Here is a 59,276-nt window from a genome sequence, read left to right on the forward strand (position 1 = left end):
CCTTCCGCCTACTTAAAGCCTTCGTCGCGAAACCCCCGGTCACCGAGAGCCACGATACGGAAAACCTTCCGGAGACGCCGCCGCCGCCAATCCCATCTCGGGGGATTCGGGAGATCGCCTCCGGCACCCTGCCGGAGAGGGGAATCATCTCCCGAGGTCTCTTCATCGCCATGATCGCCTCCGGATCGATGTGTGAGTAGTTCACCCCTGGACTATGGGTCCATAGCGGTAGCTAGATGGTTGTCTTCTCCTCATTGTGCTATCATGTTAGATCTTGTGAGCTGCCTATCATGATCAAGATCATCTATTTGTAATCCTACATGTTGTGTTTGTTGGGATCCGATGAATATTGAATACTATGTCAAGTTGATTATCAATCTATCATATATGTTATTTATGTTCTTGCATGCTCTCCGTTGCTAGTAGAGGCTCTGGCCAAGTTGATACTTGTGACTCCAAGAGGGGTATTTATGCTCGATAGTGGATTCATGCCTCCATTAAATGCGGGACGAGTGACAGAAAGTTCTAAGGTTGTGGATGTCTTGTTGCCACTAGGGATAAAACATCGATGCTTTGTCTAAGGATATTTGTGTTGATTACATTATGCACCATACTTAATGCAATTGTACATTGTTTACAACTTAATACTTGGAGGGGTTCGGACGATAACTCTGAAGGTGGACTTTTTAGGCATAGATGCATGCTTGGATAGCGGTCTATGTACTTTGTCGTAATGCCACGATTAAATCTCATAGTACTCATCATGATATATGTATGTGCATTGTTATGCCTTCTTTATTTGTCAATTGCCCAACTGTAATTTATTCACCCAACATCTGTTTATCTTATGGGAGAGAAAACACTAGTGAACTGTGGACCCCGGTCCTATTCTTTACATCCGAAATACAATCTACTGCAATTGTTCTTTATTGTTCTTCGCAAACAACCATCATCTTCCACACAATACGTTTAATCCTTTGTTTTCAGCAAGCCGGTGAGATTGACAACCTCACTGTTACGTTGGGGCAAAGTTCTGTGATTGTGTTGTGTAGGTTCCACGTTGGCGCCGAAATCCCTGGTGTTGCGCCGCACTACATTCCGCCACCAACAACCTTCAACGTGCTTCTTGGCTCCTACTGGTTCGATAACCTTGGTTTCTTACTGAGGGAAAACTTGCTGCTGTGCGCATCACACCTTCCTCTCGGGGTTCCCAACGGACGTGTCATCTACGCGCATCAAGACTGTTTTCTGGCGCCGTTGCCGGGGAGATCAAGACACGCTGCAAGGGGAGTCTCCCACATCCAATCTCTTTACTTTGTTTTTGTCTTGCTTTATTTTACTTTATTTACTGCTTTGTTTGCTTGTTATATCAAAAACACAAAAAAATTAGTTGCTAGTTTTACTTTATGTACGGTCTTGCTCTCTATATAAAAAACACAAAAAAATTAGTTACTTGCATTTACTTTATTTAGTTTGCTTTATTTACTACTACTAAAATGGGTACTGTTGAGAATACTAAGTTGTGTGACTTCACTAGCACAAATAATAATGATTTCCTATGCACACCTATTGCTCCATATGCTACTACAGCAGAATTCTTTGAAATTAAACCTGCTTTACTGAATCTTGTTATGAGAGAGCAATTTTCTGGTGTTAGTTCTGATGATGCTGCTGCCCATCTTAATAATTTTGTTGAACTATGTGAAATGCAAAAGTATAAGGATGTAGATGGTGATATTATAAAATTAAAATTGTTTCCTTTCTCTTTAAGAGGAAGAGCTAAAGATTGGTTGCTATCTCTGCCTAGAAATAGTATTGATTCATGGACTAAATGTAAGGATGCTTTTATTGGTAGATATTATCCTCCCGCTAAAATTATATCTTTGAGAAGTAGAATAATGAATTTCAAGCAATTAGATAATGAACATGTTGCTCAAGCATGGGAGAGAATGAAATCTTTGGTGAAGAATTGCCCAACCCATGGACTAACTACTTGGATGATCATCCAAACCTTTTATGCATGATTGAATTTTTCTTCGCGGAACCTATTGGATTCAGCTGCTGGAGGTACCTTTATGTCCATCACTTTGGGGGCGGCAACAAAGCTTCTTGATGATATGATGACAAATTACTCTGAATGGCACACGGAAAGAGCTCCACAAGGTAAGAAGGTAAATTCTGTTGAAGAAACCTCCTCCTTGAGTGATAAGATTGATGCTATTATGTCTATGCTTGTGAATGGTAGATCTAATGTTGATCCTAATAATGTTCCTTTAGCTTCATTGGTTGCCCAAGAAGAACATGTTGATGTAAACTTCATTAAAAATAATAATTTCAACAACAATGCTTATAGGAATAATTCAGTAACAACTATAGGCCATATCCTTCGCTAGTGGTAATAGTTATGGTAATTCTTATGGGAATTCTTACAACAATAATAGGAGTGTACCCCCTGGTCTTGAAGCCATGCTTAAAGAATTTATTAGTACACAAACTGCTTTTAACAAATCTATTGAGGAAAAGCTCGATAAAATTGATATTCTTGCTTCTAAGGTTGATAGACTTGCCTCTGATGTTGATCTTTTAAAATTGAAAGTTATGCCTAATAAGGATATTGATAATAAGATTGTTACTACAGCAAATGCCATCCAAGTTCGAATTAATGAGAATATTAGATTGATGGCTGAATTGCATGCTAGGTGGGAAAGAGAAGAAAATGAAAAACTAGCTAAAGAGAATAATGTAGCTAAAGTTTGGACTATTAACACCACTAGTAATGTTAATGATTCATCTCCTACTATCAATGGTAAAATAATTGGTGTTGGCAATGTTACTACTCCTAGTGCAAAGCGTGCAAAATTGCCTGAAACTGCTAAAACTGCTGAAACTGATAAAACTGCTGAATTTTTTCAAAATATTGGGGACAATGATCCCATTGCTGAAGATCATAATGGTTTAGACTTTGATGATTGTCACATCTCTGAAGTTATAAAGTTCTTACAAAAGCTTGCTAAAAGTCCCAATGCTAGTGCTATAAATTTGGCCTTTACAAAACATATTACAAATGCTCTCATAAAACTTAGAGAGGAGAAACTAAAACTTGAAACCTCTATTTCTAGGAAGTTAGAAGATGGTTGGGAGCCTATCATTAAGATGAGGGTCAATGATTTTTATTGTAATGCTTTATGTGATCTTGGTGCAAGTATTTCTGTTATGCCTAAGAAAATCTATGATATGCTTGACTTGCCACCATTGAAAAATTGTTATTTGGATGTTAATCTTGTTGATAATGCTATAAAGAAACCTTTGGGGAGGATTGATAATGTTTGTATTATGGTTAACAATAACCTTTTCCCCGTCAATTGTGTTGTCTTGGATATTGAATGCAATGCATCTTGTCCCATTATATTGGGAAGACCTTTTCTTCGAACTGTTGGTGCTACCATTGATATGAAGGAAGGTAATATTAAATATCAATTTCCTCTCAAGAAAGGTATGGAACACTTCCCTAGAAAGAGAATGAAGTTACCTTATGATTATATTATTAGAACAAATTATGATTTTGATGCTTCGTCTCTTGATGTCACTTGATACACACTTTCTGCGCCTAGGTGAAAGGCGTTAAAGAAAAGCGCTTATGGGAGACAACCCATTATTTTACTTCTGCACCTTTATTTTATATTTGAGTCTTGGAAGTTGTTACTACTGTAGCAACCTCTCCTTATCTTTATTTTATGCATTGTTGTGCCAAGTAAAGTCTTTAATAGTAAAGCCAATACTAGATTTGGATTACTACGCAGGAACAAATTTCTTGCTGTCACGAATTTGAGCAGTAGTCTCTGTAGAAAAATCAAAAAAATCTGCCAATTTACGTGCGTGATCCTCAGATATGTACGCAACTTTCATTCAATTTGGGCATTTTCATCTGAGCAAGTCTGGTGCCTCTTAAAAATTCGTCTTTACGGACTGTTCTGTTTTGACAGATTCTGCCTTTTATTTCGCATTGCCTGTTTTGCTATGTTTGATGGATTTTTTTGTTCCATTAACTTTCAGTAGCTTTGTGCAATGTCCAGAAGTTTTAAGAATGATTATGTCCCCTCTGAATATATGAATTATGCATTGACCCTCTAATGAGTTTGTTTCGAGTTTGGTGTGGAGGAAGTTTTCAAGGGTCAAGAGAGGAGGATGATACAATATGATCAAGAAGAGTGAAAAGTCAAAGCTTGGGGATGCCCCCATGGTTCATCCCTGCATATTTTAAGAAGACTCAAGCGTCTAAGCTTGGGGATGCCCAAGGCATCCCTTCTTCATCGACAACTTATCAGGTTCCTCTAGTGAAACTATATTTTTATTCCGTCACATCTTATGTGCTTTACTTGGAGCGTCTGTTTGTTTTTGTTTTTGTTTGAATAAAATTGGATCCTAACGTTCTTTGTTTGGGAGAGAGACACGCTCTGCTGTTTCGTATGAACACATATGTTCTTAGTTTTATCTTTAATGTTCATTGCGAAATTTGAACTATTTCATTCATTGTTATATGGTTGGAAACGGAAAATGCCGCATGTGGTAAATGGTATAATGTCTTGAATAATTTGATACTTGTCAATTGTTGTGCTCATATAGATCTTGTTTAAGCTCTTGCATCATGTACCTTGTACCCATTAATGAATAACTACATAGAGCTTGTTAAAATTTGGTTTGCATGATTGATCTCTAGAGTCTAGATATTTTACTGGTTGAGGTGTTTGAACAACAAGGAGACAATGTAAAGTCTTATAATAGTTAAAATATGTTCATATGTGAGTTTTGCTGCACCTTTTATACTTGAGTTTGCTTCAAACAACCTTGCTAGCCTAGCCTTGTATTGAGAGGAATTCTTCTCGTGCATCCAAATCCTTGAGCCAATAACCATGCCATTTGTGTCCACCATACCTACCTACTACATGGTATTTCTCCGCCATTCCAAAGTACATTACTTGAGTGCTACCTTTAAAAATTCTATTCCTTTGTCTTTACAATATATAGCTCATGGGACAAATAGCCTTAAAAACTATTGTGGTGAAGAATATGTACTTATGTGTCTTATTTCTTAATAAGTTGCTTGTTGAGCGGTAACCATGTTTACGGGGACGCCATCAACTCTTTTACCTTTGTTGAATATCATGTGAGTTGCTATGCATGTTCGTCTTGTCTGAAGTAAGGGTGATTTTCATGATCAAATGGTTTGAGTATGCATACTGTTAGAGAAGAACACTGGGCCGCTAACTAAAGCCATGATTCATGGTGGAAGTTTCAGTGTGGACAAATAATCCTCAATCTCTTATGAGAATTTTAATTGTTCTTGAATGCTTATGCATTAAAGAGGTGTCCATTATCTGTTGTCTATGTTGTCCCGGTATGGATGTCTAAGTTGAGAATAATCAAAAGCGAGAAATCCAATGCGAGCTTTCTCCATAGACCTTTGTACAGGCGGCATAGAGGTACCCCTTTGTGACACTTGGTTGAAACATATGCTATGCAATGATAATCCGTGTTAATCCAAGCTAATTAGGACAAGGTGCGAGCACTATTAGTATACTATGCATGAGGCTTGCAACTTATAGGATATCTTATACATAACACATATGCTTTATCACTACCGTTGACAAAATTGTTTCTTGTTTTCAAAATGAAAAGCTCTAGCACAAATATAGTAATCAATGCTTCCCTCTGCGAAGGGCCTATCTTCTACTTTATTGTTGAGTTAGTTTGCCTATTCTTTCTATCTTAGAAGCAAACACTTGTGTCAACTGCGTGCATTGATTCTTACATGTTTACTTATTGCACTTGTTATATTACTTTGTGTTGACAATTATCCATGAGATATACATGTTGAAGTTGAAAGCAACCGCTGAAACTTAATCTTCCTTTGTGTTGCTTCAATACCTTTACTTTGAATTTATTGCTTTATGAGTAACTATTATGCAAGTCTTATTGATGCTTGTCTTGAAAGTATTATTAATGAAAAGTCTTTGCTATATGATTCATTAGTTTACTCATTATCTTCATCATTGCTTCGAATCGCTGCATTCATCTCATATGCTTTACAATAGTATGATCGAGATTATGATAGCATGTCACTTCAGAAATTATCTTTGTTATCGTTTACCTACTCGAGGGCGAGTAGGAACTAAGCTTGGGGATGTTTGATACGTCCCAAACGTATCTATAATTTCTTATGTTCCATGCTACTTTTATGATGATACTCACATGTTTTATACACATTATATGTCATATTTATGCATTTTCCGGCACTAACCTATTGACGAGATGCCGAAGAGCCAGTTGCTGTTTTCTGCTGTTTTTGGTTTCAGAAAATCCTAGTAAGGAAATATTCTCGGAATTAGACGAAATCAACGCCCAGGGTCCTATTTTTCCACGAAGCTTCCAGAAGTCCGAGGGAGAGACGAAGTGGGGCCACGGGGCGCCGACACAATAAGGCGGCGCGGCCAAGGGGGCCCGCGCCGCCCTACTGTGTGGCCCCCCTGTCAGGCCTCCTGACCTGCCCTTCCGCCTACTTAAAGCCTTCGTCGCGAAACCCCCAGTACCGAGAGCCACGATACGGAAAACCTTCCAGAGACGCCGCCGCCGCCAATCCCATCTCGGGGGATTCAGGAGATCGCCTCCGGCACCCTGCCGGAGAGGGGAATCATCTCCCGGAGGTCTCTTCATCGCCATGATCGCCTCCGGATCGATGTGTGAGTAGTTCACCCCTGGACTATGGGTCCATAGCGATAGCTAGATGGTTGTCTTCTCCTCATTGTGCTATCATGTTAGATCTTGTGAGCTGCCTATCATGATCAAGATCATCTATTTGTAATCCTACATGTTGTGTTTGTTGGGATCCGATGAATATTGAATACTATGTCAAGTTGATTATCAATCTATCATATATGTTATTTATGTTCTTCATGCTCTCCGTTGCTAGTAGAGGCTCTGGCCAAGTTGATACTTGTGACTCCAAGAGGGGTATTTATGCTCGATAGTGGGTTCATGCCTCCATTAAATGCGGGACGATGACGAGAAAGTTCTAAGGTTGTGGATATGCTTGTTGCCACTAGGGATCAAACATCGATGCTTTGTCTAAGGATATTTGTGTTGATTACATTACGCACCATACTTAATGCAATTGTCCGTTGTTTACAACTTAATACTCGGAGGGGTTCGGACGATAACTCTGAAGGTGGACTTTTTATCGGATAGCGGTCTATGTACTTTGTCGTAATGCCTCGATTAAATCTCATAGTACTCATCATGATATATGTATGTGCATTGTTATGCCTTCTTTATTTGTCAATTGCCCAACTGTAATTTGTTCACCCAACATCTGCTATCTTATGGGAGAGACACCACTAGTGAACTGTGGACCCCGGTCCTATTCTTTACATCTGAAATACAATCTACTGCAATTGTTCTTTACTGTTCTTCGCAAACAACCATCATCTTCCACACAATACGTTTAATCCTTTGTTTATAGCAAGCCGGTGAGATTGACAACCTCACTGTTACGTTGGGGCAAAGTTCTGTGATTGTGTTGTGCAGGTTCCACGTTGGCGCCAGAATCCCTGGTGTTGCGCCGCACTACATTCCACCACCAACAACCTTCAACGTGCTTCTTGGCTCCTACTGGTTCGATAACCTTGGTTTCTTACTGAGCGAAAACTTGCTGCTGTGCGCATCACACCTTCCTCTTGGGGTTCCTAACGGACGTGTCATCTACGCGCATCAGCTTGCTGTAAACAAAGAATTAGATGTATAGTGTGGATGATGATGTTTGTTTGCGAAGAACAGTAAAGAACAATTGCAGTAGATTGTATTTCAGATGTAAATAATGGACCGGGGTCCACAGTTAACTAGTGGTGTCTCTCCGATAAGAAATAGCATGTTGGGTGAACAAATTACAGTTGGGCAATCGACAAATAAAGAAGGCATAACAATGCACATACATATATCATGATGAGTACTATGAGATTTAATCAGGGCATTACGACAAAGTACATAGACCGCTATCCAAGCATGCATCTATGCCTAAAAAGTCCACCTTCGGGTTATCATCCGAACCCTTCCAGTATTAAGTTGCAACAACGTACAATTGCATTAAGTATGGTGCGTAATGTAATCAACACAAATATCCTTAGACAAAGCATCGATGTTTTATCCCTAGTGGCAACAACACATCCACAACCTTAGAGGTTGCCATCACTCCCCGCATTCAATGGAGGCATGAACCCACTATCGAGCATAAATACTCCCTCTTGGAGTTACAAGTATCAACTTGGCCGCAGCCTCTACTAGCAACGGAGAGCATGCAAGAACATAAACAACATATATGATAGATTGATAATCAACTTGACATAGTATTCAATATTCATCGGATCCCAACAAACACAACATGTAGCATTACAGATAGATGATCTTGATCATGATAGGCAGCTCACAAGATCTAACATGATAGCACAATAAGGAGAAGACAACCATCTAGCTACTGCTATGGACCCATAGTCCAGGGGTGAACTACTCACACATCGATCCGGAGGCGATCATGGCGGTGAAGAGACCTCCGGAGATGATTCCCCTCTCCGGCAGGGTGCCGGAGGCGATCTCCTGAATCCCCCGAGATGGGATTGGCGGCGGCGGCGTCTCCGAAGCTTTTCCGTATCGTGGCTCTCGGTACTGGGGTTTTCGCGACGAAGGCTTTAAGTAGGCGGAAGGGCAGAGTCGGGGGCGTCACGAGGGACCCACACAACAGGGCTGCGCGGCCAGGGCCTGGGCCGCGTCGCCCTAGTGTGTCGCCACCTCGTGGCCCCACTTCGTATCTCCCTCGGTCTTCTGGAAGCTTCGTGGAAAAATAAGACCCTGGGCGTTGATTTCGTCCAATTCCGAGAATATTTCCTTACTAGGATTTCTGAAACCAAAAACAGCAGAAAACAACAATCGACTCTTCGGCATCTCGTCAATAGGTTAGTGCCGGAAAATGCATAATAATGACATATAATGTGTATAAAACATGTGAGTATCATCATAAAAGTAGCATGGAACATAAGACATTATAGATACGTTTGAGACGTATCAGCTATGTATCCTATAACTCGGTCTCCCAACAACCACCTTGAGACCGGTAAAAGGGAAACCTAGCAAGGCCATACCTTTGCCTTGTGCATCCCGCATGATCTTGACGATAACTCTTCAAGCTCCACTCAAGCCGCAATGCCTTACTTGATCATTGTTGTTTCGTGAAGACTCACAAATGCTCCCCCATACACCATGATGGGAAAGATGCATTGATGCACATCTTCACATGTCCATTATCACCAAATGGACGGCAAGCTTCAAGCATATGATCTTCTTGAGATGCTCAACTTGAACTTGCGCAACTCAACCTTCATGACGATCACCACTTGATGTCATCCTCTCATGGGTTATATGAGATCTCACTTTTGATGCATGCCCATGAAAAGATACCTAACCCACATATACAACACAAGGGCACATATATGATGGGTTAGTTCATGAAGCATAATTGACAAGGCTTACCATACCACATGACTTCACGTGGCACATCCTTCATGCTTCATGTGTTGACCAAACTTGAATCTATTCTTCACTCTTTGTATTGGTCAACCTTGTATCTTCTCATGCTCTATCATACTATCTTGAGGTGTATAAAGAAATCTTCATTTGTTTGCATGCTCTAAATCTTCGTCCACCATGGCTCAACTCATGAGCCTATCATGACACAGACTTAGAGCCATATCTTGAGTTCTTCACTTGGAATCAAGCACTCAAGATCTTGATCATTCATTGCTTATCACATAAGCTAGAGCATGGCAAATATTGAGTTCCACATAAGAACTTCATCTTTATTTCTTCTTCTTGATCATATGACATATATGACTTAAAATCGATGATCTTGATGCCGATACTCAAGGTATATATTTTATCATCATGGCATCCATACTTGAATCCAACACATGGACTACAATTAGTACCTATGGAATATTCCTTTATATAAACTCAATGAAAACATTAGTCCATAGGGGTTGTCACTAATTACCAAAACCACACATAGGGGCAATATACCCTTACACTATATTTCTCCATAATTTGTATAAACTATATTTTCTAGCAATCCATGACAAAAATGTAGCTCCAACATCATTTCTATAAGTGCCCTCCCCAACGAAAAAGTTATACAAACCTTGGTAAAACTTCCCCTTCACTTTGCATATTTGCAAAGCATGTGGCCACTTCCTATAACTCCTAGAGACGATGCGGGGGAGGCCAGCCACCCGCTTCCGACATTTTCGTCGATGACCTGCAACCTCACTGCCTGCTCCGCCGTCGGTTTCCTGTCGCGCCGCCTGCCCTGCGTGCCCCAAGGTTCCATGTTGGCCCACAAGCGTCTCCCCGATGCTATGTCCTAGACGCTCCGCTCGCGCCCCATCGCCTTGGAGCACATCGGAGGACGGTAGTGACCCGCGCCACCCAAAGACTCATGCGACCACCGGCGCTGCCTCAACCTCAAGCGGGTCCCCGTCTCAAGCCCTTCCCGCGCCCCATCGCCTCCATGTAGATCGATTTCATCGATCGTCGGAGTGCGCCATTCGATTCGAACTAGATGTGGCTGGTGCAGGCAATTCATGTTGCAGGGGAGCTCCGCCGCGCACCCCAGGGCTCCCTCTCGGCCTAGGCCACCCCTCCTACGCACCCTTGCAACACCATGTGGCGGGAGGTCGGCGGCTTCACGCTCCACCGCTGGCTTGGGCGGCCGGCCGACATGGGCACAGGCGTGGGCAGGCGTCCGGTATGTGTGACCGGTGGGAGGGCGGCATGCATGGGCAGACCGGTGGCTTCGGTGGACGCCTATGTGTGAGGGGAAGAAGAGGAAAAGGGAGAAGAGAGGAAAAAAGAAGAAGAAAAAAGAGAAAAGGGTGTGTGGGTAGGCCGGTGGGCAGTGTTGGATTGGTATTATAGGAAGGCTAGAAAAGCAGATATTGGTGTGAATTTATATACCTTTTCTCACCCCTTTATATACCTAAAATTTAGCAATTCAATATAGAAATTCTATTTGAGATTCTCTTAGGGGCTTGATGTATGTTCAATGCCTCTGTGGCATCTTCTGCCTGCGGATTCTGCTGGCCACTTGGGTGCTCCTAGAACAATGCTAGAAGTCTTCGGCAACAAGGTTCTAGGATCCACATCTGATCATTGCGGCTTTCTTGGTTTTCAATGCTTAAGTGGGAAACAAGATCTTAGAGGATAGTTCGAGACTGTCGAAAAAAATCCATGCGATTAAAACACTAGTGGGCATAATATCCTTCCTAAAGGCACCGTAAAGGTGTTGTACTTTCTTCCTTCCAGTTATAGCTCCGAGGGGAACCCGAGATGTTCATCTTTCTTGATCGGACAATGGTGGCACCTGGCATTGCATCTCGTCTCGTGGGCATCAATTGGCATGGTGTCGGGTCGGGGCTCCCTAGTTGTGTGGTATTTTTTCCCTCAAAAAAAAAGTTGTGTGGCATTTTTTTGGCAACAATAATGGTGTCAAGCAATGTTGGGCTACACCATGGGTTAAGGGAGTGAGCATTGCCAGCTGTCCAATGGGCCTCTCGTGTTTCACCTTTCGTTGTGGAGTCAAGGCTTCCGTGGAGGATCCTTGTGGTGACGATTACACCTGAAGGATGTTCTTTCGCAGGAGTCGTGGTAGGTGTAAGCTCTTCATATTCTTTGATGCTCAGAGTCCAAGTTATCTATCATGAAGTGTGTGGTTGATTGTTTGGCATATTTCGAAGTGAGATTCATGCGGCAACTCGTGATGATCGCTCCTCACTTATGGTGAAGTCGGGGCCAATGGAACTGGACAATGGATGATTATGATGACACTTGTAGGCAACTTTGATGGTTGGGTCCGTGCCTCGTGGGGTGACATGTTCCATGGAAGTAGTTTCACAGACATGGTGTCTGTTTTGATGAACTTTTTCCATAAGTTAACTATTCTATCCGTTCCATATTAGTTGCCACTAATATAGATGTATTTAGATATATTTTAGTTTTAGGTACAGTACATCCATACTTTCTTTTTTCGAAAAGGGAGCTTCGCCCCAGCCTCTGCATCAGTTGACGCACACGGTTTTTCCTTTATTAAAAGTACGAATATCCATACTAGTGGTAAGTAATATGAATCGGATGGACTAGATAATTTTCTTATTTCTAATCAATAAAAATGTGAGTCTTCTTGTTTACATTTTTTTTTCTGACCTAGCTATGTATAGCATAACGAAACTAGATATTGTCATAAATATTTGAGTTCACAAATTACCATTAGCAACGAGCTACACGCGTACGTAAACTTATAAATAAATGACGAGCTACACACATATGTTAGTCGCATGGGCGGATCCACCATCCCTCCAGCCCGGGCGGCCGCCTGGGCTTGGCGGTGGCGACACACCTAGTATCATATGGTGTTCTATAGAATTTTATCACAAAAAATGGCATGGGAGGCATGTTTGCCTAGGCTTCTAGAAAGTTCTAGGTCCGCCACTGGTTAGAGCATCCCACTCATCTCCCCGACGAGGCCCCTGAGCGCCGTTTTTCCCATCCGGACGGCGAAATTTGGCCCAGTCGCGACCCCGGTTCCTCGTTTTCGTCCGGATTTGGCCCTTCATCCATCCGGCGAGCCCACGCCATCCCCGGTCCCCCGAGGCGCGCTCGGGGACTCCGGACGAAAGAATTTGGCGTGAAACGTCGTGTGGACCCTCGTAGTCGGCGACAGGAAAGCCAAATCCTGTCGATTTCCCTCCAATTTGCTTGCATATCCCCATTCTCTTCCGCCGAATATGTGGATAGGCATCTCCATTTTCCTCCTCGTCTTCTCGTCCACCACCATGCCGCCGAAGGCGAGGAAGCCGCGGTTGCCGAAGGAGCGGCCGCCGGGTATGTCCAACGCATAGTGGGCGGCGGACGAGCTCCGGCGCCAGATCGAAACAAGCGGCAGGGCGGAGAGGGAGAAAAAACTCTCCGCGAAGAGGGCGGCGGCGGCCGCCCAGGACGAACAAGCGAGGAAGGTCTCCATGGCCATGAGCATGGGCCATGCTCGCGGCGGCGGCAGCGCCACCATGTTCCCCGGGCAATGGCCGATGCAAGGTACAAGCACTTCCCCGTCGACTTTCTCCTCTTCGAGCTTCTCGCCGTCGTCGCCTTCCATGTTCCAAGAGGCCACCTACGGCCAAACGTCTAGGTTCACGCCGTCGCCGCCCGAGCTCGCTGTCGGCAACCTGAACGAGAACCAGCACAAGGGCATCTCGCCGGCCCTGCGATGAGGGCCACTCCCGTTCGGTGCGATGGCGGCGCCGAACGACGATGTGATCCAGGAGATGATCAACTCTGGCTCCATGGCCGCCGCTGCGAGCCCGGGGTTCTTCACGCAAGAGGAGGTGAGGGCGACGACAGCTGTCGCGGCGCGCAACGACTGGGTGGAAGATGTGGACGACGGAAGCCAAGCCGTCGAAGAAGAAGAAGAAGAACAGCCAACTCAAACCGAGGTCGCCGTCGACAACCTATCGAAGGGAAAGAAGAAGAGGAAGAAGGACTCGCCGCCTGCCGAACCGCGTATCAAATGGACGGGGAAGGAAGAGGAGTGCCTCGCTGAAGCTTGGATGACCGTGTCCATGAAACGCATAACCGGGGCCAATCAGTCGTATGACACGTATTGGCTTCGAGTGAAGCAGGCGTTCGACGAACGCAAGCTCGTCGATCCCTACTTCAACAAGACGATCATGAACCGGGGAGACAAGGCCATGGGCACCCATTGGAGGATCATACAGACGGTGTGCAGCAAATGGCACGGCATACAGGAAGAGATCGAGACTCGCCCAGAGAGCGGCGCCGACTTCGAACAAAAGGTTAGCTGTCCCCGCCGTGTCTGCCTGTGTAGTGATCGCCGTGAGCTGACCCGTCTCGCCGTCCTCATTTTCCCCAGATGCGTCGTGCTTTCGACATGTACCATGACGACACCGGCATGACGTTCAAGTTCCTGAACGTCTTCTCCCGCATCGAGAGGTGCGAGAAGTGGGCGGAAACACGCAAGAACCTCGCCAAGAGCAAGAACGAACAGTACAACCCCGACGCTCCGGCGCCTGCCTCGTCGGATGGCCGCCCGGAACTCGGCCAGAAGAAGCTGAAAGACCTCAAAACGATGGGCCATCCCGCCGAGAGGATGCAGGTGTCGTTTGAAAAGTGTTGGGCCGACGCGAGGACGCACGCCGCCAGGAGGGACGACAAGTTCGACGGCAGGTGGAGGGAGATGCTCGCCAACCAAGGCGCCCGGATCGCCCTGCTGAAGACGACGGCGGCGGCGAAGAAGAGGAACACAAACTTGGCATTTCTGATGGGCGACAAAACGGCCCTGATGGACGAGGAGACGAGGATTTGGTACGAGGGCCATCGCACCGACATCCTCCGACCCACTCCGGCCAGTTCTTCTTCGTCTCCGGCTCCTACCTCGTCTTCCTCACCGTCTACGACGTCGACTGCCGCCGCTTCGACCACGACGTGTGAGGAAACTGGGCCGTCGGACACCGCCGTGCTAGGCGGGACTACCGACGCCCCTGTTTCAGTGTAATTTTCCTCCGATCGCCGATCTGTGGCTGATCCTTTTGCCGATTAACTGGCCGTATTTGTAGCGGGACGACGATTTGTTTGAATTTCGACTATGTCCGGCGAATTCCGGGTGGACAACTGAAAATATGGTTCTCCCTACGATTTTATTTCATCCAATCCGGCGGTTGTTTCGTCCAAATTTCGGTGTGGGGAGGCTAAACGAGTGGAGATGCTCTTAGGAATACCTGGCCGGCACGGGGTGCTATAGTTCCGACAGAGGGCGCCGAATAGTTTTTTTCTAAAGAAACTTAGCAGTTAGCGCTGGACGTTTCAAGCAGAAAGCTTTCCAATTGGTATGCTAAAGAAAAAGGAGCAGTTGAACAATGTCGGTTATATAGTTGTTTTTCCGGACTTATGTATGGAAATTTTTGTCATGAATCATGGTCGGCCTGTTCATCAGTGCATGAACCGTCACCGGCGCGCAAACAAAATGGTCAGTGCTGGTGACCTCAGTACTTGCACCTAAACCTGCACCGCCCTCTGCAAGTGAATAAATATTAGGATATTATTATCAACCCTTTTTAGTTTTAAAAATAAATTATCTTTCTAATAACATCATTATTTTAGAAAATCTAGTTTTTTTTTCATGCTAAAGAGGGTAGAGGGTATTACAGTGATGCCCACTATCATCTCTATATATACAGCAGAGGTCACCACCGCACAAAGAAATCAAGCAGAGCTTGATCTCTTCACCCAGTTGTTCCTGCCTTCTAGGCTGATGGGTCTACCATGGTCTCCGAGTCGAGTCGGGGTGGTCATCAGTGAGTCGTGCCGCTGTTCGCATAGATGGGTTAGACATGCAGTCGATGCGTACGACAAACCCTATATATCGCTCATAGCGTGCACTAATAGCGCATCCACGCACCGCTCTGGCGGGTTGGGCCGGCCCATTGCGGAGACGACAAAGAACTTAGGGTGTGGGGTTGTAGGTGTTGGTGAGCTTCTCCTTCGTCACCGGTCGCCGACGAAGTTAGGGTTGAGGGTGTAGTTCTACATAAACATGCATGAGGGTAAAAGAATGTTTTTACCGCTACTTGTGCGCAAAATGAGGATAGTGCATTACCTTAGGCTTAAATAAATGCACCAGGGTGGCATAATTTCAACCAGCAAGGGCTACAAGGAGATTTGCCCCTAGCTCCACCCCTATGGGGGGAAGGGGGTAGGGTAGAGGGGAGGGGTGGGAGGAGACGGACCGGCAGCGGTGGTGTTTTGGCTAGGCCTGCTGGTGACGAAAGCTGGTGGTTCAGCCGACAACGGGTGAAGGCACATGTGGTACTGATGTCGCCGTGGGGGGGGGGGGGGAGAACAAAGAGTATCGGGAGGAAGAAGATGGAGACGACCAACCGAAGAAAGGAGAGTTGTGACATGAGAAAGGAGATGAACCATCAATGGGCTAGTCTAGCTTCTCTTCCAGACAGGGCGCATTTATGTGAACTAAGGGCGTCTCCAGCGGCGCGACGCAAAACGGTCAGCGACCGTTTTCATCCGCCGTGACCGGAAATGCGTCTGGGGCCTGTTCCAGCGGGGCGACGCAAAGTGACCGGGCCGTCCGCGGAGACGCAAACCTGGCCCAAATATGCGCCAGGTTTGCGTCTCCGCGGACGCTCGGCGGTCGCGTGGAGCGTCCTCCATTTCTTACCCGGTCCCGCATGTCAGGGACAGCGAAATCGACCGCTTCGATTTGCTTCTTGTTCCCCTTCTTTCCTGCCCTAGTGCGACGGCACCACCCCCACCCCTAGCGCCGCCGTACGGCCGTAGCGCCGCAGTAGTCGGCGTCAGCTCCGTTCTTGCCGCGCGGGAGAGCAGGAGCGTGCTCCGCCGCGTACGTGCCGGTTGTTTTCGGCCGAAACGCTCCCGGTTGCGCCGCCCTTCCGCGCCGCCCACGACCTGTTCGGTCAATTGCGCCGGTAGCACTACTAGAAAACAGGCTATCAGTGGCGCACCTGTTTTTGCCATCAGTGACGCACTAGTGGTGCGCCACTACTATCACGCCACTACTAAGTATTAGCAATGGCGCACTAGTGGTGCGCCACTACTAACCAGGATAGCAATGACGCACTGTGCGGTGCGCCACAATTGTCTATTCCATGCGCCACTGTAGCAGAGTGTGAGGTGCGCCACTGTGCCTAAGTGAAGTGCGCCAGAAAAGGCAGTGTGAGATGCGCCATTCCTAGCATTCACATGCGCCACACCTATCCATCGTTTGAAAAAAAAAGTGCAGTTCAATTATCCACGTAATTAATTTACTTACATAGCAGTTACAACAAACTTACAGAGAAGTAAAATAAAATTACAGAGCAAATCTACATAACCCACCCTAAAACCTAAATCCTAAAAGCAATCAAGTCCCTGCAGCCGTCGTTGAGATGCCGCCGCCGGTAGCCCGCCGGTAGAGACGCTGCCGCCGGTAGCCCGGTCGCTGCGGTGTGCGCGTGGACTTCGCGCGGTTGCTGCGCCGGTAGCCCAATCGCCTCCACCGCCGGTAGCCTGCAGCTGCCGCCTGGCCGCCTGCCATGACCGCTGCCGCGTGATACAGACGGAGCAGGTCGTCGGGGTCGGGGTCGGGGTCGGCGACGCGGAGGCCTCGCCGCCGCCGCCGGGGCCTGTCCGCCTCCTCCTCCGGACCCGCCGCCGCCGGGACGGACAGCAGGCTCCTCCGCGCCCTCTCCTTCGACGAGGACGATGTCGTCTGGGCCCTAGGGGCGTCCTCGAGGCCGCCGTAGATGGCGAGACTGCGCCGCCTGGATCTGGCGGGCGGCCGAGGAGCTCCGTCTTCGTTCGGCCGGTGGCAGCCTCGTCGTCGCGCTGCTCCCCCGGTGAGGAGGGAGATCTCATCGACCTTGGGGCGGAAGACGGCGAGCTGGGAGGGGGGAGTTGAGGTTGAGGCGGCGGTCCCCCACGGCCAGCGTGGCGAGGGCGGCGAGCGCCAGGGCGAGCAGCAGCGGCGCGGAGACGGAGGCGGCGGAGGCCATGGCGGCGAGATTCGCGGGGGTTCCGACCGGCGGCAGGGGCGGCGGCGAGTTTTACCAAGTTTAAACTGTTCGGTGGGAGAAAAGCAGAGGAGAGAGAAAGGGGGTCAGACGAGGAGAGGAAGTGCGGTTGGAGGCGGAGGCTGAGTGGGAGAAAAGTGTGGTTGTGGGTTGGGACACGTGCGTACGTGCACGGTGGGTGGCTGGGTGCTGTGGCGCACCACATGGTCCACGTCTAGTGCGCTATTGATATTGGCAGCACAGTGGCGCACCAATTATAGGTGCGCCATTGCTATTCAAATAGCAATGGCGCATCTATATTTGGTGCGCCACTGCTAACTCAAGATCAATCCATAACCTAGTTCTACAATTAGTAGTGGCCTACGTGTAACATCCCAAAAATTCAAAACAAAACAAATAAATTTCCCTTGTTCCAAATTTTGGAACCAACAAAAACTTTTATTAAATGAAGTATGATACATGGTGATCTTGTTTAATTCTTGTGCTATTGCATGATTGATTGTTATAGTAGTTTGAAATAACCTTAAACCCAAAAACTCACCCCTCTTTCCACCATCCTAGCTAAAATAAAATAAAAGAAAATTAAATAAGAAAAAGGTATATGTGCCTATGGTTATTTTTACAAATCTTTACCCTAGACCTTTCTACTTTGTTTAGAGGTTTGGAAAACCTTCATACATTCTACCTAGCACCTATCAAACCAAATCCAAAGTGAAACCAAAGAAATTACAAAGAAACTAAAAATGCCATAGAGGCATATGAGAGTAAAATGCAAATTTATGAATTTGGGAACCTTGACCCTAATATTTGTTATGAATGGTGGGATCACTCCTATATACCATTTCAACACTCAACCACACCATTTGGGTCAAACCAAGTCAAACTAAAACAAAAATGCAACATATGCATAAAGGCATATGTGACACATAGCCATAATACTCAATTTTTGCCCTATGACTTTAAAACCTTGACCAAAGGATGTGAGACCATCTCTCAACCTCATATAGCACTAAATGGACCCTAACCCATGTCCAAGTGAAGCAAGACCAACCACTTACAAGCTTAGTAAAATTTTGACACCTCATCTCTTATGTGTTATGGCCATTTTTGCAACTCTTTGACCAAGACCTTTTGAATTGGGTTCAATGATCTTAAAATGTTTCTAAACTAATAAGAACCACATTAGAGTCAACAAAAGTCAAATTCTTTGGAGAGAATTCAAATGGTAAGATAATTCCAATTTTTACTCACATACACTAAGGGCAATTTTACAAATCTTCATATGAGGCCACCATTGCTTGCCCTATGGATTCTAAAACTCTTATATAACTCAAACTAACACAAGTGCATCAATGAAACCAAAATCAAATGGAGAGATTTCAAATGGTGAGAAAATTCCCTATTTCACTTACATACACCATATGCCAATTTGCAATTCCTTAACCTAGGCCACAATTGCTTGCCCCATTGCTTCTAAAATACTTATATGTGATAAACTAACACTTTTGCATCCTTGAATCAAGAATCAAATAGCAAGAAATCAAGATTTCATCATACATATGATAATGGTCACTTAACCCAAAATTATTTTCTTCACCTCTTTACCTCTCTGTAATTCTCAATTCTTAAACTAAGCAAGGTCAACTAAAGCCAGGTCATCCAAGACCATGTCAAGGTGAGTACTTTTCATGTTGACCACCCTCCCTAAAGTTGACTAGGTTGACCAGAATAAAATTGACAAAAGGGGATCAGAGAAGAAAAACTAGATCACCTCAAATTCAAAACTCTGCATTTCTTTTCCAATTTGAGTGCCACCACCACCAAAACCTCTCATTAATTATATCTTTAGGATTCACCAAAAAGAATTTCAAAATTCGACAAAAAAGTTCATGCGGCCATTTTCACAAACACTTGGCGAGCGATTAATTCAGAAATGTGTTACACACTATTGTCCAGCAGTTTCTTCACTAAACCTCTTTAATCTTGTGATCATGAGCTACTCCTAGATCCCCTGCATCATCCCTGTACCTGCCCTGGTCGATTAAAGTGAGAGAAGGGAGAGGAAAATCCTAAAACAATGCATGCCGTGGCCATGCCGGCCACCTTTGTGCAACCCTCTCCCTGGCCTCTCCCTCGTCGTTTCTTCTTGTCCTGGAGTATCCCTGCAACACAAGGACAGGAGGTACCCGGCCCAGCCTCGCCAAGCCACGGTATTGGCCGGAACGCGCTCGCCCAAAACCCGCCAGATCATGCCAGCACGCGCGGTGATCGCGCTCTGGCCACGCAAGGACGCACCAGGACGCCCAGCACTTGATCGCCGCCGTCCTCCTCCTGCATCCCTACCGCCGTGTCGAGTAGCCACTCCACAACCTCTAGCGCCTAGACACACTCAAGCACTCGCAGAAGCATGGTCACCATCGTCCTCGCCGTCGACGTACAGCAGGTACTGTGATGATAACTGGACGCGCTCGAGCGATCTCTTTGTCCCTTCTCTGCGCCAGCTAGCTCTCGAGCACCGCTAGGACGACGCCTACCCACTGCCGTCCTCGCCTTGCCCTTTCGCTCGCCACAGGAGCCGCGCCATGGCCGCGCCCTTGCAGCACTCCGCGGCACCCCTCGACGCTATAAATAGAGGCCCTCCCTGGACGCTATCTTCACACCATTCGACTCCCCTCTCACCACGGATCATCCTCACCACCTTAGCTCGATCGATTACTGCCGGAGACGCCGCAATTTCAAGATCGGAGCCGCCGGAGCCACGACATCACCGTCGACGATTGGCGCCACCCCGAGCTTCGCCACTGCTACCAGCTGCCTCAGCATCCTCGACAACGTCGCCTCGCCACCAGTAGAACACCGCGGGAACCCTGGTAGGCCCTCCGACCCCCTTCTGCCGCCGTGACCTCGTCGGAATCCCGCCGGGGACGACGATGCACACACGCCGTTGATCGCTGATCTAATCTGACGGCCTAGCTCGCTCGTACCGCTTCGGCGTGTTATGAGGCACTGACGGGTGGCCCCCACCTCGTCAGGCAGCCCACTCGCACCAGATGCGTGCTGGGCCGCGCAGTGAGGTTTTAAACCGTTTCGGCCCGATATCGTTTCCCGCCCAAGCCCAAGTTTCGAATTTAGTTTAAATCTGAAATCAAATTGTTCTGTAGATGCTTTAGTAATTTTTGAATAGTTTGAAAACTACCAAACCAAATCTAGCAAACTTTATACCGTTGGAAAGCTCATGAAATTATCTAGCTCATGCCACTGGCCTCACCTCCATGTTCGAAATAGATTTAATCTGATAAAAAAGACAAGACAGGGACTTTTGAACTTTCAAACTTTATTTAAATTTCAACCAAAACAGATTTTGAAGTGTTTCCAACTCTAATAAATCACAAATGATGTCCTCTAATTGATTATGCAATAATATAGATATGTTGTTTGTATGATCATGGACTAGATCAAATAAAATGGCTATGTAGTCATTTCTAGAGCATTTTTTTTAAAGTAGAATTCAAACTCAACCCTAACATGAGATTTACCTCTCATTTAAGTTTTGATCCTAAGTACTAATAACCAGGGGGAATGACTTAGGCTAATGAACCCTTGAGAATTATTACTTAGAGATTTTAATTCATTTAGATGTTAAGTATTAAAACTATGTGAAGTGTAGCACTTCAATTAAATGAAACCCACATATAATAGATATGAAATGTTGACTTTTGGGTCAACCTATATTTCATACCTTATTAATATATGGAGAGATTAAATCTTAATTTTAGGTAATGCAAAGAAATGAATTCTTTAAAGACCTCCATTTCAAATTTTAGGAATTTAAATCTATGAGGTGTAGCACCTCATTTAAATCATTCTCACAAGTAATATTAAGTAATGTGATGACCCTTGTTGCTTGGTCTCATATTTGCTCACTTAAGAATATTAAATGATTGCCATAGTAGCATTTAAATGGTTCCAACTAATTATTAAATCTTATGAGGAGTATCCCTCTCATTTAAACCTTTGTCTCAAGTAATTCTACATGAGGTAGAGACCATGATCTATTAACTCTCATATGGAATTATTTGATCACTACTATGTTGGTATTAAATGGCATGAGGTGTATTCCCTCATTTAAATCATGTTTCTCAAATAATAAGTGTGAAGTGTTGACCTTAGTCAACATGTGCTCATACCTTAGTATTTGAGGAAATTAAATCGTAACAATATTTAATGAGAGGAGATTAGTTCTCCAAATAAATAAATAGAAACTTTAATTAATATTGTAATGAGAGGAAACTATTTCCTCCAAAGCATTAAAGAGTTATACTAATAAATAATTATAATGAGAGGAAATTATTGTTTTATTTAAAACAAAGTAAATCACCATGCTAATAAGATGTGATGCTAGCATAGGCTTGTGTGAATCTTTGGTGTGTTTAGTCTAGCATGCAAGTTTTGTGTGGTGATTGTATCCTCGTATTCGTTTATAGACGCTAGTACCGAAGGCTACGAAGGGGACGACGAGAACATCTACGGAGAAGAAGGAGGAACATTTTGATCCATACACCAACCAAGGCAAGCTAATATTCTTGCAAGATACCCTAAGGCAAAGCTCTACAAGAGCAAGGCCTCATCCCCATTTAATTTATGCTTAATGATCCTATCCCAAGTTTTTACCTTACAAGTTTTTACTTTACAAGCTTTTCTAAAGTTTGTTTATCAAAGTTTACTTTTTGATTCATGATTCACTTGGTTTAGATATGGAGTAGGGCAAGAGCATCAAAGTTAGCCTAGAGCAAGAAAAGCTAGTTAGCACCCCTCATGACTAGTTGCTATTGCTAAATAAATAAAATTGACTACTCTAGATGGGATCATATGAAATGAAATGACTTTGAAAACCTTGGAATGATGATTCATTCTATTGAAAGATTTTGAAGGTGAATATGACTGGTGAATGACTTGGTGAATTTTACGAAAGTCGATGGTTGGGTTCGGATGCGATACCATTCCAATTTACAAGTACCCCCACAATACCTGATTATGGGTAGGGCTTAACTGGAAATTTATGTGTCTTAGTATGGGTTCCCTCTAAACAAACGTCATCGGGGTTATGCCAAAAGCTGCCTCCACCACAACACAAAAGAAACGACGATAAAGATGAGGTGAATGTCCGGCCCAAGCCCTGTGCAGTTCCCGGGTTGATTGCGGTTTTCACCGGGAGGCCAAGCTCATGGGGAGAGGTGCTCATACTAGGTTATGTAAGTAAAAGGTTATGGTTGATGATCCGCGTACTTGAGTTACGATTATTCGGGGTTACCCACGACGGATGTAATCAAAAGTTGTGGCACAAGTGTACAACCTCTGCAGAGTGTAAACCTATTCGAATAGCCGCGTCCACGGTTAAGGACGGTTGGAAAGGCCATCTTGTTCCGTCATCAGACCATTTTCAAAAATGTGACATATGACTTGTGTTTTAAATTTTGAAAGGTGAAGGGTGGATTTGAATTAAAAATACAACCGAGTTGTGGGAATGACACTAATGTTCCCACTTGAGTTAGTCTAGTGATTCAAGCATCTTTACTAAATGTTTATGAAATAAACTTGGCTTTATGCAAATAAACCTAGAGCTTAGTATCCCCTTACTAGAATTGATAGTTCTTACACTAGTATTAGTTTGCGAGTACTTTAAAGTACTCATGGCTTTGTCCCTGGCTATTCAAATGGCCGGACTTTGAAGGAGAACAACGAGTACGAGGAAGATGGACAACAGGACGTCTACGACAACTAGGACCGCTCCCGACGTCAAGCGTTGGCCTTGTGGATTAGATAGCCACTACTACTTCGCTTCCGCTATTTGTGATGTTCGTTGATCAATAGATCAACTACTATTGTAATATTGGATCACGTGATCTACTCTTGTAAGACGATTATGTGTTGTAATAAATGATGACTCTATGATATTCAACTATTATGTCTCGCAACAACAATATTCCTGGGATTGCGATGTATGGCATAATAGGCATCCGGATTTAAAAATCCGGGTGTTGACAAGTTGGTATCGAGCCATTGTTTGACCTTAGGAGACCCTAGTTAGAATGGACGTTATGAAAAACCTAAGTTCAAAAACAAATGAAGTGAATATTTTTGGAAAAACTTAGTCACTTTCGTATCTTTGAGATCTTGTTAAAAATAAGAAGTCATGCTCTTCTTTATAAACCTACATAAAATTTTGACACACTTGTTCACTCTCTAAACTTACTCATCTAACTCCCTTTCAGATGGAGCCAACCAACGTCAAGTTTTACCAGCTTGGGAATGGCGGAGACTTGAGCTTCGAGAGGGACCTTGATGCCCTGTCGAACTTTCTTGGACGCCCCCATCCCGAGTTCCACGGAGTTGAGGTCAACGACCAGCACGGTGGGGAGCTTCGGTGGGTGATCACCGCTGATCCGAGAGGCAAGATGGAGCCTCCTACTTCGAGAGGATCCTCTTCTCCTTCAGGGAAGGCAAGCTGGCTGGACGGACTGACACGTGCTCTTCAGGAAGCACTTGCCCGTCTATGCGGGCAGAATGAGGCCGCCATCCAGGGAGAGCGCTTTGCGCATCTCGCAAGGCGTGACTCCGATGGAGAACCCATGGACCTGCCGCTCCACCCTGAGCTGAGGCACCATGTGGATCACCCGGACTTCATGCTCGTTCCACACCCAGAAGGAGCTGGACAACTCGCGTACCTACGCCAACCAGACCCACATGGCCTTGGCTCATCATGCCGATGCTATCAAGCTGCTCGCCAAGGACCGCAAGTCACTCCGTCTGCAGCGTGCCAAGAATGCCGTTACCATCGACCACCTTCGCGCCCGGATAGTATCCTTGGAGGCCACTGTCAAGGCTCAAGAAGATCAGCTGAATGGGATGGATGAAGACGGTGAAGACATTCAGGGAGGAGAAGCCTTCCTGAGTGATGATGAGGACTTCGAGGAGGATGAATTCACTGAAGAGGAGGACTATGAGTTTCTGGAGGCCGGAGAGGATGGAATCATCCCGATCGATGTGGATGATGAGGATGAGTAGTTGCACTAGTTCACATGTGTAGGTGTGGGTATGTATCGGGATCCCCTGTATCGTAGAGCGGTGAATGGTTCTTAAAACCAACGGTGTGTTAGCTTTGTAATGTTTGATGTTTGGTATGAATGAAAAAGTGTTGTTGGTTGTACCCCCTCGACACTACTCAAGTTTTGAAACTTTTAAAGTTTATCTCAAACAAACCATAGAAATTCCCCGCTTATCTTATGATCCACCTTATTATTCAAATGGCCCCTCCTACCCGCAACAACCCCCGTGCCCAAGCCAACCAGATGCACCTTGAGCACGCCAAGATGACTGACACCATCAACATCCTTGCCATGGAGCGCAAGGCACTTCGTCATCAACACGCCAAGAAGGACTACCTCATTGCTCGCCTCCGCGTCGAATAGCATCACCGGAGCAGCTCATCTCAATACCCAACCATGCCCCCGAGAGGCAAGTCCACTGTGACTTGCTATGAATGTGGTGTTACGGGTCATTACTCTAAAAAGTGCCCGATAAAAGCCGCCAACAATGCCCCAAGGACTGGAAGCAATGCTGTACCCATTACGCAAAAGGACAAGTCAACGGTAACCTGCTATGAATGTGGAATTGTGGGTCATTACTCCAATGAATGCCCCAAGAAGCTTGCTAGGACTGCCTTCAATACCGCTGCAACTGCCCAGCAGCAGCGCTGTGTCGCAACTGGAAGGAAGTTTGCCCCAAACTACCCACACAACCGCAACGGTCGTTACTACCGCTTGAATGCCACTGAAGCTCAGGAAGCACCACAGACCATGCCAAGTATGTCTTCCTGTTAATAAAATGCTCAATCTCTCTTAGGAACCTAACTTTTCTTAAAATCTCGGGACGAGATTTGTTTAAGGGGAAGGGTTTGTAACATCCCAAAAATTCAAAACAAAACAAATAAATTTCCCTTGTTCCAAATTTTGGAACCAACAAAAACTTTTATTAAATGAAGTATGATACATGGTGATCTTGTTTAATTCTTGTGCTATTGCATGATTGATTGTTATAGTAGTTTGAAATAACCTTAAACCCAAAAACTCACCCCTCTTTCCACCATCCTAGCTAAAATAAAATAAAAGAAAATTAAATAAGAAAAAGGTATATGTGCCTATGGTTATTTTTACAAATCTTTACCCTAGACCTTTCTACTTTGTTTAGAGGTTTGGAAAACCTTCATACATTCTACCTAGCACCTATCAAACCAAATCCAAAGTGAAACCAAAGAAATTACAAAGAAACTAAAAATGCCATAGAGGCATATGAGAGTAAAATGCAAATTTATGAATTTGGGAACCTTGACCCTAATATTTGTTATGAATGGTGGGATCACTCCTATATACCATTTCAACACTCAACCACACCATTTGGGTCAAACCAAGTCAAACTAAAACAAAAATGCAACATATGCATAAAGGCATATGTGACACATAGCCATAATACTCAATTTTTGCCCTATGACTTTAAAACCTTGACCAAAGGATGTGAGACCATCTCTCAACCTCATATAGCACTAAATGGACCCTAACCCATGTCCAAGTGAAGCAAGACCAACCACTTACAAGCTTAGTAAAATTTTGACACCTCATCTCTTATGTGTTATGGCCATTTTTGCAACTCTTTGACCAAGACCTTTTGAATTGGGTTCAATGATCTTAAAATGTTTCTAAACTAATAAGAACCACATTAGAGTCAACAAAAGTCAAATTCTTTGGAGAGAATTCAAATGGTAAGATAATTCCAATTTTTACTCACATACACTAAGGGCAATTTTACAAATCTTCATATGAGGCCACCATTGCTTGCCCTATGGATTCTAAAACTCTTATATAACTCAAACTAACACAAGTGCATCAATGAAACCAAAATCAAATGGAGAGATTTCAAATGGTGAGAAAATTCCCTATTTCACTTACATACACCATATGCCAATTTGCAATTCCTTAACCTAGGCCACAATTGCTTGCCCCATTGCTTCTAAAATACTTATATGTGATAAACTAACACTTTTGCATCCTTGAATCAAGAATCAAATAGCAAGAAATCAAGATTTCATCATACATATGATAATGGTCACTTAACCCAAAATTATTTTCTTCACCTCTTTACCTCTCTCGTAATTCTCAATTCTTAAACTAAGCAAGGTCAACTAAAGCCAGGTCATCCAAGACCATGTCAAGGTGAGTACTTTTCATGTTGACCACCCTCCCTAAAGTTGACTAGGTTGACCAGAATAAAATTGACAAAAGGGGATCAGAGAAGAAAAACTAGATCACCTCAAATTCAAAACTCTGCATTTCTTTTCCAATTTGAGTGCCACCACCACCAAAACCTCTCATTAATTATATCTTTAGGATTCACCAAAAAGAATTTCAAAATTCGACAAAAAAGTTCATGCGGCCATTTTCACAAACACTTGGCAGGCAGTAATTCAGAAATGTGTTACACTCTATTGTCCAGCAGTTTCTTCACTAAACCTATTTAATCTTGTGATCATGAGCTACTCCTAGATCCCCTGCATCATCCCTGTACCTGCCCTGGTCGATTAAAGTGAGAGAAGGGAGAGGAAAATCCTAAAACAATGCATGCCGTGGCCATGCCGGCCACCTTTGTGCAACCCTCTCCCTGGCCTCTCCCTCGTCGTTTCTTCTTGTCCTGGAGTATCCCTGCAACACAAGGACACAGGAGGTACCCGGCCCAGCCTCGCCAAGCCACGGTATTGGCCGGAACGCGCTCGCCCAAAACCCGCCGGATCATGCCGGCACGCGCGGTGATCGCGCTCCGGCCACGCAAGGACGCACCGGGACGCCCAGCACTTGATCGCCGCCGTCCTCCTCCCTGCATCCCTACCGCCGTGTCGAGTAGCCACTCCACAACCTCTAGCGCCTAGACACACTCAAGCACTCGCGAAGCATGGTCACCATCGTCCTCGCCGTCGACGTACGGCGAGTACCGTGATGATAACTGGACGCGCTCGAGCGATCTCTTTGTCCCTTCTCTGCGCCGGCCTAGCTCTCGAGCACCGCTAGGACGACGCCTACCCACCGCCGTCCTCGCCTTGCCCTTTTGCTCGCCACGGAGCCGCGCCATGGCCGCGCCCTTGCAGCACTCCGCGGCACCCCTCGACGCTATAAATAGAGGCCCTCCCCGGACGCTATCTTCACACCATTCGACTCCCCTCTCACCACGGATCATCCTCACCACCTTAGCTCGATCGATTACTGCCGGAGACGCCGCAATTTCAAGATCGGAGCCGCCGGAGCCACGACATCACCGTCGACGATTGGCGCCACCCCGAGCTTCGCCATCGCTACCAGCGCTGCCTCGAGCATCCTCGACAACGTCGCCTCGCCACCAGTAGAACACCGCGGGAACCCTGGTAGGCCCTCCGACCCCCTTCTGCCGCCGTGACCTCGTCGGAATCCCGCCGGGGACGACGATGCACACACGCCGTTGATCGCTGATCTAATCTGACGGCCTAGCTCGCTCGTACCGCTTCGGCGTGTTATGAGGCACTGACGGGTGGCCCCCACCTCGTCAGGCAGCCCACTCGCACCAGATGCGTGCTGGGCCGCGCAGTGAGGTTTTAAACCGTTTCGGCCCAGTATCGTTTCCCGCCCAAGCCCAAGTTTCGAATTTAGTTTAAATCTGAAATCAAATTGTTCTGCAGATGCTTTAGTAATTTTTGAATAGTTTGAAAACTACCAAACCAAATCTAGCAAACTTTATACCGTTGGAAAGCTCATGAAATTATCTAGCTCATGCCACTGGCCTCACCTCCATGTTCGAAATAGATTTAATCTGATAAAAAAGACAAGACAGGGACTTTTGAACTTTCAAACTTTATTTAAATTTCAACCAAAACAGATTTTGAAGTGTTTCCAACTCTAATAAATCACAAATGATGTCCTCTAATTGATTATGCAATAATATAGATATGTTGTTTGTATGATCATGGACTAGATCAAATAAAATGGCTATGTAGTCATTTCTAGAGCATTTTTTTAAAGTAGAATTCAAACTCAACCCTAACATGAGATTTACCTCTCATTTAAGTTTTGATCCTAAGTACTAATAACCAGGGGGAATGACTTAGGCTAATGAACCCTTGAGAATTATTACTTAGAGATTTTAATTCATTTAGATGTTAAGTATTAAAACTATGTGAAGTGTAGCACTTCAATTAAATGAAACCCACATATAATAGATATGAAATGTTGACTTTTGGGTCAACCTATATTTCATACCTTATTAATATATGGAGAGATTAAATCTTAATTTTAGGTAATGCAAAGAAATGAATTCTTTAAAGACCTCCATTTCAAATTTTAGGAATTTAAATCTATGAGGTGTAGCACCTCATTTAAATCATTCTCACAAGTAATATTAAGTAATGTGATGACCCTTGTTGCTTGGTCTCATATTTGCTCACTTAAGAATATTAAATGATTGCCATAGTAGCATTTAAATGGTTCCAACTAATTATTAAATCTTATGAGGAGTATCCCTCTCATTTAAACCTTTGTCTCAAGTAATTCTACATGAGGTAGAGACCATGATCTATTAACTCTCATATGGAATTATTTGATCACTACTATGTTGGTATTAAATGGCATGAGGTGTATTCCCTCATTTAAATCATGTTTCTCAAATAATAAGTGTGAAGTGTTGACCTTAGTCAACATGTGCTCATACCTTAGTATTTGAGGAAATTAAATCGTAACAATATTTAATGAGAGGAGATTAGTTCTCCAAATAAATAAATAGAAACTTTAATTAATATTGTAATGAGAGGAAACTATTTCCTCCAAAGCATTAAAGAGTTATACTAATAAATAATTATAATGAGAGGAAATTATTGTTTTATTTAAAACAAAGTAAATCACCATGCTAATAAGATGTGATGCTAGCATAGGCTTGTGTGAATCTTTGGTGTGTTTAGTCTAGCATGCAAGTTTTGTGTGGTGATTGTATCCTCGTATTCGTTTATAGACGCTAGTACCGAAGGCTACGAAGGGGACGACGAGAACATCTACGGAGAAGAAGGAGGAACATTTTGATCCATACACCAACCAAGGCAAGCTAATATTCTTGCAAGATACCCTAAGGCAAAGCTCTACAAGAGCAAGGCCTCATCCCCATTTAATTTATGCTTAATGATCCTATCCCAAGTTTTTACCTTACAAGTTTTTACTTTACAAGCTTTTCTAAAGTTTGTTTATCAAAGTTTACTTTTTGATTCATGATTCACTTGGTTTAGATATGGAGTAGGGCAAGAGCATCAAAGTTAGCCTAGAGCAAGAAAAGCTAGTTAGCACCCCTCATGACTAGTTGCTATTGCTAAATAAATAAAATTGACTACTCTAGATGGGATCATATGAAATGAAATGACTTTGAAAACCTTGGAATGATGATTCATTCTATTGAAAGATTTTGAAGGTGAATATGACTGGTGAATGACTTGGTGAATTTTACGAAAGCTGATGGTTGGGTTCGGATGCGATACCATTCCAATTTACAAGTACCCCCACAATACCTGATTATGGGTAGGGCTTAACCGGAAATTTATGTGTCTTAGTATGGGTTCCCTCTAAACAAACGTCATCGGGGTTATGCCAAAAGCTGCCTCCACCACAACACAAAAGAAACGACGATAAAGATGAGGTGAATGTCCGGCCCAAGCCCTGTGCGGTTCCGGGTTGACTGCGGTTTTCACCGGGAGGCCAAGCTCATGGGGAGAGGTGCTCATACTAGGTTATGTAAGTAAAAGGTTATGGTTGATGATCCGCGTATCGAGTTACGATTATTCGGGGTTACCCACGACGGATGTAATCAAAAGTTGTGGCACAAGTGTACAACCTCTGCAGAGTGTAAACCTATTCGAATAGCCGCGTCCACGGTTAAGGACGGTTGGAAAGGCCATACTTGTTCCGTCATCAGACCATTTTCAAAAATGTGACATATGACTTGTGTTTTAAATTTTGAAAGGTGAAGGGTGGATTTGAATTAAAAATACAACCGAGTTGTGGGAATGACACTAATGTTCCCACTTGAGTTAGTCTAGTGATTCAAGCATCTTTACTAAATGTTTATGAAATAAACTTGGCTTTATGCAAATAAACCTAGAGCTTAGTATCCCCTTACTAGAATTGATAGTTCTTACACTAGTATTAGTTTGCGAGTACTTTAAAGTACTCATGGCTTTGTCCCTGGCTATTCAAATGGCCAGACTTTGAAGGAGAACAACAGTACGAGGAAGATGGACAACAGGACGTCTACGACAACTAGGACCGCTCTGACGTCAAGCGTTGGCCTGTGGATTAGATAGCCACTACTACTTCGCTTCCGCTATTTGTGATGTTCGTTGATCAATAGATCAACTACTATTGTAATATTGGATCACGTGATCTACTCTTGTAAGACGATTATGTGTTGTAATAAATGATGACTCTATGATATTCAACTATTATGTCTCGCAACAACAATATTCCTGGGATTGCGATGTATGGCATAATAGGCATCTGGATTTAAAAATCCGGGTGTTGACACTACGACTACACTAGTGCGCCATTGGTAATTAACTACTAGTGGAGCATCACTTTTCGGTGCGCCACTGCTATATCCTGTATAGTGGTGCGCCACTGTTAGCAATTTTACGGCTAGGCCTTTTTCTAGTAGTGTAGGTTTCTACTTCTGTTTTCGGCGCTATTGTGCGCGGCCATTGATCCGCAGTTTGTACCCACGCAGATGGACATGTGGCAGATGTTGGACAAGTTCCGCGCGGAGGTTGTCGACTCGTCTTCTGACGAGGAGTTCGATGAGTCCACGCAGACATTGACAACTACTGCGGCCTTCATGATCCACGAGTTCACCTCTAACCCGGGGCCGCAACACCGAGGCTCTGTGAAGGAGCGCTCCAAAAACCTGCCGCGCAACAGAGTGGAAGGGTAGGCCCGCCTCCACAAGGACTACTTCCACCTCACCAATCCGATCTTCCCGGAAAAAATGTTCCGGCGCCGATACAGGATGTCAAGGGACCTGTTCTTGGTCATTCTACAGGGCGTCAGAAACTACGACTCCTACTTTCAATGCAGGCGCAATGCAACAGGTGCGTTAGGCTTCACCTCGTACCAAAAATGCTCCGCGGCTATTCGCATGCTCTCATATGGAATGGCTGCGGATATATTCGATGAGTATCTTCGAATGGGTGAGAGCACCTGTCTTGAGGCCATGTACAGGTTTTGCCGAGCCATGATTGTCGTGTTCGGAGAGTATTATTGTAGGGAGCCAACTGTTGAGGATACAAGGCGCCTCATGTCTATCAACGAGTCTAGAGGCTTCCCAGGAATGATTGGCAGCATAGATTGTATGCACTGGCAGTGGAAAAACTGTCCATTTGGATGGTAGGGTGCGTACAGCGGGCATGAGGAGGGAAAAACTGTCATTCTTGAAGCTGTCATATCTCAAGATTTATGGATTTGGCATTCATTCTTTGGCATGGCAGGTTCCAACAATGACATCAATGTGTTGCACCGATCACCGGTTTTCAACCGGCTCATGCAAGGCAAAGCTCCCGGGTGAGCTATGAGATCAATGGAAATGCATATGACAAGCCATATTATCTTGCTGATGGCATCTACCCTGACTGGGCCACATTGGTGAAGACTGTCCGTAATCCAAACTCGGAGAAGACGAGAAGGTTTGCGAAGATGCAAGAGGCTTGTAGGAAAGATGTGGAGCGCGGGTTTGGTGTGCTCCAAACTCGGTGGGCAATTGTCCGTCACCCGGCAAGAACATGATCGCTGAAGACCATGCATGAGGTGATGACATGCTGCATGATCATGCACAACATGATCATTGAGAACGAGCGTCCTGATGGCCGCAATGAGAACCAATGGGATTTTCAAAGTGAGCTGGTTGCGCCACTTCCTGGAGCTTCATCTTGGCAGGACTATCTACATAGGAATGTAGAAGTCACTGACGAGAACGTCTCCAAACAGCTGCAAACGGATCTGATTGAGCATCAATGGACATTGGCTGGCCATGCAGATCATGCCTAGAGGAGTACTATCTTATTTGCATGCACACTTTTTAAAATTTAAATGTAATAACTATGACTTCGTTGGATATTATTTTGTTGTTTCGAAACTTCATATTTCATGCAAACGCGGAAATGCGTCGCGCCGCTGGAGCCACCCCAAGGTGCAAACGGACGCGCGGACAAAAACGGTCATTCTCGCGTCCGCCACGCGACGCAAACGGACATTTCGGACATCCGAAATGCGTCACGCGGAGATGCCCTAACCAAGCCCAGCAGCATAGGTGTGCGACCTGCACACAGCCGCACAGGGTCCAAATTTTGAGGGGCCCCGAATATTCAATTTAGCCTTACTAGGACAATACCCGTGCGTTGCTACGGGTAGACCACATGTCCAGCCCATGTATTTGAGAACCATTTTTATTATGAAATTTAAAATAATCATCAGAAATACATCTCTCTTATACATGGTCATGTTGAACTATGTTGTCGAGCTTAATCAGGCTGAAGCCTTGATTTATATGTTCTAAAATATATACAATTAATTGACTTTGCTCTGTATTTTTTTAGTCGTGGGGGATCACCTCGTCGGTCTGCAATTAATTGTAATTTTTTTGATTCTGAGGGATCACCATGTTGGTATAGTTTTCCTAAGAATCAGTATTTCTGGTTGATACCTTCCTCTTTTATTTATTTGTTCTGTCTAAAATTGTGTTTATAGTTTTATAAATCTTCCTATTTTTATGATTTATAAAAATAAAACTTATATGCTTCCATTCTATCTTTCCGTTTTCTAATTCTTTTTGGAATTAATTTTGTAAATGAAAAAATAGAGGCCAGCCCCCAACCGTGAATTCACACTATGTGGCCCAAGGCACCACGTAACCGACCTAAGCCAAGATGACAAGACGGAAAGACGGAAACCCTCCTGGATTTTTTTTAGGAAAATGATTGTGATCGAACCTCCGCCTACGTGGCGCTGCAAACGTGCGTAACAGCAGGGCAGGACTGGGCCCCCATCACGAAGCCTATCTTCTCCCGACGATTATTCTCCACTCCTTCCCTTTCTCCTATGTCGAGCACGGACATGGCCGCCTGCTGTTTCACGTTGTTGCTCCGCCACTGGCTGGCGCTGCCACGCCCTCATCCACCCCAGCGCGAGCTCTGCAAATCGCCTCTCCCGCCGCTGCGTCTCCTCCTCCGCGCGGGACGCCCCGTGGCACCCAACCGCCCTCCATCAAGAACAACGGCCGGCGCCGCCCTCACGCGCCGCCGCGCGCATTGACCTCCGTCTCGGCCTCCTCCGCGCGGAATATCTCCTCTGCTTCCGCTCGCTGAAGGGTGTCCATCGGATCGAGTCCATATATCCCTGCCTCGCTCCTCTCCCCAATCCCACGGCCGGTTAATATGACTCCGGCCAGCCGCCGCAAGCCCAGCCTCTTCTCCGTGATTTGCTTCCGGTCTGATAATTTGCTCTAGTATAATATTTCCTTTCTCGTTAATCTCCATTCCCATCTGAGCCATCCGAGTCTTTCGCTCCCTTTGATCTTTAGATCTTACACTTGTTGCTTTGGCTTGTTGACATCCAAAAAATCTGTGTATATGAACTGGCCAAATTCCACATGCAAAAGCGAGGTGGTACTAATGTAGATATCTCTTCAGATTCAGATATGGATTACGCTAATCGTTACCATGAGTGGGATGCGGAGCTGGGCCAGCAGCACAGCTCGTGGCCCATCATGGCCCGAGGGGCACAAAACAATCGGGGGAAATTCATCCGATTCCTAAAAAGAACTAAACGAACCGGTAAGCTATGTCATCGTGCAGTATTATGTGTTTTAGTGGAAGGGCAAAACGGTCCAAAAAAAGCGTTGACGAAACTTTTTGGCAGAAACCTTAGCTCCTTTATTATTAGGTATAGATAGGCTTGGAAGCCCATCTGGGTGCACTAACAGTGTGTCATGTAGCGCAGTCATACCGGCCTCAGTTGAGAGATGGACTCCCGATGGGAGTAGGCGATGGGTGCTCCTATACACCGACCGGGTCAGTCCGTACGGGGTGCCGCACACCCCGGACCCGGCGGCTGTATAGTGGGTCGGCCCAGCTTCTCGTTTTCTTTCCATTTATTGCTATTATTTTTAAAATTCGAATAGTTACGATGTTGAACAATTTTTGAATCTGAACATTTTTTGCATTAGAATATTTTCAAATTTGAACATTTTCGAATTTGAACAATTTTATATTTGAGAATTTTCCAAAATTGAACATTTTTAAATTTGAATATTTTTTAGGATTTGAACATTTTTCTAACTTAAACAATTTTCAAGATTTTTTTAGAATTTTATTTTTATTTTTTAAAAAATCTGCATATTTTCAAAAATATGAATTTTTAAAATTTTGATTTTTTTCAAAATCTTCACACTTTCCAAATTTTAGAATTTTAATTATTAAAATCTTTAAAGAAAATAAACAGGAAAACGTAAACATGAAAGAAAAATAAACAGAAAAAAGAAACATAACAGAAATTGAAAAAAGAACACCTAACTGGGCCGACTCGTACCGCATGTGCAGCGCTCGGTACCCACCGACCTGATCGGTGTATAGGATCTACCGCAGGCGATTAGCGTAGGCCCTCCTGAATTATGTCGATTGGTTAACTAGCGTCCAACGTCCAACGAGAGCCCTTCTAGTTATTGAGTATACAAAAACGAGACCAGTAGGGGAGAGACCCTGCGTTATCTTATTAAGAAGAAACTGTTGGACGCAACACATGCGGAGCTAGGGCTCGAACGCGGGTCGCGGGCAGCGCGCAACATAGCCACACACCATTAGCCATCTGGTCGATGCCCAGATCCTGTTATTAAAACGAGACCAGCAAGGGAGGAACCCTGCGACATTTTAGTAAGAAGAAACTGCTAGGCGCAACACCTGCAAGCTGGGGCTCGAACGTGGGTCACGGCCATCTGGTCGACGCCCAGATCCCTCTTATTGAGTAGACGAATTAAGTTCAAAAGAAAAGGCTATCAAGTAGACGATTCAGTTCAAGAAAAATAAAGCTATCAAGTACTCCATCTGATCATGTTTAATTGACGCTACATCTGTACGCACTTACTAAGCAAGTATGTGCGCACCAATCACGTTTATCTTTCCGGATCGGAGGCAGTAGACGATTAGCAAATGGAAAGCAGCGGAATTGAACATAGCTCTTATTTGACACTAAAATCTGTGGGCTGACCCATTTAGGCCTTGTTTGGTACTAGTGTTTTAGTGGGGATAATACTCTAGAGTATTGGGTGAATCACTTTGTCACCCAATCCCCACAAAACCCCATCCCTAATCCACTAGGTAGGGGTAGAGTATTGGGGATTGAAAAAATTACACTAAAATTTGGGGAAAAGTGGGGAAAAGTGGGGATTAAACTCACTCATACTCTATCACCAAACATGTATTGGGGATAAGTGGGGATTTGCAGTTTGGAGCGGATTATTCCCGCTAATCCCCACTAAAACTCTAGTACCAAACAAGCCCTTATTGACGGTTCCACTTTTTTGTGTTCGGATCCCCTGGAGTTGGCCACAACTCCACCGGGTGAAGTTGGATAAATCTCAGCCCTCCTTTTGTATCTATGGCCCAGATTTCTGCACGTCTCTATATTTCCTTCTAGGCATCATCTTCCTCTGATGAATAAGGTCGTGAGGGTTCAAGATAGCAAAACAATTTCCCTCGTCTCTCCTCCATCAGCTCGTGAACATACCTAGTCAGCTACTCAGCTCCGGCAGGCGGAACGACGCACAAAACCTGAACTCCTCTACCGAGTAGCCACCACGATCTTGCGGCCTCCACCGAGTCGCCGCCGCGCCGGCCCAAATCACGAGCGTGTGCCGCCTACACCAAGTTGCGCCGCACCAGAGCGTGCAGCCAGCACCGGTTCGCTGCGAGTGTGCAGCCTCCACTGAGTCGCCAGCGCACCCGGGGCTCGCCCCACGAGAGCTTCTAGATTCCATGAAGACGTCGTCGCACCAGGGGCTCACCCCAAATCGCGAGCTTCCAGCTTACATGGAGACGCCGTCGCGCCAGGGGCTCGCCCAGAATCGCGAGCTTCCAATCTCCGTCACGTCCGCACCAGGAGTTGGCCAGAATAGTACAGGCTACAATGCTACATGAACCGAAACTTAATGGGAGGAACAAAAAAAATCTTGCAAATTAAATCTGGGCCATAGAGAGAAAAGGAGGACCGGGATTTGTCCAACTCCATGCGGTGGAGTTGTGGGCAACTCCAGGTGATCCGAACCCGTAGATTAGGTTGGTTTGTGTCCCAATACTTTGCAGAAATTAAGAATGATGGTTGCCCTGTCTGTGTGTTATTTTCAGCTGATTGACGATTACTACAGCAGTACCTATTTCAGTCCATTGAATTACTTGATAAGAACTGTAGCATTACATGTATATATGCTTGTGCTTAAGGATTCTTTTATCGGCAGCATCTAAAAGTATAATTGTTGCACCCCCATGGGCTGCTCAGAGGCTATCCACGATAGACACCTCGCGCGGAAGGATTGGGCGCTAGTCTCGTTTTTGCTCCACCGATTGGGCCACATGGCGCTATGTGATTGGAAGAAGCCACACATAGGTGAGAAAAAATCATCTTCCCCGTGTGGCAAACCCTATCCAGCCGCGTCTGTCCTCCTCCTCTCCCCTCGCGACCCCCATCCGCGCCGCCGCCCCGCCCCACGCCGCCTCCCCGCCCCGCGTCGCCTCCCCCACCCCCAATCACTGGCGGACCGCTTCTCCTTCTCCCTTCCATCTTCTTCCCGTGCGACGGCCGGCGCAGCTCCGACTCCGGCTCGTCTTCGTCGCGCCGGGACAAGGAGGTAGCCGGCATCGCGTGGAGCAGCACGTAGGGGATTCACTGGTGGAGCGCAGCGCGAGCGTGCGGGAGCGGCGCTGCTGGTGGAGCGCGGGCTGCCGAGGCTATTTTCCAGTCCGCGTCCGCATCGACGTCGCCCTCCCAACCAGCCATGTAGCAGCCTGCGCTCGTCTTTGTCAAGGGATGCAGGTCCTCAATCTCTCCATCTGATTCTCCATCTCTCTCTCCCTAATGGTGGAAAGGGCGACAGAGGGCATGGAGGTGAGAAATAAGGGTGGATGACTGAGTTTGTTCCAAGCTGTTTATTTTTACTTGTCGTGTTGGTGCTTGGAGCTGATGTGCAGCTCTTCCTATGAGATGGGTTCATCATACTCTTCCCTTGTCTCTGTGTTGTTCATTTACTCAATTAACTGACTTCCCGTCTTGGGTCACTATGATTGCTAGCTGTTGTAGGCAAGACAGCAAGAAGTCAATAAAAAAGTCGAGACTCAAGTTTCAAGAGCAAGTATGGGGATATATCATGTCCATGAAGCACCAGTTGGTTTGTTGGTATGTGCAAAATGGGGATATATCATGTCATTTTATAAGTATTTATACTGCAAATTTTAGGCCATACAGTATGAGAACCTCACTTGTGGATGAGGCAATATTATTTTGGAATGATGATTATTCTTAATTGCAGGAAAGACCAAATTGCTCTAGAATTTGCTTGCTTTTATAGCATAGAAGTCGATCGAGTGAAAATGATTGTACCCATCAAGTAAGAAAAATGTGAGTACAATCCTTGTTTAAGCTAAATCCTTGCATTAAAAGTGCATACATATTGAATTTGATTTGGTTGCTTGACAGTAGATATTGATCAGGATAGATATGTATGTAGTGGTTTGAATGGTGGTTCAGATGCTGGAAGCATGATAGAAAGAATTGTTGATCTTTCGATGAGTGATGAGCTGCAAGGTGCAAGAACGCAAGTGGTTATAGCTGAACTTGAAGCTCTATCAAAACTGACGGACAAGGTTTGAAAGATTGATTAATTTGGTTTTTCTATTTGCTGCATTCTTATTCTTACAACACTTATTTTCCATTGCAGATTCTTCTCGAGCTCGATAATATTCAGATTTTGATGCATCAGCAATTATACTCGATAAGGTGCTGTTTTTTTTCTCTCGCTTCTCCTGATGTTTTATACTTCTCTCTATGATATTGCTAGACTCCTGTTGGTAAAGACATTCTAACCGATGTTCATAGAAGAGGCAGGACATGACTCTCTTGCTGGTGGCTACCGATTGTTTTATACATAAATTAATTTTCATGTACCAAATGACCTACATGGTTGGCTTTGATGGTTTGCTAAATTATAGACAATGATTATTTAGCTAATTTGATGATTGATTCACTTTTCAGGATAGGATGGGGAACAAGTTTGACCACGTGGGCCTCCTGACTCGTGGGCAATCTCTCAATCCATACTATAAAAAGTATATAGTTAGTCTGCTATGAGTCCACTTTTCATTTGCTTTGGTGCTTAAGACTGTGCTTTGCTGCAATGCTCATTGGTGAGTTAAGTAATGTTTAAGAAAATGCCTTGGTTAAACCAGGGAAAATGGATTTGTTTCTAAATTTTTCCATTGCAAGATACAAAAGCTTGCTACATATAGTCATATAATGTTCTAAGGCAGGGGTTTTTTCCTTTTATTGTGTTGTCCAGGTTAGAAGCTTATCTGCTGATAACCAGGATTATTATATCCTTGAGTTTTCTCTGCCCCGAGCATTCTTAGGTACATAGCTTTCTACGTAAAAATAAGTTACCTAACATGCCTCTGTAAATATTTAGTTCCCCTCTTTTTATCTTGATGAAGCAACCTCAATGCCCAAATGTTTGAGTAAAGCCATGTTCCAGTACATGTCGAAAAGGCACTAATAAGGTTCAAAGTAACATCAGAATTAAGTTTCCAGTCCATCCTCAGTGGTTCTCTCTCTATCTGAAGTTGCTAACTGTTTGTTTTATACAACTTATAAATAGGAGTGTACTGCTAGCCTGCTATGCTTATGGTTGTTTAATTTGGTCCTATGTCAATGTAGTACCAAATATTTGTCTTGCTTCGTTGTTGCTTTTATGGAGAAGGCATCAATGCATTTGATTTATTCGATCTTACCTCTTGCTTCGTTGTTCCTTTCATGTCCCTTCAGATTTCTTTTGTTGTCTATTCACCAAGTATAGCTATTTCCGTACACTGCCTAAATTGTTACTTAATTGTTTTTTGTTAGGATTGTTGGTGGAGCTCATTGTGTTTGTCAAGGTATCTAATATTGTTGATGACCCAAACCCTTCCCTGCCCCATCTACTACGTCTTCGACAGTTAACACCAGGTTGCTTTCATATTTTGTTCCGAGCTTATTTGATCGTTTGGTTGATAGAAGATAAAAAACGTACCTAAGTTGGTTGGTGAGCTAACTCAAGTAATAACTTACAATTTCTATTTGTCCTTGTGTTGACCACTGCTCTAGATGTATTTATCTTGCCATTAGCCCCTACTCTATATAGACCCTACTCGAGCACCATTAGAAGTAGCAGCGATAGGCAACAACATCAGTGCTTCCATGGTCCAGCTGGTACGGCTTCCTTGCCTTCGCCCCATGCTTTGCCATCCCTACCAGTAGGAGCACAGCTGAAATGTGATGATAGCCTCCGCCAACCATGGCCAGAAAGTAGATATGCTACCCCCTCAAATGCCTCCTAACTGTAATTAGTTTAAGTGTTGTTGCTTACAACCTCCGCAAACCACAGTCAGAAAGTACAAGCTATGCCACTATGTCAAATGCTTCCTTACAGTAATTAGTTTAAGTGTTTTGGTGCATTTGGTGCTGATAATATGTAGGATAACATATCTAACATACTTAATCTTCCAGATTGTCGAATGCACTATTTGTTTGGAGACGCTACCAATGCTGTTGTGAAATTTCATTACATGAGAAAATATAAGATTTCATTGTTGGGGATTGTTCCTGAGCAAGCAGAAGATTCTGCTAAAGTAGGTACAATATTTACGCCAGCCAATACATCATTTTTGCACTTCTTATTTGTGCACATGGTTGGAATGCAGGAACAGGTGTGTAACTTGATTTTCAATTTGTGCAGATGTGTTATTCTCCTTTTAGATTTTCGTCTGGAAAATCATTGAGCTGCATGCATGTAGCATATGTGACAGATTATTTTCAGAGCCATACACCTCTTCCACATGTTCTGCTGGTTGATATTGTCGTATGCCATTTTTCCTTTTATAATAATTATGGTTTGGGCATATGCCATTTTTCCTTTATTATAATAATTAAAATAGCTGCCTCATTCTCAAACTTCTCTTTGTTCAGGCACTTAAAGAAGCCATTGAGGTCTTCTGCAATAAGGGTGTCTCTGGTAGTTCGAGTGATGAGTTACTCGTCACCTTCTGTGACAATATTTTGAAGATAGGCTTCGGTGAAAAGGTCAGTGATGAAATTGTTTCTATTCTGATGTGCTTATTTCTGCATTTGAAACACTATAATGGTGTCTGTTTAAGATGGTAAAGTTGATAAGAAAAGGATCCGGTAATTCAACAGGTGGATAATTGTTTAGACATTGTACATCTACTCTTAATTCCTAATTAATATAAATGTGTAATGGACCAGTTTGGTTCTGTTGTCACAGTGAGCCTGAAGTAGTTGTGTAGCTGTCCTAAAATTAGGTGGTAATTGCTTAATATGCATCCCAGTAGAGTATTAGTTGGACCTACTTGACAAGATGGAACGAGTGCACTTGTTTAGTTTTCCGATTTTCCTTTGAATTTTCTTTAGATTTTTCTACGTAGGCATTAAATAGTTTCTTATCCAAGCATACATTTTATTATTATTATTATTATTATTATTATTATTGTGTGATGTGACCTAACACACATTGATCATTTTCCTTTGTGCAAGAAAGGGACTGGAGTATGTTAGCTGCAGATCTTGATTAGTATCTTTTCCTTATATAGCTAGATGTGTTGGTGGTCAAGTCTTGGAAATAAGCTGGGCAGACTTACGTAGCTTTAGGTTTTTGTTTTTTAAACCACCATTAGAATCTGAGTTAGTGGTTGAGCCATGGAAATAAGCTGGGAATAATTGCTTTGCTTTAGGTTTTAGATTTTTAAACCACCCTTAGTATTTGAGTCAGTTTGAAGGACAATAACTCAATAAGGTTTTGCTTGGATTTGGCACTGCAATGGCTTTGATATGGGTCTTCTCTTTCGACCTTTTCTGTATGATCATGTTGGGATTATCAATACACGTAGCTAACTACATTCCAAAGAGCAGGGCAGCACATTGGTTGACTGCAAATGGTGGTTACAGTAAATTAAAGTACATGCATTTGCCCCTTTCCCAAAACCAATTAATACTGTATCTGTATACTGATTTTTCCCGGTTAACATTTTTTTGAAATATTTATGGAACTTGTATCCCCAAAATGATGAGCGCTGGCTCTTATTTTTTTATGCCATCTGGGTAAATCTGCTCCAAAATTCAGGTATTAAAGAAAATGCAAAATAGTTTGCAGATTCTGATCACCTGCCTCTTGTTACTGAAGCTCGAGGGGAGAGGTTCATCTTTCTGACTTTTGGCGCCCTACCGGGCCTCTTCACCGGCTCGCCATCCTCACTGCATTGTCGCCTATGTCTCCTGCTGCTTCTCCTACACCGCCAGAAACAAGCGAAGGATAATATCATAGCCTCCTATGGCCACGAAAAGACCATGGTGCTTATCGTAATTATTGACTTCTTCCTATGCATGGCAGTATGCATCTGATTGTTCTTTTCTCATTTCTAGAGGTCTATGTTTCTTCGCTGCATAAAACCTATTTATAGAAGCTTGTCTCATCTGAACATTTGACTTATCTGTGAGAGAAGTTATTTCATTAATTATATTATTTAAATTTGTAGTGACTGTATATACAATTCTAGTTGGAAGGTATGTTTTCTATTTTTCTTTTGATATGTACTAGATGAGAAAAGTATTTGTTAACTTGAGTACCTTTTCTCTTTACATGGCTTAACCTTATATTTTTCCTGTAAAGAGTAACGACATAAGAAAATATTGATGCACGACTTCATGCGACGCCTGACCTTGCTCAGTTAAGAAACTTACCAATATGCCTAAAAGTAGCTCGAACAAGAATTGATTATTTGTAGTCGCTGTATATACAATTCTATTTGGAAGTCTGTATCTACTTGATATCTTCTTCCCTTTTAGCATTATTTTTAATGTTTGTATTACTGGTGGCTGCTAATTTATTATGTGAGGTAGCTATTTTCCATTATTGTAAATGTAGAGAATGAATCCCATGTTCATACAATTGTGTGTATCAAATCTGAAACACCGCGAAGGATTTAGGATTAGAATTATAGTCTCTCCCCACATGTTCTGTTACATATCTAAACTCGAATAAATTTATTGTAGAAAATAGAAGTTCACTGCTGCTTTTTTTACGTGCTCAATCTTATTTGGTCCCTTACTCCCGATTCCTTTTCTTTTAATGTAGATAACAAACACTATTTTCTAAAAAGTGCCGAGCCATGTGTCTCAAATCTGAAACATGGTGGAAGATTTAGGAGCAGGTTTGTAGTCTCTACAAACATACTCTGATGCATATCTGAAATTGAAATTGAAGAAGCCAGTAACATGTGGTCATCTGAAGTTTACTTATAGAAAATGAACATTTGCTACTAATTTCTTTACTTGCTCAAGCTTGCTTGCTAGATTACTCCAGATTCTCTTTCCTTTTGTACTCCTCATGTGCCTATGCAAAAGGTTGGACGCACGATATATGTGTCCTTTGGTACATATATTCTGTTAATTGTTTATAGATGGAAATCCTAGGGATTCTCACTTAGTATATTCACTTCCTAATAAAAAGATGTATAGTGAATATCCTGTTCATTGGCTGTTGTTTCATAATAAGTTTTTTAACAGAGATAACTTGGCTATTCGGCAAACTGTTAATGATAACAGATGTATGTTATGTTTCGAGTTTGAAAGTGTGAATCATCTATTTTTTTAATGTTATATTGCTAAGACTATTTGGTTAATTTTTCTGACATCTTAGAATTTGACCTGAGAAATGATCCAAGATATTCTATTTTCTCTAAATGGGGACAAACAGAAATGTATTATTTGCTAGAAGAGTTAGTGCTCTACAGATGAATCTCTTGCTGACTTATATTATTTAGTAAATGGTATGTTATAATTTTATATGTCTTGGTAGTTGCCTTTTATCAAGATTGGTTCCTCCTTTAAAGATTTCACTTGCAAAGGAGGTATGGGCGAGGTAAAATCCCAAACTGCATGTATTGGCTTATAAAGTAGTGGCTTTGTATTGAAGAACCACTTACTTTAACCAGTTTGTAGATGGATTAAAGAGATGGCTAGCTATTCATGTGTTGAATATATCCCTCCCATTTTATAAAAACAGAGACAATTGTAACACTGCAGACAAGCATTTAGATGCTTGGAGCTTGATACGATGTATCAAGTAAACAAAGTAGCTTTGATTCTTCTTTCTGCTATGCTTACTTCTAGACTACTTTTTATTGCATCACTTCATTTACCAGGTTACTCCACAGAATTAAAAAAAACTGGTGCTCAAACTATATGTACTCTTTGTTTTAAGCAATCCGAAAAAGGTTGGGGCCAGGTCACAAAGTGTATTCACTGTTTGATTTTTCGATATAGATATTTCAGTGTCCAAGTTTGCAATTTTAGTGACAATGATGCAGTAAATATGTTTTATTTATGGTTGCCTTAGTGAGCTATTTGTATAGTACACCATCTTATCTTGATTTACTCCGTTACACATCATGATTTCATAGTTGTCGTAACCTTTAACTTTTGCTAGATTCAGGCTTTGCCACAAATCATTCGAGGTTTGCAGATTTTATCAGTAGCTTATAGCTACGCAATCATTCGGTCTGTGCATGGAAATTAGACTCGGATTTAAGTACTTGCACTTTTTACCGGATTATATTTGCCAAGTGTGTTGCCACTTGCAAAGTTAAGCGTCGGTCTCATGCTAAGCATACTATTGCGTCCAGGTGATTTGATACCTGCCTAATTATGCATACGATTTTCCAGGAAGATGTTATCTTGCTTCTCTCATGGCCAGATTCGGTGTATTGCATTATATCAGCTATGTTTAAGTTGTTCTTGGTGCTACAGGCTAATCATCCATTTCAATAAAGGGAGCGATTGTACCCATCCGAGCTATCAGGACCTGGCTCAGGTAAACACTTAAGAGAGCATTACTTCCTAGATTAACTTGTTCTTACCCTATTATATGAACACTCACTTGTCTAGCCAACATTTCTCACATGTACTAATGCTGTTGTCTTAGATGTAAAAACTTTATTTATTTTAACTAACTAATTTTTGCCGTGCACTAATGAATATACCTCTATTTACTATATCTATGTTTTCCTTTCCTAAAAATGTAGATTTAGTAAATAGTTTGACTTCACATGAGATTGTCTTATAAGGTTAAGCCCATGTTATAACTTAATTGTCTACTCAGTAACATATTTTGGTGTAGTTGCATGTCTTTTTTGGTTATAGTAGAAAACCAATCTTAGGTTCATCACATTTTTTTTCTGGTCAAATTGTGCTATTAGAATTATGGTTACTTCTTAAGGTCTGTTTATTGATCATTCAAACTTCATTCTCTATCTACTGCTTGGACTTATGTTACTTACATGTTGCGCCAATTACACCAGTACATGCCTTTTTTGCTTTTCTCTACAATTTACAGTACAAACCTTTGAACAAAAACATGGTTAGGGTTGTTTTGAATATTTACACACGTACTTCCTGCTGTAGGAAACTCCGAGGATAATCAAGATCACTTTTTGAATATTACTCAATCTTATACTAGAAGAACTTGGTGGTTCAAAGGATGAACTCCATCTTGAGCTATGCGAATATATCTAAGTTTGTGTGACTGTTCTGTTTAACACCTCTGCACCAGCGGAGTGTTCTCCTGTGTACCTCTATGTTTGTGATAAAGTCAAAAGAACTATGAAACAGCGGGAGATTCTTCATGATTCTGTTTGTTTGGACACATATGTTGACCTGGCGACAAATACAATCATCATAAGCTTCCTATGGGCTTTGTCAATAAACATTTGCTACTCCGTTCGTGATTCCGTTTGTTTCCGCTTGATTTATCAAAACTATTATCATTTCCTTGCCTGATTTTATCGCTGAATATAAAATGTAGATCGGAATGAATTTTACGGGACCGTGCGCCAAGGCGCACATCTAAATCTAGTGCTTGCATAACTACTATACTATTTGGGAACAAACATATTTTTTCTCATAATTTTGAATTTTTTTTCGGACTAACATGCAGCTGACACGTACTTGGTTTTCATGTTGATTTTCGTTGATATTTTCTTATGTGCAGTTTAGGTGCCATCTAAGAATTTTTGTGAAGGCTTACCGAGTTTTGTTGGTACATTATTTGTGTAGTTTTTGCAGATTGAGTCAGCTGATCAGTTTCAGATTTTGTCTCGCATCCGCGTGGTAGATATATTCCTGCCGCACCGCTTTTGACCGCTCTTCTTCTAGGTGTGTCGCCATTCCATCGTCCACCGCCACGGCAGCTCCCCTCCGCCATTTCGGATGGTGTCCCTGAAGATGGATGTATGGTTTGCCGGGTGGGTGCACGATGACCACCAGTGCGGGTGGCTAGGGCCTGAACCGCGATTAGATGGCTGGCGCCATGCCCTCCTCCACTTGCCCCTGGCTCGACCTTTGGCCGGCCTGTGCGGCTGCAAGGGGCAGCGGGAGCCGGATGCCCGAGCACTAGCCGGCGCTTTAGGTGGGGATGGCGGCAAGTACAGGGAGGCGCGCCTGGAGAACCTAGGGGAGATGGCGGCGACGGGATCGCCCAGGGTGGCGCAGGCGAGCTGGGATTAAGGCGCCGAGATCACCCAGGGGAGGCAGCGACGGGGCGGGAAGGTCCGGGTTCGCTCCTCCACGCGAGGCTCCGCCCCTGCCCCAGGATCTGTATGCACTCACCGAGCTCCTTCCGGACGGCCGGAGCGGCTGTGGCTTTGGGGTACTCATGGACAGCAAGCACGACGAGCTTGCCGAGCGGGAAGAAGGAGGTGGCGGAGGGGAGGAGCATGGCTGGACGTCAGTTGCCCCCGCTGCCACCACAGGCCTGCTCTGCTAGATTTCAATCGTGGCCCTCTTCCCCTGTGATTTACTCTTTGATGGGTGCATTCCAGACTTTCCCTACAAATAAGGTAAACGTTTGGATCTTTTATCTTCTAAATTTCTCTTTCTTGGTGCCTTGCTGGTTCAGATTTGAATCTAGGTTGCATACTTAAATATTATGTTCCTGAATGTGACTTCCTGCTGTGGCCTGCGGATGCTTAACTTCATATAGATTGTATCTAAGATTTGAATCGAGTTTAGTGGTTGATTTTTCAGGTGGGACGAAATCCAACCATGAGGCCAAGATTTTCTTTTTCGAGAATGATGAGGCCAAGATTTAGAACAGAAAAAGATAAACATAAACAATCAGGGGAAGGTTAGCAAGAATTTTGGATCCAATAATACTTAACATTTTCTTCAGTTTTTAGTTCTTTCTCTGGATATTGGGCTATATTCTTTTCTATGGGTAATTCTGAATTTGGTTTCAGCTACTTAAGGGAAAATGTACATTACCTGTAGATTGTATTAAAATAGCAAACCGTAACATATGTTTATGAAAGCTAATGCAACACGTACACGATTTACGCTAGGAGACACTTTCCTGCCTACATATTTCTTCCACAAGAAAAGAACGATTTCGAGCATTTGTTTATTATTTGTTGACACATAGCATCAGCTAATGAAAGATGCACACAATTTTTTTCAGATGTATTTATTAACCTGGCTGCCAAGCATTTTTTCCATACCCTTTTACACTCTTTATTTTCAGTCAAGAGCTAGATCAAACTATTATCTAATCAAGTCAATTTTACTTAGGTAGGGCTTGCAGTTGGAAATTGTGCCTGCGAGGGTGCTAGGAGGTCATGGGAAGCACGCCAGCAATGCTGTCACTCGAATGTCCAAGCAAGCATTGATGCCATCTGTGTCTGCATCTTGCGGGGGACAACTTGCACCTCAGGCCCTCAGCTGCGTCCCACAAGCCGTCTAACGTCCTAATTTACGATGAGAAGGAAAACCTATAAAAGATTGTTTGTTTGTCCATATAGAAGCTAACTGAAACTTAGAGATTTTCTTGGTATTTGTGTTGAGTTGGGTGTGGCATTTTGGGTCCATTCTAATCATGCACCCTCTTAAAAAATTTAATCATTTCACTGTAGTTGTTGACTCTGCTATCCTACCAAGCTTTCTACAAGTGAAATTTTATTCTAATTAGTTAGTTGATTACAAATTAATGGGCTGAAGTCGACCATCCAAGCATTTTTAGAGATGCTTTGTTTTTTCCAATTATATTTGAACAATTTTCCACCAAAGAGGTAGGTTGTGAAATGGCAACCCTCTTAGCTATGGAGATGTAACATAACTTGTGATATTAGATTATATTCTGCCAAACGTTGGTTGCACAGGTATAACCATTAAACATGCAGAAAATTAACTGTTTTTGAAATGTACTTGAATAAAAGAGGAAGCAAGTTTTGGGTCATGTCCACTGCAAAGTGTTCAGCACTTAAGTTCCATTGCATTATTCTGTACCAAGCGGAGGCGATTAGCACTTAGCACATAAAACAGTTGGCATCATGAATTGCTCACTCAGCCTATCTGTTTGTGCTTTTTCTTCAGGCTACTTTCTTACTTATTCTGACCTATCGTGTTTTCTGATGGCGTCCCAATTGGTACTACTGCATTGGCTCGCGAGAGAGACAACTAACACAGAGGCTTCTAAGGTTGTGAACATGAAAGTAATCTTTGCTACTGCTGCACTTGCCGGCGAGCCATGAACAAGTACGGTAACATTGCTATTATGTCTCAAAGTTGAAATTTGGGTTGCACTTCTACCTATGATGGACCAATTCTTTGGCACTATTGTGCTTCTAAGTTGAAAAACTATTTTGAGAACCTGCAATTCCAAATGTGCATGTCATATATGTACTATAGGCTAATATTTATGTCATGAAAAATGGAAGTGGTCTAGGCAAATAGGATTTTGTCCCACTGATTATCTTCTGTTCCATAAAAACATCGCTGGTTTTCCTATAATGCAAAATAGATTGATTTTTGTTAAGCAGCTGTAACCCTTAGGACAGGATGGATATATTTTCTCACTGCATAGCTTATCTAGGATGAAAATTAAAGGCTGCTTGGGTGAAGTTCAAACTGTACATTGATATGCTTGTGTTGTCTTTGATTTATTGCCATTCTTCTATTTCCACCGATTGTACTGCTTCAATTCGAAGATACATTGATCCATTTTTACCTTAAAAATGGGCACTATCTTGGGATGCACTCAGGAAAAGTAGACCGAAGGATATAGTTGTAGGATTGTCATGGGCTTTCAGTACTTCTGCCGTGTTAATTTCAACAAAGAAGACCTAATTGTGTTCAGCTGACCCACTCCCATTTTGGGATGTGTGTGCATCAATATTGAAAGAGTGGACCGAATTTGGTCAACTATCTTATAGTGCACCCAGTTCAGAAACTCCAGCATTCCATGCTTTACTCGGTACTAGATGCCAGCTGTACAGTGACGTCTGTTTGATCAAGCAGTATGTTCTCTTAGGAGTCGCATGACTTTATTAACTGAACAATAAGGCACCTACATCGCCTGAACTGAACTGACAAGATAGACTTTTGATGAAATTGAACATTGCATAAGAGTTTTTCAATGTCGTCATCTCCAGCTCCACTTTACATATGTTCATCTCATCTTTGTATCATGAGAGTAAGAGGTCATAATATTATGCATAAATACTTCAATAGAATTTGTGAGTTACTCATGATTCATCACTTTATTCTTCTGATTTTTTTCCCGTTTTGCGACCTTTGATTGACTTTTGTGTTACTAGATATGACAATTGCACAGATTCAGAGCTTGCCTACTAGGACATGCTGATACAACTATATTCTCAAGAGTATGGTACAAGCCAAGGTGGGTCATTTTGAGCAATCATGTTCAGGTATCATCTGTTGTTCTCGGTATATAAATTAGGCTCTGCTGTTAAAATCCTATGATGCCTTTCCAAATAGTTTTGCGTAATCCGTGCCTTTAATAAATTTTATGAAATACCTTTCCCAGTAGTGGTATGCACTCAGTATCGAAATATAGAATCAGAACACAGCCAAAATAAGAGAAAACGATGGAACCTCATGTCCTGTTTTTTAGACCTGTTATACTGCCTTCTAAACCAAGTGTGCTCACTATAAAATACCAGGTCCATTTTTTGGTTTAGTGCATATCCCTTGCCGGTTGATCACATTTCCGCATTCCATGTAGTCCTTTTCTGATTCTCCTTTACTACAGCTAGGAGAACCAATATTTATATGGAAGCTAAGCATATGATGTTTTATTTTTTTAACTCATTAATTCCCCGCCGATCAGTTCTCAGTGTAGAAAGGGCGAGTGATTAGAATCTGTAAAATAGATTTTTCCAATCTACAGAACAATTTTTAATATATATACGCATTAGTTTCACATAACAAAATGTGATGTCATTTCTATGTCATTTTTATATCATTTTCTCTTCAACTTATATAATTTGTTCATCGTTGTCATTTGAAATCCTGTAATTTTACCTATCATCTCTTGGATCTTCAGAGACATTCGTCTCAAGCGATGGGATTGCACACTTTGTACGTAACTTCTAATACGAGTATTGCCCTACTGTGAGATTTTCCCTTTTAAGCAGAAAATGCATTTACAAAAATATCAACTATTGCTTAAAATTCTGAAGTGGAAAGCATATAGTACAAAATTATGTGCACCCATGAGGACTTTTGATTTTGCAACTGCTCTTAATCTAAGCAGCAGATTAGTCTGGGAACTTTTCTCATCTCAGTTTGAGTAAACTATAAGCTTTTTTTCCACCGTAGCATGAAACCATCTGGCAAGTCTGAGTAGAATGCTCGGGCACTACATCCCTTGGGAGGACTAGAGAACATAAACATGGAACATGGGTGATATTGAGATAGCAATTCTAGATACCAATTCCTATTACAGGACAAGTGTTCATCCGATGGCTTACAAGCTAAATTAAATTGTTTTGTTTGCAGTCTACCTTGACAAATGGCCGTTGCATCGTTTGCGGCACTTCTTGATGGGACCAGAGTGGCGACAGCAAAAAGATCAATAGTGGATCCGTTGTCGGAGGATGGAAATATCATGTGTGTGCTCAACGACTTGGAAGGGAAGGTAATCAACTTCATCACTCGAGTAATGGGACTTCGACATACTGTTCATTTCTACATTTGCTTACAAAAAAATTCTATGTGGCAGCTTGGGTACTGATGAGCTGAGTTGAGATGCGGAAGCAGCCTAGGTACTCATGAGCTGAGCTGAGCTGAGATGCGGAAAGACAATCTTAGAACTAGGGCCAAGAGGTGTATATAAAGGGAACCAACAGATAGATTTGTAGCATTTTTGGCTTCCTCTTTTCATGCCCAAAAATGTTCACGTGCGATATTAACATGTGATGTCATTTCCAATAGAAAAGTTTCATTGCAATTAGGTTGATTTTAACATGTAACACAACATACAGGCTTATAAATGTTGCATGGTACTTGTTTATGTTCCTTCACAAAGAATTTAAAGCCCACAAAACATTTAGAACTGCTAAGTATTTCCATTGGTGAGCCACCATATGGCGCGGCGTGCCGCCGTGCCGGTCATTGCTAGTTGACATAAAAGGTTGTGCTGTCGAATGGTGGGCAGTAACCATTCTTGTTTCTGGATTTTATCGGTAGTATTCAGTAAGTTCCATATGAATGTGATCGACATAGACATAACTCCCAGACCGTCAATGTTGAACTGACGTGTGTTAAATGCTCTTTACTAGGTGTTCATGTGTTCAGCCATTTTTCTTTCCCTGAGCAGCTATGTTTGAAAAGGGACTGTCGGCAAAGTGTGAGAAGAAGCTGATAGTGCATCTTCCTTTCTGATATGCATTGGAAGTTTATGCAGTACAAGATATTTATAGCTTTAAGCACCCAGGCCTGGATACTAGTACTATTCTGGATGTGCTCACTTTAGAGATATGTGCTTTGATCTCATAATCTCTCGCTGTTTAAGTAGGCTGTACTATCAGAAACCAGCGTCCTTAACATTTCATTTATTTGCATGTGTATGTGTGTTCCATCCAGGTTCCATTTGAAGGACTGGAATGCTGTCTTCACAAGTGATAGTGAAGTAATGCATACACTGTTTGCGAATTCACAATATCAGTGGTGATAGTCTGATTGGCGAAGAGGGGCGTCCACACATTTGGACATTGTTCTCTTGCGGTTATTGTGGGTGCATAAGCACGGTATTGTTGGGATTTAGTTCATCTCCAAGAACTTCAGGTAATCTGTATTTTCTCATCTGGACGAGCTGTAGATTAGCTTTTTATGAACATTACATGGGAAACTACAGTTTGCAACTGCATGGGGCGTGCTTCAATGTCCCCCCCCTTCCAACCAAACTTGAAGGGGGTAAACGTGCGTTTGATTCGTGACTAGAAAATATGGATGATCACATCCCAAAAGCTGAATATTTCTGAGAAAGGCTGGACCATATGATCCGTGAATTTCATGACTAATCACACTAGCCGCCTGAGAATTCATGGCCGTCGACGCGACTCCAACACCTGCCACCGTATGTATGGCTCCCCAGCTCGGCGGCGGCCACCATGTCGCGGCGAGCGGTGGGCTTGCTTTTCCGCGTGGCTCCCCAGCTCGGCATCGACGGCCTCCAGGGCGTGGTGAGCGGCGGGCCTGATTTCAACGTGGCTCCCTAACTCGGCGGCGGCAGCCTCCATGGCATGGCGAGCAGCGAGCTTGCTACGTCTGCACCACACCCAGTCGACAGAAACAGCCTCGCTAAATACGTGCGGGCAGTGACCTTGCTAGGCACGGGTAGGCCGCCGCCCGCTAGGTCCGGCCTCCGCCACGAAGGGAAAAGGACCCGTTAATTACATATTAACCAGTGTGTTAATGGCATATTTATTCTTTTCTATTAATCGTTAATTAAACATATTTTATCCCGTCCCATCCTGTACATATTTGCCCACAAACCAAACACATACGTTAAGTCAACCCACGATCCTAGCCGAACAAAGTTTAGAGGGGGGACACCGGAGCAATAGCCCAACTGGATAGAATTGGATGCAGTTTAGTGGAGCAATTTTAGTAGGACCCAACCAGTATATGAAACTAAAAGGGATGCTTCTAGGTCCAGATGGGCAGAATCATGTAAATGAGTGTTCGAGAAGCACGAGTCCGTTTAGTCGTTACTAGCTGTTGTACATGCGGAAGTCTGCAAGCTCAGTCTTTTGTGAAATTAGCACTTTCGTAGTGTTTACTGAAACTTATAATACCAGAATCTTGGAGTCCTTCACATAAAGGGATTTTCTATTAAAAAGAAACTGAGCTTACATTTTGAAAGAGTTTGGGAATGGTAGTAAGTAGTAACCCTTCTAACGGGTTTTAGTTCTTCACACCCTAAACCTTTTCTAGACTCTGAACCTGATCCTGAATGTTTCCAGGATGGTTCTCCCTATTTGCTTCATATCCTTATGGGTCAGTGATAATTCTGTTTGTGATTTGGTACAGTTTACTCAATCCGTACTGCAAGGTTAATCAGCACCAAGATAATTATACGAAGATGCAGTTATTTTCATTTGAATAAGCTTGATCAAGTCTTTTCCTATTGTAAAAGTTCAACCCTTGGGTAAGGGATTGGATGTATTCGGAGTATTGTTCTATAGGTGGTGCACGTTCGTTGCATCCATTTTTGCGTTAACTGGCGGATCTGAGCAGGGTTTTATATCAGCGGAGTGGCGGACAATTTTATCGAACTGCTGACTGACTGGAGTAACTGAGTAAGGTACTGTCACTTTGCTCACTGGTGCTGCTCTACGACTGCATGTGCGAACCCACTTCAGGTCTTTCAGGTCAGGGAATCTGTATTGAGAATACTCAAACCACACTTAGATTCAACTTCTTCGAGGTTACGACAAAGAGGTGTGCAGATAAACAATGCCATTAGGATCGTGGGAGCATGCATGCGCACGAGTGCGTGCATGTGCATGCACATTGTCTTAACATCAAGGAACATTTTACTCCTAGTACACTATCATGCAAGTAATAGTATTAGTATCCTGTAATATACTATTGTACTAGTGCATGTCTTGTCAAATGATTTCACCTTTTCAGCTGATAAAGTAAAGAGTGATTGCGTGACTAAATCAAGTGATTAGGTTTGTGAGATGTGTGAACAATGTCTATCTATTTTTCAAAATAATCATAGTCTATCAAGTAATCCCCATTTCTTAAGTTTGGATACATCCAAATGCAATATTTTCCTACTACTAATATCCTAATAGGCACACAGCCTTTTGCTTAGAAAAGTAGACCTTATTTTTTAAAAAAGGAGGATAACCCGCACGTAGCCTTCTATTATTAAAAGTCAGGCAAACCCGACAAACGTAACCAAACAAAAAGGAAAAAACAATAATTCAGGTGCCTCATTTCAATAGCTCGATCTTTTCTATAAGCTGTGGAATATTGGAACCTTTAATCATGTTATACATATAGTACGTACTAAGAGCAAGTATAATAGAGTCTAGTCAGCTGACTATAAAACATTAAATAATATATTTTAAATGAGTTGGAGGAGAGACAATAGAGGTGGGCTATTGTGCAATACTAGCCAGCTCTTGCACGTGCTCGTAGGCACCTTGTGAGATTAAAAGGTGGGCCATATATTAGCAAAGTATTACATTCATGTAGTCAACTATTGTACATGTTAGCTATATAATGACTACAAATGATATGACATCTTGTTATAGCCAACAGTTGGCTATACTATTGGAATTGCTCTAATAAGGTCATTCAGAGATGTAGCCAGGCTACCAGTCGGAGTAAAGAAGCGAACTCACAAGGTTTTGTCGTAAGCACCAGCTAATCCCAATTAATACGCACTACTGGCATTAGAGCAAGTACAATAAGGTACATAGCTGTAAGAGATAAAATATTATAAGTTTGCTTAGTTGGAGGAGAGAGATTAGGAGAGAGAATGGAAGTGGGCTCTTATCTAATAGTCAGCTCTAGCACGTGCTCCTAGGCACTATGTGAGACTAAAAGATGGCCATGTAATGTAAAAGTACTACACTTTATAGCTTACTATTGTACATCAGGGGCGAAGCTTCCAGTAGGGCAAGGTAGGGCAGCCGCCCTACCTTGATTTTTGATGAATACATTTAGATGCCCGTGTTTTTCCAGAAAAATTTGAGTGGTCATACGTCGAAAACAGACTCCATATGAGAAAGTTATGCTTGTTTCAGTGAACACTGCGCAAAATCGACTGCAAATAAAAAACATAAACTATTATCTCCAAACATAGACTCATATTCTATGTTCAATATGAATAACATTGCTTGATAACCGAGATTTATTATTGATTGGACCTTAGTATATACAAGATATGTTCTAGTTATTCATTATTTATACTCGCAAAATTGGAGACTTTCGAGATTTCTAGATATTTAAAAGGCATGACATATTTTCTTCGACCGCATTATCACTCCATTAAGATGACATTGGTTTTACACATGACGGCAATAACAATTGAAAGGAATTTTCTGCAACAAAGATAATCAAGACCGAGTTATGCATCAAATGAGAGATAATCAAACGCCTTAAGTGTTTGAATTACATTAGATTTTTTAAAAAGAGGTAAAGCTTAACCATTGAGTAGGCATTATTGGTATATTTTTTAGGTTCTATTTATATTAAAATATGTTTTTATTTTATTGCATTTAGTGATTTTGTTTGAACAATTATTGTTTTAGGACTATTTTAGCATTTACATTCTTAAAAGTTCGCTCTACCTCAGATTTTTTTGGTCCTTCGCCACTGTTGTACATGCTAGCTATAAGTTGACTATAGATGATGTGGTAAATTGTTATAGCCGGCTACCGGCTACATTATTGTTCTTGCACTTAGTACTCAACTGCTGTGGTTTTGTAAAAAAATCATCATTGGTTTTTCAGCTGTGACATTCCATATTATCACTAGTGGTGTTGATGTCCAGAGTATTTCCCTGCGGTTCTGGTTCAGGCCGTATTCTGCTCCCCTATTCTCAGAGTTGCTGATTCGCAAAAAAAAAAAAAAAAAAAAAAAAAAAAAAAATCTCAGAGTTGCTTATGTAACACGGACCACAGAGCGTATCTGCCGTGGGAGGCCCACGTGTCAGCAGTGTGGGAACACCATGAGAGGAGAATGGAGAGAAGCCATCATGGTTCATTCTTGCTCCAGGTGGGGTTTATGCTTTGCCTGTCAAGTTCGGGGAGCATTTTTACAATAATGAGCTGTGCAATAGGGCAATAGTTCGGGAGCACTGTGGTTGTTAATCACTCTTCTAGGTGTAGTTAAGTGCAGTGGTAAATCATACTGTATGACACAGGGTTGATCTTTTGTTATCAGAACCAAATGAAAGAGAAGATTGATCCTCTGAAGAACTGCAGTGATCGATCTGACTCTGCCTTGAAGGCCTGCACCACGCTCCAACGAACCCTCGTCAAGTTGAGTTGAGGCTGGGAGGCAAAATCTTCACCTGGGGATTGCATTGCCAATCCATCAATGCTCTACGGCGAGCTTAGAGTCTACAAGTAGATGCTGTACTATCAGCATCAGTGCATCAGGACGCTTGAATGCCGCGGTAATTGCTCACATGTGTAACAAGTCAATATACCATGGCAGGAGCCAGGGAGAGCATTTAACTAGAGCGTCGTGTTATGGTGCAAGCTGGAGTAGCTGCTAAGCATTTGTTATTGGTAAGCGACAAGTGACACTTCATTAGGGATGGGGTTATGCGCGTCAAAACAAAAGCGCATCAATGTACTTACAACATGGTCGTCTGAAGAATCAAAAAAAATGAAGAAGAACATAATGGAGTCCACGATTACAGTGTACTACATGTATGAGTATGCTAGTACGGTTTGTCGTGGTAGGTACCTTTGGTTGCATTTGCCTCGTCGTCGACGGAGTTGTCGTGGTTACGTTGTTTTTAGATCTAGAATGTGCGTGGCCCTGTGGGGTTAGGTTTTCGCCTCGTTGTATGGTTTTAGCCAGTTTTCGCTAATTAACTTGGCACATTTTTTCTTACTTAATGTATAAGGCAACGCTTGTGTCTTTAATTCACAAAAGTATATTTCACATGCTCTTCTAGAAAATGAAGATTGTTCTAGTAGCATAGTCGCCCAGGATTTTCAAGATCTTGCTGTGACCAGCAATTATATCAGCAAAATGTACATTAGGTACTTAAATTCAGAGGCTTTACTTTAGACTAATAAAGTTACACGGCATAGTATAGTACGCATCAGTTTACGCCATCACCGATAGTATCGTGCCTACTCGGACCCCAAACACACACTCCACATAAACGACATCTTGCAACATGCATAGCATAACGCTCGACATGGGGATAGGCACCCAACAATCCTCAAGTTGGTAGCACGGAGTGCATAGGCATTATCTCCTCCATCGCAGCGTTCAGGAGAGATCTATCCCTTGACCTGACCAGCGTCCTTCATTCCTACATATCGATAACCATTTTGTACATATCTTCATGGAGTATGCCAATTAGGGAACCTTCAATCGTATGTTTTTTTTCCAATGTTCTCAAGGGTCCAACATTGAGCTGCGAAAGTAAACCAAACTAGTCTACGGTACGTCCCAAATAGACCTTGAAACTCGCCAACCCCTGCTAGGTTCCACACACATTGTAGGAGTCGTCGGACTCCTTCCCACATAAATTTCGCTAGAGGGAAGTTGAAGAAGATATGATTGCATTCTTCCTTCTCTCCACATAGCGCATAGTACCCAAGTTCCCATTTAAGGGGCCCATGTGCTTGGCCACTCGCTCCAAAAACATAAGCTTGACTCGGATGAGTTGCCACAAGAAGATTTTATTCTTAGGCGGAACTCTAGTGCGCCACACCTCCTTGAAATGAATGGTTGCTGCCCCTTGCGAGAGTCGGATGTACATAGATCGAGTCGAGTAGCCCCTCGAGGCTTCTAGACTCCAAGGAATCACATCCTCATCATTAGACGTGTGAACCTGGTGGATCTCCCTTAGTAGGTTGTCCAACGCAACAACTTCCCGAAGGCCAAAAGGTCTCTAGAGTAGGAGTCCCCACCACTCAACATTCGGCGCCTCTCTCATCGTGATGAAAGGAAAGGTGCATCAGCTAAAGAGATTAAGGAACCTCTCCCGAAGAGGGGCCGGTCCCAACCACCAGTCTAGACAAAATTAGGTGTGTTTCACATTTCCCCACCTTGAAATACCATTTAATCCTCTAAATCGAGTTCCAAAACTGTGAGCCCTTTTGGGGAATAGCTAACGAAAATAGGTAGTTATTGCCCAATTATTTGGCTTTAAGTAGGTCCACCCAAAAATCCTCATCATTCTGATACAGGTTCTAAATTCACTTGAGCATCAGGGCAATGTTCATGAGTTAGCGCATTTAGGATCCCCTACCCCAAACTCCAACAGTTTATAGACAGTTGCCCAATCGACCATATGGTACTTCCTTATTTGTCTCATTATTTCCCAAAAGAAGTGAGACCCGACCTTATGGAAAATCGCATGGTGAACGCCGGAAGGCTAGAGAGGCAAGAGTTGGTGACTTCCAACTTCCCTGTTGAAGCCACGAAGTGCCCTTGCCAAGGGTCAACCCTATGGCTCATCTTACCGGTTAGAAAATCCCAATCTGATACTAGGAGTGTCCGGTCACTCACCGGGAGCCCCATGTATGTGATGGGGAAGTTCCCAAGTTTTCAGTAAAGCAAGTTGGCCATATAGATTTGCTCAGGTTGAGTAGCGCCAACTACTATAACCTCGCTCTTGTGAAAGTTGATCTTTTGACCCTACAAATTCTCAAAGCTGAACATGAGAAGCTTGTGGTTAGCTATTCCCACATTGGTCGGTTCAGTGAGGATCATAGTGTCATCTGAGAACTACAGATGGGTCACTCCCCTAGAAATGAGGAGGGGTACCACCCCTCGAACGTGATCTGTCATATTTGCATGGGAGATAATCGATGCCATCGATTCTACCATGAAGTTAAATAAGATCTAAGAGAGCAGGTGTTATAGATGTGATGAGCAAATAACAAAGAAAGAACAAGAATACATGTAGGGGACACAAGATTTCAACCTAGAAAAAACCTCTCTAGCACAGAGAGGAAAAAACCCAGGGGCGCCAACCAGCGAAACTTCACTATATGTATGGGAAGTATTTACAATCGCCGTGGGTCATCTTATGAAGCGATCAACCTTATTAGGATGCTTACAAGAGGTATAAATAGGAGGCGATGACGATCCGTACCCGCCAGCGATGAGA

General features: G+C 43.2%; 3 long non-coding RNA genes across 8 annotated transcripts; all 3 read left to right on the forward strand.

The window, feature by feature from the left end:
• The first annotated feature begins 37,847 nt into the window (after nt 1-37,847).
• Nucleotides 37,848-38,832, forward strand: LOC124687227. 3 transcript variants are annotated; one of them, XR_006998146.1, is made up of 4 exons: nt 37,848-37,942; nt 38,126-38,230; nt 38,364-38,452; nt 38,531-38,730. It is a non-coding gene; the product is annotated as an uncharacterized LOC124687227 (long non-coding RNA). The 3 variants fall into 3 exon arrangements; XR_006998147.1 differs by having other exon boundaries at nt 37,854-37,942; nt 38,135-38,230; XR_006998145.1 differs by lacking the exon at nt 37,848-37,942 and adding an exon at nt 38,772-38,832 and having other exon boundaries at nt 37,953-38,230; nt 38,531-38,697.
• Nucleotides 38,833-40,813: 1,981 nt separating this feature from the next.
• LOC124692347 lies at nt 40,814-43,756 on the forward strand. 2 transcript variants are annotated; one of them, XR_006999478.1, is made up of 3 exons: nt 40,814-41,164; nt 42,245-42,448; nt 43,233-43,756. It is a non-coding gene; the product is annotated as an uncharacterized LOC124692347 (long non-coding RNA). The 2 variants fall into 2 exon arrangements; XR_006999479.1 differs by having other exon boundaries at nt 42,282-42,448.
• A 2,552-nt stretch (nt 43,757-46,308) lies between these two features.
• On the forward strand, nt 46,309-51,465 carry LOC124692348. Of its 3 annotated transcripts, none has more exons than XR_006999482.1 (6): nt 46,309-46,992; nt 47,180-47,279; nt 47,720-48,682; nt 49,744-49,826; nt 50,948-51,086; nt 51,171-51,465. It is a non-coding gene; the product is annotated as an uncharacterized LOC124692348 (long non-coding RNA). The 3 variants fall into 3 exon arrangements; XR_006999481.1 differs by having other exon boundaries at nt 47,724-48,682; nt 49,744-49,854; XR_006999480.1 differs by having other exon boundaries at nt 46,311-46,992; nt 49,744-49,854.
• Nucleotides 51,466-59,276: the final 7,811 nt, after the last annotated feature.

The sequence above is a fragment of the Lolium rigidum genome, chromosome 2 (genome assembly GCF_022539505.1).
Source record: "Lolium rigidum isolate FL_2022 chromosome 2, APGP_CSIRO_Lrig_0.1, whole genome shotgun sequence".
NCBI lineage: Eukaryota > Viridiplantae > Streptophyta > Magnoliopsida > Poales > Poaceae > Lolium > Lolium rigidum.